The 59378-nt window shown below is 51.6% G+C and overlaps 1 protein-coding gene and 1 long non-coding RNA gene across 2 annotated transcripts; both read left to right on the top strand.

Annotated features, from left to right (window-relative positions):
* The first annotated feature begins 369 nt into the window (after nt 1–369).
* Nucleotides 370–45653, top strand: SLC29A3 (solute carrier family 29 member 3). Its single transcript, XM_055535138.1, has 6 exons — nt 370–482; nt 3625–3923; nt 26896–26978; nt 34593–34819; nt 39324–39486; nt 43792–45653. Coding segments are annotated over exons 1-6 (1425 nt in total). The 5' UTR covers nt 370–481; the 3' UTR covers nt 44444–45653.
* Nucleotides 45654–47621: 1968 nt separating this feature from the next.
* Nucleotides 47622–50777, top strand: LOC129641831 (uncharacterized). The gene is made up of 3 exons (XR_008709472.1): nt 47622–49390; nt 49769–49957; nt 50298–50777. It is a non-coding gene; the product is annotated as an uncharacterized LOC129641831 (long non-coding RNA).
* The last annotated feature ends 8601 nt before the right edge of the window (nt 50778–59378 follow it).

Below are 59378 nucleotides of genomic sequence, written 5' to 3' on the forward strand. Positions count from 1 at the left end.
CCTCTGCCTCAGCTAGTGAGCCTCTGGAAGGTGCTGGCACCCGGGAGGATCCCCGCGGGTGCGGGGAGCAGTAGGGGATCAGGGAGGTGCAGGTGAGACTCCGCAGCTGCCTGCGGGGAGCGGGTGGAGAGCCCTTCCGGGTCCTTGGGAGCAGGGCTCTGGGAGCTGACGGGGTGGTCGGGCTCCACGGTGGGGAAGCAGCGGCGGCAGCACCGGGAGCCGACTCACTGCGCACTCGCGCGCTAGCCTGGGAGGTGCACCTGGCGGCCGGCGCCTCACTCCCTCCACCTGTGAAATGGGCGCGTGTCCATAGCCTGCCGCCCGCGAAAGGAGACCTGTTTGCAAACCCGGAAGCGCCGGCGGGGGTGGGGCAGGGGGCGGGGCCTGGAGGCGGAGCCCGGCCTCAGGGCCGGCCGAGCCCGGAGTCGCAGTGGCCGCGGCAGCCGGGGAGGCAGCGGCGGTGGCGGCGAGCGACGGCGACAGTAAGTGCGGGCCGGCGGTCGGGCGCGGGCCTGGCCCGCGCCCAGCTCTTCAGGCTCCTGGTCGCTCCCCGGGCTCTCGCTGGGGGCGGCCTCCCCCCTCCCCAACCCCGTGGCCCTCCTGGAGGTGCTCCACTGGAGCCTCAGAACCCGGCCCCGTCTCCGGCTAGGCGCGACGCCTCTCGCTGTGACCACCCCCCTCCCCGGCGTCCATTCTCTTTCTCCCTTGCTCTCTCCTCTCACTTTCCTCTCAACGTTCCCTCCTCCTGAAACTGCGTTCTTCTCCAGATTCTCTTCCCGCCCCCTCATGAATTTCCTGAGATCGGACCTCACCGTTTGGATGTGGGGGGCCTGGGTATGGACAAGTTAGCCCAAAGTATCCAGAAGGTGGCTGAGAGCCCAAATTGGGGCGCCTGAGTCTGGGGGTGTCCCCGACCCCAAGGCAAATTCTGCCGTGGCCCCTTGTGCTTCCCACAGTGCTTTCCCATAGGGTAGCCTCCCCAGCCCCTTGCCCCCATTTCACAGGTGAGGAAATCGAGGCACAAAGGCGAGATTGACTTAAGAGTCAGTCCAAAACTTCCTGGGAACCAGCGCCCAGACCTGGAAGATGGTCTGCGGTGGCCCCAGGCCCCACGAGTCTCTACTGCGTTGAGCAGGGTCTACCCCTTGCCCCAAGTCAACCAGGACAGGAGTAGGGCTGAGCCTTGCCGATTCCTACAGGTGACTGAGGAACACACCCCAGGGCATCGCCAGCCCCGCCCCGAGGATGGCAGGACTCTTCCTTGCCTTTCTTCTTTTTTAATCCAAAGCCAGCAGCTAGCTTTCATAAAGAGTAATAAGACTTTGCTCACTCCAGTGCCCCAGCCTGTGACCTGAGTGAGAGAAAATTCTTGGCTCTTTCAGGAGCTTGGTCAAGGCCGAATGGTCCTGGACAAATAGGCCCCTGGAGCTGAGAATGGACTCCAGCCAAGTGTGGCCTGAGTGACTGAACTTTAGCCCCGGCAGCTAGCCCTGGAGTTGGAGCATCTGGAAAGAACCACTTGCCCATTGTCTGTTGTCTTACATGGGTCATAATTTTTACATTTTTAAACACTAATATAGAAACTGTATGTGTGTGTGTACACATGTGCGTGCATGGCCACACTGGTTAGTTTGTTAGTGCTGAGCTTCCTGTGAATCCAAGCTGGGAAAAGGCTCTGCTCAACCAGGGGAGTTTAAAATAGGCTTGCTGACACAGATGCGCTGGGCTTCCGGCTGCCTCCTGCCTGCCTGCTGCAGGGTACATGCTGCCCCAGTAGGGGCACATACCCTGGCTGTTCAGAATCCGTTCGTTCAGCAGATATTGATAAGGGTGCCCTGCAGTGCTGCCTTAGCCTCTGTTCACGCTCACTGACCAGGAATTCTTCCAGAAGGTCTGTACTTGGAGCCAGTAGACAAGGATGCACATTGCCAACCACCTTCCTCCCAGGGAGGCCAGGGATCCACATGGCCCTCAGACTGACTGGCTGAGTAACCTCACTTTTCCCATTTGTTAGCTGCATGACTTTGGGCAAATTACTCAACCTCTCTGAGCCTCACTCTTCACCTGTGAAATGGGTCTTAGAGTAGCACCTACCATATTGGGCTGTTGTCAGCCTCAAGGGCCAGGTACAGACCTGGACATGCCCCAGTGCTGGGTTTAACTATTGGGAATTCTCACTATTTGAATGCGGGACAAATCAAGTAACTTTACATCCTCGTTCTTTGCATCTGATCAAAAGGAAGTGATAATTCCTATCCTGCCTAATTCTGAGAAATATTTTGAGGCTCTCCTGAAATAGCAGATAAGGCCCTATACTGTACCTCTGTGACAGAGTGTTTGCATTTCTCCTGGTCTGGCTTAATGCTGAGTTAAGGCTCAGCCTCCTATGTGAGCCTAGATGCACTGATTTATTTATTGCAGAAGGGACTACAGAGTGTCCCATCCTCAGTTTTATGGAAATATTTCCCATTTATCAAGCTGCTGCCACAGCCTAGGTGCTATATAGAGCATAGAAGTAGGCATGCTACCTTGCAGCCAAACTCCACAGCCAGCCAGCCAGCTGACAAGCCCAGGATGGCAGGGAAGATGCTGACATTTATCAGCATTGCCAGCCAGTTGCAATTTACAATAACCATTGTAAAAAGGCTTCCCCGGGTTTGCAGATGGGGAAAGTGAGGCTCAGAACTTGGTGACTTGCCCGAGGCCGTGTACACGATCGTTACTGGCAACCCAGAATCTTTAGTTTGTTTTAGCTGCTGCTGCAGATGGGGAGTTGCTCTTTTGTGGTGGGATGTAATGAACAGAGGTGGGGGCCCAGGCAGGAGCTGCAAACCCAGGCTTGGCCCTTTGCCTGGTCTGTGACCTGTTCTTCGGACCTCAGTTTTCCCACAATGACATGAGGGAGTGGCCTATTAGATGTTTCAAACCAGCTTCTGGGGGCAGCTCTAGACACTATAAGGTTTATTTTTTTAATGTTATTTGAATGCCTTTATTTTTATTTATAATTTTTAGTTTTGAACAGATAATACACTCACAAAGTTCAAAATTCAAGAGGCACAAAAGAACATGCAGTGAAGTCCCCAGCCTTGCTCCTCAGAGGCAACCACTGTTTGAAATTTCTTGTGTATCCTTCCAGAGGGTATACTTACATCTTCCCCTCCCTGCCTACCCGATCTGTGCTTCTTATGTACAGATAGTACCATATTCTACACACTTTCCTCCTCCTTAATTTTCTCCCATAAAGTTGAAAAGAGTTTAGAGAGCATTCTTGGCTCATCGAGGGGTCTAATTCTTTTTGTTATGGCTGCTTAGAAATTTGAATGCCTTGAGACCAGGTTTGCCCTTCTGGACTGACTGCTACAGGCTGAACTATGCCGCATTGCCTTACTCCCAACCAACCTGCTACCATGTGGCCTCTGTATAGTTTGGGGGCATCCTGAGGTCACTTACAATAATGATATCTTGTCTTTGCCCCTAATAATTAAACCTGAAGCTCTCTAATCACACTTTGGTGACTCCACAGATCCCCAGGTAGGGGCAGAATCAGCTCTGTAAGATGGGTGAGTCTCCAGCTGTACCTGGCCTCAGCTTCTGATCACCTGCCCTGTCTCTACACCCCAACAGTGGCCATCATCTCAGAAGACGACTTTTGTCATACCTCCAATTCCACCTACAGAACTGCAAGCAGCTCCCTCCGAGCTGACCAAGAAGCACTGCTTGAGAAGCTGCTGGACCGCCCACCACCCAGCTTGCAGAGGCCCGAGGACCGCTACAATGGGACCTACATCATCTTCTTCAGCTTGGGCATTGGCGGCCTGCTGCCATGGAACTTCTTTGTCACGGCCCAGGAGTACTGGATATTCAAACTCAGCAACTGCTCCAGCCCAGCCACTGGGGAGGAGCCTAAGGACTCGGACATCCTGGTAAGGCGAGCTTCTCCCAGGGGGTTGGGAGTCGGTGGGGAACAAGCTTCCTGGAAGGGACAAAGGGTGAATTCACTTGGGTGCACCCTTCCAGGAAGGCTTGTCGCATGTTGCGAGTATGGATGCAAGTTGGGAGGCTGTGTGGAGTGTTGTACGTAGATGGAATTCATTTCAGCCCTAAGACATGTTCTGTGTTACATATGAGGCCTTTTGTTTCACGTGGCAGGGTAATATGGAATTGGATAAGACACAGTCCCAGCCTTCACACTGCTTAGTATTTAACTTGGGGAGGAGATGCAAATGATGAGTCTGTGTAGTGTGGTATAGTGATTAACCCCAAAGTCCTGAGTCTGTGCCTCCATGGGTTTGAAAGGGTGACTCTAATAGCATCAAGTTCAGCTATGAGTTGCAGAAAATTCCAGAAGAGCAGTGGCTACTACAAGATGGAAGGAAGGTCATTTTTCTCTCATGTGCAAGTCTGGAGGGGCCAGCCCAATGCTGGCATGATATTCCATGTTGTCAGGAACCTAGCTGCTCCACCATCTGTAGCTTCCATGTTCAAGATCACTTCATAGTCCAAGATGGCTGTAGGAGTTCTTGCCATTACATCCCATAGGAAGAGGAGGAGAGGCATAAGAACATAAGCACTCTGGGAATTAAGCCCATGGTTTCTGCTCATATTGTATTGGCTGTAATGCAGTCATGTGACCACATGCACCTCAAAGGAGGCTGGGAAATAAAGTCTTTAAGCATGGTCTTTATCCCAGAGAACCATGTACCCAGCTCAGATGAGAGTTTGTGTAGTTGTGGAAGACAGGAGAATCGAAGAATGGGGATAAGTAGTCTTGTCATAAAGGGAGAGATCTCTGCAACTTAGAAGAATGGGGAGGAGACATTCCAGGTGGAAGGCAAAGTCTGAGCTATGGTAGGATGGGAGGAAAGTTCAGATGTCTATGAGGAACAGTGACCCATCTACTTTTCCTGAATGTGGGGCACCCGCACACATAAGAGACAAATAAGGCTTGATTTTATAGCCTTGGCCTTGAAGTCATTGCTCGGTACTTGAATGTCAAGGTGAGGAGTCTCTGTTTGGTTGGCAGTGGCATCAGGTCTACCCTTGCCACCCAGGGCTGCTCACTTTGTGGGGTGACTTTTCCCTCAAGCAGGGAGAGTGTTAAAGAAAAAATAATTCTGCCACTTGTTAAAGCGGTAAGGAAGCCTTTACTCAAGACTGTTGCAGTAAGGGAGAGAGACTGGGCTCACCGACTGCAACGACAAGGGGATTTATGGCCAGCGAGCAAAGTGAGAGGTCAGTGGATGGCAAATTACTAAGAGGAGCCGTCAAGGATAGGGTTTTTTTTTTTCTCATAAATTAATGTTTTATTATACTTTGGTTTAGTATAAAAATTGTCAGTAACCTTACTTGGGAAATAGCCAGAGCATTTGAGAATTCTTTTTAAATTTTATTTTATTGAAGTATAGTTGAAAAAGCCTCAGTTTCCACAACTGATCCAGAGCAGTGTCTGTTCTCTCTTGAAAGCTCGTGGATGGGGAAGCAGGGTGTCTCTGAAGGCAAGCCAGACTGGGGGTTGCCAGCTGCCACCTGTCGCCCCTAGGGCTGCCCCAGGGAACAGGAACAGGATACCCTAGCTGACCCAGCCATACCCCTCAACTGGCCTGGGAGTTGGCTCACCAACCCTCTTCTGAAAATACCTTTGAGATCCCTGACCTAACCCTGTGGAACTTTCGATGAGTCTAACGTTAACTGAGGCTTCCCTCATGTCTGACTGGAAGGGCTCTTCCAGTTACATGGTCACCCAGGGAGCTTTTTCAAAAATTCCAATCTGGGCTCCTCCCCTGACGTTCTGATTGAATCAGGCAGAGATGAAGTGGACATGGGAATCTTAAGACTTCACGTCTCCTCCTCCAGCCCCAGCCCCTAGATTCTGACACCCTGCGAGTGCCTCTCTGTTAACTGAGGAATTCATAGATGCCTCTAGGGACCAGAGCAGCCAGTATAAACTCATTTCGGCGCTGAAGGGCTGTCACAGGAATGTAGTGTAGTAATTTAGAGCGTCCTACTCTAGGTGTGGCCTTGGAACCAGGCTTCACTGGGAGCGTGTTAGTGATGCAGTCCCAAGCCCCCGGGCTGGCTGAGTCAGGAGTTGCTAACATGCCACCCTGGTGACTGGCAGGCACCGTGGAGCTAGGGCAGGGCCTCTAGAAACAGACTGTGTGGGTTCAAACCCTACCTCTGCTCTTAGCTCCCTGGCCTTTCAGTGCTCATCTTGCAGTATGTAACAGGAGAATTATACCGCCACCAGCTTCTTAGGGTTGTTATGAGGATTAAGTAAATTAACATGGACACACAGCACTTAGAACAGAGTCTGGTACCACTGCTGTGAGTGCCGTATAAACATTATTATTATTATCATTCGAGCAATGGGGCCCACACTCTGAGCTGCATGTGGCCCTGGTGTATTTCCAGATGGCTGGCTTAGCCAGGGTGCTTTATGATCCACTTTTATTTACCAGTGACTCAAGTGTCCCAGCTTTCTGCCAGCCTCGGTAAATCAGCCAGCCCTCTTGGGCTTCATCCAGGAGATCCCCGTCTGCCTGGGCCAGCACCCGGCCTCGGGCAGCCCCCAGGGCTGGTTCCGTGTGCACCTGTCCTGCCTCCCCCTCTGCCTGCTGCCCCTCTGCCTGCTGCCCCGGGTGGGGAGGACGTGCAGTCCCGTCTCTGGGAGCCTGCCCTTACCCGGTGGCCGTGTGCCGTGAGCCGCTCTGGCTGCAAGGCAGTCCTTTCCCAGCTGCAGGCACTTAGCATTCCAGGCCCTGCTACTATGCTTTATTGCCTCTTTCCAAGTGCTGGCAGGTGCAGATGTAGTACCTGCGGTTGCCTGGAGCTCCTGGCTCTTGGCATCAGAGATGAGAGACCTGTCACCCTTCGATTCATGGGCCGGGTTTGGGAAGCAAGCATGCTGGGGTGTTTCTGCATTTTGTGGACCATTTTTCTTTGCCTAATTCCTCATTTCTGCCACCCACCTCCCCAGTTCTTTCCCCTCTCTTCCTGATTTCCCTGTGAGAGCTGGTTGGTCTGTGCTGTCACCTGAGGGCTACTCTGGGGGAGGGAGCCGGAAGAGTCCGACGGGTCTGTCTCCAGCCGCCACCTGCAACTCAATTAGCTGTGGGTCTGGCTGTTGTGTTTTCTCTGTACTTTCCTTTGTATTTCTCAGGGATGGATACCTTTGGGTGGGGAGTTTGACTCTATAGGAATTTTGCACAGACTGCTTCCCCATCCCACCCCACCCCCCGCCCCTACCGCCCAAATTATGTACTTTCAAGGTCACCTCCCTTCTCAGGCTCATTTCCTTCTGCCTGGAGCAGCCTCGGGATGGTTTAGAAAGCTTTCTGCTCACCTGCCCCCTTGTCTCCATTGTCTGGAATAAGAACTTTGAATAAACTCACCACAAGACTGTGGGCCCAGAGCCAAAAAAAATTACAGCATAAACAAGGAAGAATTGACAGGAAAATCTGATGCAGGGGGAACCACGACGACTGCCATATTCTGAGCCCGACTATAGGCCCACCATGCTGGCAAGGGTGTTAAACACAGTGTCTCTTGTTAACCCTGTTTTTTTCTTTTTTTTCCAGACAAAAAGGCTAAAGGCTCAAAGAGGTTCAATAGCCTGCCCCTAATCAGACAGCTCGAAGGGCTGTAAACAGTTTTATGGAGAACTTAGGAGGATAGATGACTGCAACATTTGTCCTGTTCAGAGGGTGGTGCAAAGGGGACTGTTGTGGAGACAGGGGCCAACCCACACCTGGATTTGGCCAAACCCTGTCTTTCTTCCTAGGGAGAGCCTGACCCTGGTCTGGTCTCCTTTCTACCCAGGAAGCCCAGGGGCCTTAGCTCTACTCCTGGATTCTGGACCCAGCTTCTAAGGTGTCCGCTGATCCCTCCCCAACCCCCCACTTCCTCCACCCCGGCCCCAGTCCTCCCTTGGCTCTGGGGTTTTTAAACCATCCCTTATTCTGTGGGGCCTCCTTGCCCTCCCCTCGGCCTTTCCTGCAAGCCTGTAGGACTGCTGCTTGGCCAGGGACCGTCTGTCGGCCACACACCCCCTTTCTGACCCAGAGAGGACAGTGGTGACGTTTTCTCCTGGTCATTCTCTGTCATGAGGCTTCCATGGCCTCTCACACACACACCCAGGGCTCCTTTCTGAGGGGGCTGTGGACATGGCCAGGTCATGGGTGGGACCCACAGTCTGAGTTGGTGTCAGCAGGGCTAGAACCCAGGCCTGGCGATCTACAGCTGTCCCATCTATCCGCTGACCAGAGGGGGCCCCAGTCGCCCAGTCCTAAGGAGTGGGGCAGGAGGCAGGTGCATCTCTGACTCTTGGGAACCTCCCCTGCTGCCAGCCGTCTGAGCTATGGGCTCCTCATCTGCGTCCCCAGCGTCCATCAGGCCCTCACCCCACAGCCCTTGGTCTCGACCACTTATTCTGGGGAGCCATGCTCTCAGCACTTTGCATTAACTCGTTTAACCCCTGCCCCCTGTGAGGTGGGAACTGTTGTCATCCATGGTGACAGCACCCTTTTCACGTGAAGACCATTCGCTGTGAATACAGGCCTCTTACTATATGTCCCTGTGTTCCCAGCAAAGAGTTGCACGTGATAAATATTTGTTGCATTACTTATATGACTGGGGAGGAAAGCCTCATGACCCCAATCCAAAAGAGGGCTTTGCAAGGGAGCAGAAGGTCTGGGGGTCACAGTGGTCACCACCAAAGGAGTTCTGATGTTTCAGGTGGTGGGCAGAGACATGAAGTGGGGTTCCTGCCTAGGGAAGGGACCCAGGTTGATCTGATTTAGCAGGTGGGGATCTTGAGCATCTTCTCATTTATGGTAGCTTTGTCCTCACCCAACCCTTCAGCCCCACCCAAAGGAGCAGGATAGCATGACTGGGGAGCTATTCTTACAACTAAGAGCAGACATCCCAGTCCAAGGAGGAGGGTTCAAAGCAACCAGGATGAACTAGTTTAGAGAAGGACAGATTATCAGATGCCTTGGTTATGAGTTGTTGGTTTTACAGAGTCCCCACCACGCAGCCTGTGCCCACCACCAGTGGACCCACCATCTTACTAATATTTCGTCTGCAGGATGACCTGGTGAGTTAGGTGCTGTGCCCAGTTTTCAGATGGAGAAGCTGAGGCTCACAGATTTGGAGCTAGTGACCCAAGGTCACTGACTCCCAAGTGACAGAAGTGGGCTATGGACCAGTCTGGAGTTTAGCAAGAACCTGTGCTGGTAAGCAACATTCTCTGGACTCTCCATCTCCCCTGGAGTCCTCAGTTCTGGCTACACACTAGAATCACCCAGTGAGCTGCGAAACCTACCCGCCTGCCCCACCCACCCGATTCTGGCAACATTGAAGGAGGGGCCTGGACACAAGTATTGTAAAGCTCTCTGCTGCTGCTGCTAAGTCACTTCAGTCGTGTCCAACTCTGTGTGACCCCATAAACAGCAGCCCACCAGGCTCCCCCGTCCCTGGGATTCTCCAGGCAAGAACACTGGAGTGGGTTGCCATTTCCTTCTCCAATGCATGAAAGTGAAAAGTGAAAGTAAAGTCGCTCAGTCATGTCCAACCCTCAGTGACCCCACGGACTGCAGCCTTCCAGGCTTCTCCGTCCATGGGATTTTCCAGGCAGGAGTACTGGAGTGGCATGCCATTGCCTTCTCCGGTAAAGCTCTCTGGGTGAGGCTAAATGTGCAGCCACATGATCTAAGAGAAGGGTTACTAGGTGGGGGTAAGGAGCAGCCTCTACCAGAGCATCCATCAAACAGGCTTAGGCGACCTCATGAGAGATGTAAGTGAGCCCTCTGGAAGGGCTTCCTACGGTGCAGGTTGTCAAAGCTGGCAGTGGAGGGGAGGATGAAAGTAGGCTCCCTGCTGGAAGTCCAAGGAATGGCTTTCCTTGGCCTGGGCTTCTTCAGAGGGAGGAGGTCCTCACTGGGACCCTTCCAAACAGAAATGGTGGTGCTGAAAGCTCAGCTTCTATGCACCAGTGCTGAATCAAATCTTGGAGACAGAGTGCTGGGTGAAGTAGAGAATAGCTTTATTGCTTTGCCAGGCAAAGGGAGATGCAGCAGGCTCCTGCCCCAGAAAACTATGTGTCCCTACATGGGAGGATTTGGTGAGGAGTTATAGCAATAGTTCAAGGGTGGGGTTGCTGATAAAAGGACTGTGTGTGCGGGGCCTGCAGGCCTTCAATCTGCCTCTGGTCTTCTGTCTTCTCTGCAGTGAAGAATGCTAATTCCGTTTGTTGGGGGTTTTGATTCTGTAAAGATCTCAGAGATATTGTGTATCCCGTGAGGTGGAACCAGAACCCAGCCCCAAGGCTGCACTATTTTTTCTTAGCTGCCTTTCCCTTATCTCTGTATACCTTCCCAGATTAGCCCTTTGGAGGAATCTGCCCTTTGGAGGCTAGAGTCTGTTCCCTACAAGAAAAAGGGACAGAAAGGCTCCCGTGCCCAGAAGCCCTACAGGGTCCTGCTCAGTTTCACTGAACGCGGGCTCTGGTATTCCTTGGACCTAAACACTTCGGGCTTGATTAATTCCTCAGTGTGCCTGTGCTGTTCCCCCAGGGCCTGACAGTCTGGGGAAGAGACTTCAGCCCTTCCTCTGATCACACGCTTAGTGTGAGCTGGGGGGCTCATTGCCACCCTTCTCTTACTCCTCACTTGCCAGCCTCCTGGAAGAGGAGCAGTAGGGCCGACTGGGCCCCAAGGTGGATGTCCTAGCACCTGGAGTGACACGGGCAAGAGCAGGGGAGCCATGAGAATGGGGGACAGGGAAGTGGAGGTGGTCCTGGTCTCCCCTCTCCTGCGCTGCTGCCTCTGTGAGGGCCCACCAGTGGGCTGTGACCTGCTCCTGGAGTTTCAGAGCCGCGGGTCATTTATTCTGTAAGTGCTCAGTACCTGGGAGGAAGCTGGGTCTGTCTGTCCCATGGGACTGCAGGGGAGTTGGGAGGAGCCCAGGGGGGTGACAGGACTTTATTCAGCTCCAGTTTTAGTAGTGCCCTCCCTTACCGTGTGGCTTGGGGTCAGGCTCCGTGGCTTCTGGGTCTTTGGCACGCAGACCCACCTGCAGTATGTACAGAGTGCTCAGGATATTATTGCTGGGGGGAAGTCTGGTATTTACTGAGCATCTCCTGTGAGGCATCTGCAGTGTGCGGACGGGGCCGAATCCTTATAATATTCACCACCTTTACCAAACTCTCGCCCTGTGCCAGCCACTGCACTAAGAGCCCTGGTTTGTTTATTAATTCCATGAGATTTATTAAACAACCTACTGTGTGCCAGAGGTTTTCTTTTCTTTATCTCTCTTGGTCCTTATAGCCCTCAGGGTATTATTATGCCCATTTTACAGAGAAGGAAACCAAGGCTCGAAAAATACAAGTAATTTGTTCCCAAGCACAGTCAGTGACAAGTGTCGCTCAAGCCAGGCCTCTGAACCTGCGTTGTCCATGCCCTTATTTCCTGTGCCCCAAAGCTGCCTTTCTGAGCTCGGGTCGCCTCGGCCTACAGTGGCTTGAAGCAGGGCTTGGGTTCCCAGGTAGAGATTGAGGCTGGGTCATGGCAGTGAGAACACCAGATCCTAGCCACTAGACCAGTGGTCAGTGACAAGGGCCCGGGCCCTTCCGCTTTGCAGAAAAGAATTTCCACAAAGTTGGAAAGTAGTGAAGGAAGTGAAGTGTTTATTAGAGGAAGAAAGAGTACACAGTACATGTGGATAGACACATGGGCAGACTCAGAGAGAGAGAGAGAGTCCCAGAGTCGCACCCTGGTGGCAGTTTGAATTTTGTGGGGCATTTCTTCTGGGTTTCCTTTGGCCAATCATTTTGGTTTGCCTGGTTCACAGTCCATCTTTGGGCTTCTCTGGTGGCTCAGACAGCAAAGCGTCTGTCTACAATGCGAGAGACCTGGGTTCGATCCCTAGGTTCGGAAGATTCCCTGGAGAAGGAAATGGCAACTCACTCCAGTACTCTTGCCTAGAAAATCCCGTGGATGGAGGAGCCTGGTGCAGGCTACTGTCCATGCAAAGAGTCGCAAAAAATCAGACACAACTGAGCGACTTCACTTTCACTTTCAGTCCATATTTGGTATATCTCAGGATCATCACATGTGTGTGCCCTCAGCTCTTAGCCAAGATGGACTCTATCGAAAAAGTTGTGGGTAGCTTAGCATCAGTAGATATCACTCCCCTTTAGACCTCCAAGGAGCCTTTCTGTGCCTGTGTGGTCAGGAAGGTACCCTGACTTCAAGAATAAGAAATATGTGGTCTGGGTAGGGCCCAGCCTCCTCCCTTGATTGTCCTGCCCTGTCTTGGTGTTTCAGTCCTCAGGGAATGAATCCCCTATCACTTTACCCGGGGCGGGGGTGGGGGAAGGGGGGGCGCCCATCCACCTCCTGCCTCGTTTCCAGATGTTTTCAGACTGCTTTTGACCCCGGTGCACATTTCACCTGGCAGAACCTACGTGTCTGTAATGGAAACAGCGTTTCATGAAGCATCGTCTACACTTTTAAAAGAAGATCTCTGACTGTAGTTTTCAAAGAGGAGCAAGTGATCATAGGGCTGATTTTATAAATGGCTTATGAGCCACCCAGGCTGAAGATGGAGAGTGTGCTTTGGGATTTAACCTTTGGTACAAGCACATGATGGGCCGGGGGAGCAGTGTCGTGGGGGAGGCGCAGAAGCTGGACCTGGGCTGTGAGGGAGGGGGTGGGGGGAGCTGGGGAGACTGCACACCTGGGAAGCACCTCTGGCTGTTCTGCTCTGTAACTGTCTCCTTCTGGAGGTTTGGAGCGGGAGTTACAGGGGGACGTGTGGTCAGGAGGGTATGGATTTTTCTGGGTTTGTTTTGTTTTTAATACAGGGGAAATGGCAGGCAGTTTGTATTCTTGTGTGAGTGGGCCAGTGGAGAGGGGACCATGGGTGCTGAGGAAAGTGAGGAAGCAGAGCTGAGTGAGGTCCACAAGCAGACAAGGCCTGGGCTCAGAGTGCAGTGGAGGGGTCCCAGGCAAGCCCACAGATGACTCATCCTCAGGAACAGGAGAGAAGGCAGCCAAAGAGAAAATGAAATAAAATTTTGGTCCTGACCTGTTAAGTGGATTTCATATCCATTAGTGGGTTGCAACCCGTTATTTGAAAAGCCTTCACCTGTTTGCCTGTGACCTCACAGTCAGCCATAAGGATGCATTTTGCCCAGAGGGAAGGAAAGTGAAGCGGTAAATGACATGCTGATGCCATAGGGCTGTGAAGACAAGGGTAGGGACTATAACCCAGGGGTACCTGTGGCTGCCTTAGATTTCCTGGGGCACTTCGGCAGACACTCAGATTCTCAGGCTCCGCCCTGCTGGCTGCTTCTCCCAGCGGGCCAGGTGCTCCTAACATAGCCAGGGGAGTGCATCCAGGTCTCCTCTGTGCCACATGCTGTTCCTTGAGAAGCTTACGCCTTTCTGGATGTAGATAGATTGTGGCCCTCCTGCAGTCCACTCCTAGTGCAACTCACATCTCTTTGATTGGAAAAGATGCCCCAATTCCATTTGGGAGTCTATTTTTTAATAGCAGAATGCTGAAGAATGATGCCAAGTGAGTGAAGTACCCTTCCTCACCCTTTGAAAGCATATTAAGGCAGGATTTTGCCTGAGCCCTGTCATCCCAGAAAAGGAGACAGTGGGGGCAGTCTGGGGGTCAGGCAGAATGGGAGGGGGCTCCAGGCTTCCTGCACAGGGCATGGGCGAGTGGTTGCCAGGCAGAGGGCAGGTCCCTCCCCCCGCACTGTCCAACAGCCTGGGCAAACATGGATGGCTGCTCTAAACCATTTTTTAAAATTAGAACCAAAGTGAGTCATTTTTTTTTTATTCCCTTGTCCACCCTCTGATTCTAACTGCAGACCCAGCCAGCATGCCGTTCCCAGTAAATACCCTGTGATGGCTTTTTCTCCTGTTTTTAGCTCTTGCTGTGTCCTGCAGAGGGAGAGAAAAAGCCAGCCTGAGATGCTGTCAGTCGTGCCTTCGATGGCCTCGACTTCTCTTTTTGTCTTCTCCCTGTGTGCTCAGGGCCCCTCTCTACACCGGCACCCTGCATCCTGGCCCTCCCAAGCTATTGATCGCTCCCCCTCTGCCTTCGGTTTTATTCCTTCCCTCTCTTGTCCTTAGAATCTAGAGGCGATTTCCTTGACAAATTCAAGGGCTTTGAGTCTCCTTAATGTGATTAATCATCCCGAGGATCCAGAGAGCAGAAACAGACTGTAGTCTTTGTGGGCGCCTTTGTTACAGGGCCATCATCTGGGAGGGGCATGTGGTGGCAAGGACTGGGGGGTGGTCCTCTTGGGAGTCCTGTCTGTGCATGCACTTGTGTGTACACACATCTGAGGTGTGTAGCAGCCTAAGGATTCTGCCCACATGGACCTCAAAAAGAGAAACAGCCTCCCTGTAGAGGAGAGGTCATGTTGGGTGAGGAATTGCAGCCTAGGCTGCTCAGGACTCCCTCGTCCTGGTGGTTCTCCTGGGTTTCCTTCTACAGAGAGTCTAGAGCACTGCCACACCACCTCCACGTTACAGACATGCCACAGGGCCTGGTCCCTGCCCTCAGCGGTCAGCCCTGGGGGCCGATGCACGTCAGCCCTCTGACAGCTGCAGAAACTGAGGGTAGGTGGGGAGTTTCCTGGGAAGGCCTCTTCCTCCTCGCCCTGGCCACATGGTCAGGCAGCAGAAGAGGAAGGACAGGCTGGCCAAGCAACATCAGGGGCCAAGCCACGAATCAGCTCTCAGCCCGTGGACGTTGTGCATGGACTTGTAGGCTTCCAGTTTCTCTGACTTTTTGTCCTGTCTGTTTCTGAGCCATTTCCCTGCTGACTAAGGTTCTAGCCTGAGGGTGTTTGGTGGTGGTGGATTAGTCACGAAGTCATGTCCCACTCTTGCCACCCCATGGACTGTAGCCTGCCAGGCTCCTCCGTCCATGGGATCTTCCAGGCAGGAATTTTGGAATGAGGGTGTGTAGGTAGCACATAAAGGGTGAAGATCCAAGGCCTGCTTGCCCCTGGTCAGGGACCAGGTGAAGGTGAAGGGGGGCGGGGAGCAGAGTGGAAGGTTGGCAGAAGTGATGTTGCCATTTACTTTGCTCACCCTGCCTGGTGGAAGGACCTGGGGTTCAGGAAGGCTGGGTTGTTTCTGACTCTTTTTCGAATTTGCTGAGTGACTTAGGGCTCTTGTTTCCTTAAGAAACTAGATTGAGGCTGGCAAACTTTTTTTGCGAAGGGCTAGATGGTAAATGTTTTAGGCTTTTTGGGCCACGGGATCTCTGTGGCAGCTACTTGGCTCTGCCCTTGTAGAGTGAAAGCCACTGTGGATAATCCATAAACAAACAAGCATGACTTTTTCAGTATTTCCCATAAAAGGAAGCTGGACAGATTTGACCCCAGGCCAATCTCTTGCCAACCCCAGGACTGGCCGCTCTCTGTGGTTCTCCCCCTACAAGTGTTCTGAGATCTGTTATAGAGGTGCCTAACTGACTTGATTTCTCTTTATAACACTTACCACTGCCTGACATATTGTCTGTTTATTTTCTTATGCGTTTGCCAACTGTCTCCTTGACCAGAACATCAGTTCCATGAAAGCAGGAACTTGAACTAAATCCCCTCTGAATCACTACTGGGCTCAGAAAGACGAGCAGAGTGAGGAGTTGATGGATAAGTGTTTGTAGAGGGCCTGTCTGTGCTGGACTCATGGGGAGAGGGCACGGGTGGAAGACCCTCGCAGGATTAGATGCCATGGTCCCTCATTCAGGGGCTGGACTCTCACCATGGGGTCAGTTTTGCACAGAATACACTGGAGCAGACGTCCTTCCCTGCCCAGTCGAGTTGCTCAAGCCTGAAACTGAGGGGTTACCCTTTGTCTTCCTCTGTCCTTCTACCCCCACAGTCAGCCTTTCAGCAAGTCCTGTCAAGTCTACCTCTGAAACGTCTTAATCCCTCCAGTTCTTCCCTCCACGGCCTCAGCCTCGCTGGCTCCCAGGGTGTCCCCTGCCATCAGTTCTCCATGGAGGCTGCAGAAGTGGTTTCTTTAAGACAAAATAGAGAGGCCAGGTAAAGGGACAAAGGACTGGGTCTGAGCTATGTGGCTTTGGACAAGTACCTGACCTCTCTGAGCCTCAGTGTCCTTATCTGCAATGTTGGGGGATTAAGTACATGAAGAACACTTGAAATAGCTCTGCATGGTGGGGGCTTGGTGAGTGGGTGCTGGTACCAGATTTCTCAAGGGTTTAGAACCTCACATCCAAACTCTGGCCTCAGCCAGCTTGGTCCCCCCTCTCTCCCTCACTCCCTGGATTCCAGAATCACCCTGGTTTTTCAGTTGTTTGAACACACCAACCTCATTCATCCCCTCACCTTTCACAAGCTTATCCTTGGGTCTCTGTTCACATGTTACCGTCTCACTACCCTCGCCCATTTAAGTCTCCACATTAGGCCCTGTTTTATCTCCTTACTTGGTTTTTCTTTTCATTGCATTTGTTACAATTTCCTGTCTTTTAAAAAGCTAGTTTGCTCATTTTTTTTTTCTCCCTCACTAGAGTACCCCAGCCTCTAGCATATGCTGGGCAAATGGAAGGTGCTTGGCCATTACCTGTTGCATAACTGAGTGGGCTCTGAAAGATTGATTGCCTTTAACATTTCTTGAGTGAATGAATGAGTGGATACATGCATAGCCCCTGCCACCAGCTTCTGCCCCTCCATTCATTCCACCACCTCCTGCCAGGTGACCCTCTAGACCTAGCACTGACCATATGGTTTTGCTGTTCAGAGGCCTTCCATAGCTTCCTGCTGCTGCTGCTGCTGCTAAATCACTTCAGTCGTGTCCAACTCTGTGTGACCCCATAGACGGCAGCCCACCAGGCTCCCCCGTCCCTGGGCTTCTCCAGGCAAGAACACTGGAGTGGGTTGCCATTTCCTTCTCCAATGCATGAAAGTGAAAAGTGAAACTGAAGTTGCTCAGTCATGTCGGACTCTTTGCGACCCCATGGACTGCAGCCTACCAGGCTCCTCCTTCCATGGGATTTTCCAGGCAAGAGTACTGGAGTGGGGTGCCATTGCCTTCTCCATCCATAGCTCCCTAGTACCATCTGAAATAAACACCCCTCTTCAGCCTGCTACATGAGACCACCCATTATCCTTCTTCACCCTGATGTGCCATCATATAACCAAACTTGAGCTTAAAAAGGGTCAAAAGGGAGGAGACAGTGCGTGAGGAGGTCCAAGGAGGGGCCAGAAGGCCAGGCTGCATGGGGAAGAGTCCACAGCTGCTGGACCCTGCAAGGCAGACAAACATAGGACAAATGGGCTTGGATTGGGGGTGAGGAGGTGTGGGCAGAAGGAGTGAGCAAAGACATGGGTGGAGCTGAGATCTGGTGGAGTGAGCATGAGCCCCAGTCAGCTGTTGGGGATATGGGGACCAGCAAATGATGGAGCGGGGGTGAGAATGAAAGGGGAACCAAGCAAACTTCGACAGGAAAACACAGAAAGGAGGAAGAACCCTGGGCCTTTGGAGAGGGGCTTGCCTTGAGGGTCTTTGGGGGGGGCTTGCCTTGAGGGTCTTCGGAGGGGGGCTTGCCTTGAGGGTCTTTGGTTGGAGAGGGTGGAGCTTGGGCTCAGGTAGCATGGCCGGCTGGCAGTGGATAGTGTTCTGGAGGCAGAAACTGATGCACGTGTGGGGCTGTCGCGGCCGGGGAACTCCTGGGCAGGGCTGTAGCGCAGGAGGGAGGAAACCAACAAGGCCCCTCCAGTGGCAGAGAGAGCAGGACACTGGGTTGCCAAGGGGGGCAGGGAGGTGGCCCACGAGTCCAGGTTGTGGGTTCCTGTTCCTGTGGCTGCCTCACGACCCAGGCAGCGTGGAACAGCAGGAGTTTCATCCTCAGGGTTCTAGAGGCTAAAAGTCAAAATTAAGGGTCAGCAGGACCATGCTGCCCCTCTCCCTGCCCCCTCCCCCCGACAAAGACTCTAGGAAGAATCTCGCCTCTTCCAGGTTTCAGGACTCCCAGTCAGCCTTGAACTTCCCTGGCCTATGGCGGCACTACTCTGGTCTCGGCCTCTGCGTTCCCTGGGCACCCTCCCTGTGTGTCTGTCCGGGTGCCCTCTCCTTCTTGGAAGGACGCTGGTCCTTAGATTTAGGGCTCACTCTTATCCCGTATAACCTCATCTTAACTAATTATATTTCTATAAGACCCTGTTTCTAAATCAGGTCACCTCTGAGGTTCTGTGAAAGTGAAAATCGCTCAGTTTTACCAGCCCCATGGACTATACAGTCCATGGAATTCTCTAGGCCAGAATACTGGAGTGGGTAGCCTTACCCTTCTCCAGGGGATCTTCCAACCCAGGGATCGAACCCAGGTCTCCTGCATTGTAGGCAGATTGTTTCCCAGCTGACCCACAAAGGAAACCCTGAGATTCTGGGTTGCTGTGAATTTGGGGAGGGGGACACTTTTCAGCCCATTATAGGGGTGGCATGTGTGTCAGGAGCCCGAGGGCTGAGAAGAGGGCTTGGAGGTGGGTGGACTGCAAAGGGGACCCTTCGAAGGAGTCTTTCTGTAGAGCCATCCAGGAGTGATAAGGAGTTCATACTGAGGGCAGAGGCTGCTCTTTTAGGGAGCTTGGAGTGAAAGGAAGGAGGGGCCTGGTAGCTGGGGACCTGGGGCCTGGTAGTGAAGTCAAAGAGGTGGTTTTTTTCATAGCCCAAAGGAGACCTGAGTGGGCATGTTAGGCAGAAGAGGAGGAGGGAGCAGCAGCGCAGGAGAGAGAAAATGCAGACGAGGATGCTGAGGCTTCGTGGAGGAGTCTCCCAGATGCCGGCTCTGGTGGAGGAGGGGCACCTTCTTGCCCCAGAGGGCTTTACACAGAGGGGAGGAAGGGCAGAGAGGCCCCTTCCAGAAAACCTCAGGAACTTTGCTTATTATCCGCTGGCAGGAATTCCAAAGGAGCTGTGAGAAAAGATCGCAGTCTGGGAAGGCCTTCTAAGCTGTAAAAGAGCAAGAGCGATAGTAACCCCAGGGAGTCTGGGCCTGGAGACTGTCAGCCTTGAGGCCAGCTCAGGCCAAGCATCAGGGCCGATGTGAGAACAGGGTGCAAAGGTCTCATGGGGACTTCTTTCCTCTGAGTGGCTGGGTCATCTTTCTGGACCTCACCTGTCTTGACCCCAGCTTTGCTGTGCCCTTGGGTCCCTGGTACCCTATCACACCTAGGTGGATTTGGGCTTCTGTTTCCCTCACCTGTCTGACCTTAAAAACAGGCACTGCCCCTCCCACCCTGCCCAGCCAGCCCTCCCTCTTCATCCAGGCCTTGGGCCACAAACCCCTTAGCTTTCTGAGGCCAATGCCCCAAACAGGGGCCTTAGAACCCACAGACAGAACACCTCCAGAATCTTCATGGGGATACCAGCCCTCTGCTCCATTCTTGGCCTGCCAAGGAGCCCCACCCAATGCTGGGGTGGGATTGCCTCCCCAGCAAGATCCCGGACACAGAGCTCGGCTCTGCACTGTCCAAAGGCAGCAAGTTTGCAACGGCAAGCTATTCTTGGCTCTAGCCTGCTCACTGCTGCTAATTTCATGCCCCTGTGATCCAGGTAATGCTTTGCTGCCTCAAGCTGCCACCCCCAGGCTTGAATCGCTTTTTCTCGCCCCGCAGGAGCCCAGCTGCCTCTGCCACGCTGTTGAGGTGGGGGCCACGCAAAGCTGCCTCTCAGAAGCCACTGGGTGGCCGGCCCAAGCTAGTCGGCCGCAGCTCGTGACTAATTTGCCGCACTTATTTCAAAGTGCCCTAATGGCTTTCGGGGGAGAGGAGGCTTACCCAGAGCCTGCCAGAGATAAACAGGCTCATTTTGGGGCCTCCCTGCCCGAAGAAACCTCTTTACCTGGACTCCGAGCTCAGAATTAAATTCTTCCAGAAGAGATGCTTAGCACGGAGCCTCTCAGCATGGCGGAGGAGAGGAAATGTTCCCATCGTAAAATGGGCCTCACATCTGGCCAGCTGTCTCGGGTGGAGTTTTAGATTGTGTTTTTAGAGCATCTCTCCCCGTTCCTGGTGTTCACAAGCTGGGCCAGAGTGTCACAGATAAAAACGGGTTTCCTCATCTCCATCACAAGTGGATCGATGCCTCGCACCCTGACCACAGGGCAGCTCCACACCGCCCTGGCACCTGGAGGTCGCTGACCCCCTGGTGTGCCCCTGGTGGCTCTGTCCACAGTCTGGCTTTTGATCCCCACCCCCACCTGTCCTGGGGCGTTCTGCTGGGGTTTGCATGGTCAGGAGAGAAGCTGGAAGCCTGCCCGGTGCTTCCCAACTATAATGTCCTCCTTCACATGGTCTGTTCTTATCAGCAGACCGTGTCCATCCATTTTGGTGGCTGACAGAAGTGAGGGCTTTTCTCTTAATCTTTTTTTTTTCTTCCTTTTTGATGCTATTCAGATCCATAGGCCTGAGGAAATGCCCAAGGGAATGGATGGTGGGGTTTAAGGAAAAGAGATAGTTAGCAAGCAGAGGGGAAAAATCAAGCCTGTCATTTGCTGGCTGGGGCAGAGGGAAGAGGTCACCCTGATGACATCTTTGACCCGCGGGCCGGGCCCTGCTCACTGCTGGGAAGCCATGGGCACTGCCAGTCCCAGCCTCTGGGGCATCCAGTGGCATGCTGCAATCCCAGCGATGGTCTTTGGGTTGGTGCAACTGTGAGGCAGGCAGCCCCGGCTACATGGCTCTTGGATTTTAGAAGTGATGGTAATGATCTCCCATCCCCCTCCCTGTGTCCTGCCGCCTCACTCCCCAAGTGTGCACCTCTGTGCAGTTCGTCCACCTGTTAGCCTCAAGCTTCTTATCTGTAAAATGGGAGCAATCCCAGCTCTGACTTGCTCTTACAGGCTGAATTAAGAGCAAATGGACTGGCACCTGTGCAGGTCACGTGAAAGCAGTTTTGTTCAAATGTCAATAACCTGGTGCTCTGCAGGGCCTCCGTGTCCACTGGGTCACCTGAAAGTGAAAGTCGTGTCCGCCTCTGTGACCTCATGGACTATATGGTCCATGGAATTCTCCAGGCCAGAATACTGGAGTAGGCAGCCTTTCCCTTCTCCAGGGGGTCTTGCTGACCCAGTAATCGAACCAGCAGTCTCCTTCATTACATGCGGATTCTTTGCCAACTGAGCCATTAGGGAAGCCCATTGGGTTACCTGGCAGGTGCCAAAGAGGACTTTTGATGTTACCTTTGCCAGAGGCCAGGCTCGAGGTAATTGCAGAGTGCAGGGAAGATACTGGAGGGCAAGGGTATTCAATTAGACCTTCAAGGAGCAGAAGTTTTCTTCCTGTTCCTCAGAGCTGGACTTACCTCACCTTGGGTTGGAGAATTCAGAGTGGTGGGGCTGCCCTCTCTCCTTAGCACCCCCGGGGGGAGGGGCGGGTGCCCTGGCTGCACTCCTGCCTCTCTGCCCTGTGGATTGAATGGACCACTCGTGCCTTCCTGCCTCAGCTTGGTAGATTCCTGTGGATACTGAGGGAAGCCTCAGGGTAGTCTGTTCCGACAAATGAGCCGGGGTTAGAGTCCTAAGTGGCGAAGAAGTGTCCATTCCTGTCTTGGCATGTGTTCTTCTGCCTCTTGGAATGCCATTTCTCTTTCTACCACACCCACCCCCTTCCCATATCTGTCTGGCAAACTCCCCCCATCTTTCAGGCTGCAGTCCAAGATGGCCTCCTATGGGAAGTCCCCCTAAACTCCCCCCTTCCCTCCCCACCCCTTGGATCCATTGTTCTACAGCTGTGGGATTGTACCCAACTACATGCTTCCTAAGGGCATCAGACACCCTATCTCTTCTATTTTATATGCCAAGCCACCAGCCTAATGTTGGGTACACAGGGGCTTGCCACATCTTCAGTGAACCAGGGAGTGGGTAGAACATGAAGGGATGCTGATCCAGATGGAAGTGGTCACTCAGCTGGGCTCGGGGCTATGGGTTACCAGCCTCTGGGTCTCCCACCTGCAATTACATCAGGCCCAAACTGACCCCCTGGTTTTCCATGAGCTGTGTAAACAGGGCTGCCATGTTGCACAACTCTGAGGAGCTCCGTTCATATCACCGCCCACATGACCGTTGCCCCTGGGGTTGTGCAGCACACAGCCTCCGCTGTCATAGGAGGGGCCCAGTGCCAGTGCCCTGGAGGGGTGGTCTTCTCATTGTCCCACTCCTCTGTTGCCGGAGTCCTTGGGGCCTTTGGGCTCATCTCTGGAGGTGGAGGCTGCAACCTTGTTGCCAGGCACCTGGTGGGACAAATAACGGAGCCTTTTGAGGGAGCTCTAAGGAATCAGTCCCAAGTGGAGGTGAACTATATGACACAAATTATCTCCAAGCATTGCATTACTCAAAAATCACCCTATAGAATGGAGATTTCAGATTGCTTTGGAGGGGGCAGTGCTGTTTACCATTCTGACTGCAGTGTGTTTGAACCAGTGTTCAGCTGTCTTCATATTTCCTTGAGTAAAATAGGGGAAGGTAACCTCAACAGGCCTTGGAAACAAATGAGACGAACCCAGGGAGCACCAGCTGCGAGTCTGCAGTGTGTAGAGTCGAGAATTGAACATAGGGCCTTTGCGGTTAGATGTTTCTTAGAAAGGAGCCTGAGGCTGCATCTTATGTGCCATACTCTGTTGGGGAGTGCTGTCCTAGGGAAGTACGAGTGAGGAAAAGGGAAGTGAGGCAGGGATGGAGGGGAGCAGATACAGGCTATGGTATCACTGCACTGGCCACGGCTTTGTGACTAAAACACAGCTGCTTCCTCAGGCACATGGGGTGTCTCCTGAGGAGCCACGTGGAGCCACCACGTTTCAGAACAGATGTTAGGCCGGAGGAGAAATGGCCAGCAGTGTGTCTCTAGTCTCCTTCCCGTCTCCCGCCTCTCATTGGTTGAAACCTACCTTGTGGGTGGGGCTTCCTCCACCCTTCTGAGAGGGTCGCCTGGCCCCTCCCACAGCCACCCAGGGAGCAAGAGCCTCTGCAGGCGCACCCTGGGGAGTGCACAGGTGCAGGGGTCTCTCCTTGGCAGCTGGCTCCCCTGCTGGTGGCAGCAGTGGCCGTGGCTTCATGACTGTGTGGGACCAAAAGAGAAGCAAATGGCCTGAGGGAGAGGTAAGACGAGCAGACCTGGGGTGGCGCATAAGCCAAGTCCAGTTTCTTGAAATCAGTGCATGCTGCTTGCAAAAATGATCTGAATTTCAGCAAAGCATTTGGAGAGGAAAGGCTTGGGGGACTGATGTGGTCAGCCAGCATAACCTTTGTTCCCCTCGTGGGCGGGCACATCAATCCTCATGTCTGGCAAGAAGTTGAATGAAATCATGGTCAGCTGTCTCTGCTTTCATCAGGAACTGAATTTAAATAGCTATAGGGAGGCGGCAGCATTTAGAAAAACCCCAGTTACTCGGAACTTGGCTATCCCACACCCTCACTAATTAGGAATCTATTGCTATGGAACAAAATACTACAAACTTAGTGGCTTACGACAGCACATGTTTATTATTTCACAGTATCTGTAGACCAGGGGTCTGGGCATACCTATCCCAGTCCTCCTCTCAAGGTCTCACACGGCTGCAGTAAGGGGTTGGCCAGGGCTGCAGTCTTACTGGAGACTCGACTGGAGAAGGATCAGTTTCAGCTTACTTGGGTTGTTAGCAGAACTCAGTTCCTGCAGTCGTTGGATTGAGAGCTTCAGTTTCTTGCTGGGCGTTGGTCAGAAACCACTGTCAGCGACTAGGGGTCACCTGCAGTCTTTGCCACTTGGGATTCCTCAGCCTGGCCACCAGCCTATCCCAGGCCATCACGGGAGGAATAAAGGAGCCCAGCAAGATGGGTGCCACCGTCTCATGCGACATAATCCCATCCACGCACTCATGCATACCCTTCACCATTGCCATGTCCTCTTGGTTAGGAGCAAGTCCAGACAGGTCCCAGCCACACTCAGAAGAGGGGAGGATTCAAGGGCATGAACACAGGAGGCCGAGATCATGGGGGACATCCTAAGAACCTGCCCACCACACCTCATTTTGTTAGAACTCCACTTAGAGGCAAAAGCAACAATTAATTAAGTAAAAACCACCACATGTTTGTATCAGGAATTAAGTGTGGGAAAAAAAGAAAAAAACAAAGCTCTTTGGGATGTGCTGAGTCCACTTAAATCACCAACCACAGCTTCCTGATCTGATCCAGTAGAAAGATGGCACATGGTCAAGTCCATTCTTTCCTGCCTCATCGCCTACCCCCCACCCCGCCCCCCAACATGCTGTTTGTAAGGCAGAGAAATGGGCTCAATCAGCAGAAAGAGAGTCCTAGCCTTATCCACTTGTCAGTATTTTAAAAGCTTTCCAACACTAAAAGGAATTTTTTCTGCTTAAATATCAACAAGCCAGAACAATAACCTAGAAAATCCCCATTCCTAAAATGTTCAGGGAACCTGAGCCTGCTTGAAAAAACAAAGAGCTTCTGCATTCCACGTAATGGCTTCATAGACTTGTCACAGAATGAACAGCCACTGATGGAAAGCTGTCATCTGGAGCTCAGATTTGGGGCCATCCTGGCCCCCACCTGCAGCCATCTTTTTCTTGAGGCCTTTTTCCATTGCTTCTGCCCGCCCAGCGCCTGCCTGGCCTCACGTACGCCCAGCCACGGTGTCAAGATGTAATTGACTGAGTGCCTCGGACCAGTCCAGGCTCTACTGAGCCCATCAGGGCAGGAACAATGAGGTAGCTCCTCAAAGAAGGAAGGCTATTTCTGAGGCTCATGGTTGATGGACTGCACTAGCTGTGATTATCATTTTAATTGCAAGGCCACCACCACCTTATATTCAGGGTGCAGATTTCAAAGACCACAAAGCACTCCGCAGGCTTAAAAAGGGACCATGGCAACGGTCTGTGCTTCAAACTAAAAGGGGCCCATTATGACATCTTTCTTTCTTGGCCTCCACATTGCAACCAGAATCTCCCAGAAAGGAAAGAGCTCCCCCTCCGTTTTAAGAGCTGACACAAATCCCACCTCCTCTGGCATCTTTTCCCCAAACCCTTATTCATTCCTGTTCTCTCCAGGACTCAGGCCCCTCATCCCACTCCCCTACCTGGAACTCCCTTAGAACGCATGGCCCCTACCACAGCTTTGACAATGACAACAATCACAAAAAAACCCCATAGAATTCTGACAGCTCTTCCTATGGTGTTTTGAGACATTAAAAAACCTCACACTATATCTTACACTCTCCATGGGACACCCTGTTCTTAACAGGGAAGAAGCTGTCTTAAATTCTGTAGAGATCCCTATTACTGGGGCTCTTTGTGCATTGGCAAGATTTTTGCACACATTGTTCTTTGCACTTGGCACATTTGTACTCAAAATATTTCCCCAGTTAAGTTCAGTGTTGTAAGCTTTCCAGAGTCCTCACATTTTTATTTCTGCGGGTAAAGAATATCATTTGTATAAAGCCCTTGTGCTTGCACACAGTATGCTTCATTCATGTACGTGGTTTTCATGGCTCAGAACTGTCAGCTTAAAAAATGCACAGCGTGAGAGTTGCAAGTTAAATTTTATGTGGGGCCAAGTGAGGACTATAGTTCAGGAGACAGCACCTCAGATAGCTCTGAGAAACGGCTCCAAAGAGGCAGGGAAGGTCAGTACCTATGTGATTTTGGTAAAGGGAGAGTACATGCAGTCAACATAGTTTTTGCAGATTTCTGCTAGTCACGAGGAGCAGTCATCACCATGAAGGATTTTAGTGCTTTTCCACATAGGAGGAGATACAAGAACTGGGCTCATAAAACCTGTTCTGCCAGTCCCCTGAGCACAGAGTTCCTCATTTTTTCTCTCCACCCTGAACACCTTTCAGGGGGTGTTGAAAATCAGCAGCTGCAGCAGCACATGATTTAATTCTTACAGAGGTAGATGGCAAGTGCCAATGGCAAGCGCCAGTTTGTAATTGACAGACCCCATCGTCATTACTGATCTGGGGTTCACGATTTGACATAAAAGCACCAAAGCCAATATGTATCATCCCATTCCAATGTTTTGGTTTTTTGTTCGACGGGTATATTGAAGGATAAGGTATACTCAGTTAAAGCCACCCTAATCAGTGGACAGTCCCCTGAGTTTTGAAAAATGCATACAGTTGCTACTTAGCTTCTTCAGTTGTAAGTTCCAGCACATCATACTCAGAAATTCCTCATCCTGTCTGTGGTCTCATGCACTCTTTGTCTACACTACTGTTGAGCCACTTCCAGGAAAATGCCCCTTTTGCTCATCGTGGCCAGTTTAGAAGCCACTTCCCAAAATGACTGTGATCTTGGGGTACAGCTCTATTGAAGGAGCAAATCCACAGTCAGAACAGAGTTTCTCTGCAGGGATCAGGGCCCTGTGTATTGCTAAGAGTACTCACTTGGTTGCAAGAATGTGAGACCGTGAATGAATCATAACTAACCCACTTGGATAACTCCAAAATTTGACAATGAGAAAAGATGACTGAGAGGACAAAATTTTTTATTATTTTTTTTGTAAACATACATCGAGTCCTGTCTCCATTGCCTCATCCATGAGGGGTGGGAATAGGTGCGATGGATGGGAGCATGGACTGCAGAACATTTGGGCAGGGACAATGTCCTACCCTTCCTTATGTCCCCATCACTTAGCACAGCTCAAGCTGGTGTCTGTCAAGTGACCGAGTGAGTGGTCTTAGGTTAGAGATGGACGAGACCATGGTGTCTCAGGGGGGACTTAGCCATCACTCGTAGGTGTCTGAAGATTACAGGGAGGAGCACCACCAAGAGGATCCCCGACGCTGCTCTTGGATGGGGCCCCTCCCCTGCATCCCAAGTGCCCTCAGCGACCCCCTCTCTTCTCTGCTTGCAGAACTACTTTGAGAGCTACCTGGCCGTCGCCTCCACTGTGCCTTCTGTGCTGTGCCTCGCGCTGAACTTCCTACTTGTCAACAGGTAGGCCGCTCTCCTCCCTCTCCCAGGCCCCCGACCTTCTCCTGCAGCTTATCCTCTCTCCCGTGGTCCACAGCTGTCTGAACTGTGGCCACCAAAGTAGGAGGCAAGCAGTTCAGACTCCTTCACAAAGACTAAGAGGCAGATGGGTTACCTGGGGCCCTGCCCACAGAATGCCCAGTCCTGGGGCAGTGGGGTCAGCTGCCTGTTACAGCTGCCTGGGCTGCAGGGACACCATGGATGGGCGGGGCCCAGGGAGCGAAGCTTGTGGAGGCTGGTCTTCCAAGCCTTTCTGAGAGCAGAAGGAAGTTAGGAGCCTGGGGACTTCCCTGGCAGTCCAGTGGTTGGGACTCCACAGTTCCACAGCAGGGGGCACAGGTTCCATCCCTGGTCTGGGGAACTGAGATCCTACATGCCATGGAGTGGCCAAAAAAAAAAAAAAGTCCGAGCTGGAAGTTAGCCTGTCAGCTCACCAGCCCGGCTCTTCTATATGGAAAAGGGCCACCTGTGCCCATTGCAGAGCTGGTAACAGCAGTTCATGAGTCGAGCACTCACAAGGGGATTACGGGGTGACTTCACACTGCATCCGTGAAGGGTGGGATTCACTGTGGAAGAAAGAATGGTTTAGAAGACAACCCTTGAAACCCACTGTGTGACTGGTGCCATCCCTTCTCCATTTAGGTTTATGGGGTAACAGCCTGAGTTACTTTGCCCCTGTTTCTCCTAAGCAATCATTGTCTGATAATGGTGGCTATGTGATGGTTCAGAAACCTGGGGATCTCTCAGGCACAGCCTACTGAAACCTTTGGTCCCTGGTGGCAAGCTTGTTTTACCCAACTCTGCTCAGTTTGTAAGTGACTCCTCGGATCCCTGCTCAAACAGGATTCTAAAGCAGGTTTGGCCTCAGGGAGTGCGCTGTGATTGATTAGTGATGTCTGTTCTGAGTCCATGAGGAGAGAGGGCAGCACAAGTGCCTCAGGTGTGCTAAGCCTGAACAGATCAGTCTCTCCAAACGTGTTATGAGGTTATTCCAATGATCTATTGTTGCATAAAAATGATCCCAAAACAGAGAAGCTAAAAACACTGACAGTAATCGGTGTTTCTCGCGGTCCTGGGAGTCCGCAGGCTCAGCTGGCGGCTCTGGCTGGCCGTCTCTCACGCGGGACAGCTCTTTCTCTGTCCCTCCCCTTGGTCTCCTGTAGGTTGGCCTCAGGTAGTAGGACTTTTCATATTGTAACTGAAGAGCAGCTGGTCCTAGAGAGCAAGGCAGAAGCTGCTTGGTTTTGGTACCCTGCTCTCTGCAGTGACATACTGTCCTTTCTGCCAAGACAGTCACCAAGCTTACTCAGTTTCAAGGGGACATAGACTCCATCTTTCAATGGAAGGAATGTCAATGAATTTGCGTGCCTCTTAAAACCAAAGTGCAAGCTGGACAAGTGAGAGGGAGGATGGTCTCAGGCAGCCTAGGGGCTGAATGCCAGCTGCCCCCCGCCCCGCCTGCCTCCTTGCACCTGCCCAGCACACAGGGCTATGATCAGTGTCCCAGCAGGGGTTAACACAGCCTCCAGGGACCCTTGCCAGGAGTAGGGCTGAGTGGGGACCCTAAGGGGAGAGCTGGGTTCCTGACAGCAACTCAGAAGAGAAGGTATGAGAAAAGGATGGCATGTAAGAGTAGGATGATGAGGAAGAGGTGACCGAGCCATGGCAGTGGGTAGTCCCTTGGCCTCTCACTGCCCTCTCCCCTTTCCAGGCCCCTCTCATGATCCTCTGTGCAAAGTGGAAGTCAGGAGATGTGTGCCTAGGCCCACAGGGCCAGGAAGGGGTAGCCTGAGCTGACATCTTACCCAGCACTGCCCCCTCTGAGGTCGTGAGGCCCAGCAGGCAGCAACCGGCTAGGACCTGGGGTCAGCAGTGGCAGGGCAGGTTCAGCCTCAGGGCCCAGGGTGAATCGTCTCTAATCCTCACAGTTAGCAGTCTGAGCACTCAGTCCTTGGCAGCATTCTCTCCTTTAATCCTGGCAGTGGCCTAGAGCAGCAGACCTATTCCCCTGTTTTATTGATGGGAAAACAGGCTGACAGGGTGACCTGCCCAAGGTCATGCAATCATTAAGAGGTTGAGGCAGGACTGGAACTGGGACCCTTCTCCCCTCACATCTGGACTTGGAACCTCTGGGCCTCCTGTCTCCTAGCTCTCTAGCTTTGCCTGCCCCCTCCCTGCACCCAGAGACACATCTCAGACCTTGTAAGTGAGAGCCCATTTCTGCCCTGGCTTCAAGATGCTGGAGGGAAAGAAGTGGTGAAGAAGGTCTGGATCTGTCTGCAGTGGGGACTGTGGGTCGTCCGGGTAGCTGCCCTGCTGAGTATGGCTGGGAGCTGGCTCTGGGAGCTCAGCATTACAGGGCATCCTCCAGAAGGGTCTGGTCCACCCCAGGGCCTGCCTTGGCCCTTTCCCAGCTGCAGGAGCGGGTGAGAGCACTGTGGGGAACGTTCCAGCCTCTTGTCTGTTTCTGGACTGTCGGAAGATGGTTTGGAGCTAAGCTGTTTTTTATTTAATGTGTGAGATTGAAATGTCCCCTTTTCTTCCCTCCTGGAGAACCCTGGCTTTCTTTAACTGGCTCATCCATAATCACCAAGTGTTTTATTATGTAAAATCTGTAGCATCATAAATACTTATGAGGAGGATTTACATTTTGGAGACTTATGAAGAAATCAGTCCCCTGGGGTCCTGAGCGCTCACAAGCAAGGGGAGGGGGGGTGGAGCTGGCAGCCTGGGTACAGCTGGTGATCCTCTCCAAGAATGTCACATCAGTGTGCCTGCCACACAGTCCCGGGACTGGAGCTCTCACCTCAGACAGCCCCTGTCCCAGAGCAGAGCCACCAACCCCAGGCTGCGCTTGTCTAGACTTTGCCTCAGCCCCCACAGTGTCCCCAGCCCCTGGGCCACCGTCCAGGTGGAAGGAGCAGAGAGTCAGGCAGCATGCCCTTGTTAGTGGATGCGGGGTGGGCTTGCACAGGGCACATTTCAGAAAGCTTACTAGCATTGAAAACAGCCCTGGGCAAGATCCCTGAGGGCTTGGAGCCCCTGCAGGGATGCTCCTGCTGAGAATGGGCCCTGCAGCTGATAATTAGAAGGGGGAGACCTGTGTAGGTGAGGGGCAGGATGCATAAGGGAGAGTTGGGACCTGCGTTGCTTTTATTATGCATTTAGTGTTTACCTCCTCACCTCCCACTCTGCACCGCCCCTGCCTGGCTAAGAAGTCCCCCAGCTCTCTCCAAAGCCGCTGTCCTGTTCAAGCAATTATCTACTTTGTTGTGAAGACACAGGAAAGTTTCCGAGATGGCCACATCATTCCTGGGGTGGACTTTTTCTGTGTTGCTTCCACGAGGAGGTGGCGAGATGCTGAGGCCATTCCCAAGGCTGGCTGAGATCACTGCTGCTGTTTCTAGCTGTCTCCCCACCACACTGAGGGGGTCAAAAAGCAGGGACTAAAAGAGAGCTTGAGGCCCAGCGTGCTCTGCTAGGCTCCTTGCTGGTCAGTCTGTGGGTGCCAGGCCCTGGGCCAGCCCCACGGGTGAGAACAGGGCAGGGTCCTGTCCCTGTGGGGCTTCCCACTTCTGCTGTGCCTGCTTCTTGCCCCAAGGAACTGCTAAACTTTTGGGCTTTTGCCCTCAGTCTCTCTCTCTCCACTTGAATTTTTTCAGATTTAGAAGCATAAACTGGAAGAGACGCGAATGTTATCTTGTCCCACCTCTTCTTTTTCAGGATGAGGAGACTAAGGCCCTGCGAGGTTGAGTGTTTCCCTGGGGTCACACTGTGAACTGGTGGCAGAGTTTCAGGGCTCCTGTCTCTGGACTCAGGCTCTGTGCCCCTGTGGCTCTTAACATTGAGTGTACAGGGAAGCTCCCGCTGCTGGGATAAGGTGGGGGACATCGAGTGACAGGGGCCGCATGTGTAGCATCACCCCGAGCATCAGGAGTAAGGCCTGACTCCCAGTCTTCAGGGTATCTGGTGTGCATTTAAAAGGGATGTTCTGGGTCCCCTGGAGTGCTCACCTGATTGCCCACCAACTCCCACCCAGGTGGAAGGCCCTGCAGACGCTAGGAAGATGTGTCTTAATGCGGAGTTTCTCAGAAACGGACCTTAGAACAAGGATTCAAGTGCAGGTAGTTCATCCGGGAGACCATGGTAGGAGAAAGGGGGAGACCAGGAAGGCGTGGCAGCCAATAAAGGATGCCTTGTCGAGCCAGCTCCCACGGTGGGTGACCAAGCTTGACCTGCCCCAGAATGCTGACAGCCAGTGTGGAGCACACACTCGAGGCGGCGGGGAGTGGGGGCAGGGGATTTATCCACCCACTTTCCCATCATTGGTGAAGGCAGCTCTTGGAAGGTGTTAAAAACCTAGACAGCATATTAAAAAGCAGAGACATTACTTTGCCAACAAAGGTCCATCTAGTCAAAGCTATGGTTTTTCCAGTAGTCATGTATGGATGTGAGAGTTGGACCATAAAGAAAGCTGAGCACCAGAGAATTGATGCTTTTGAACTGTGGTGTTGGAGAAGACTCTTGAGGGTCCCTTGGTCAGCAAGGAGATCAAACCAGTCCATTCTAAAGGAAATCAGTCCTGAATATTCATTGGAAGGACTGATGCTGAAGCTGAAACTCTAGTACTCTGGCCACCTGATGTGATGAACTGACTCATTGGAAAAGGCCCTGATGCTGGGAAAGATTGAAGGCAGGAGGAGAAGGGGACAACAGAGGATGAGATGGTTGGATGGCATTACCGACTTGATGGACATGAGTTTGAGCAAGCTCAGAGAGTTGGTGATGGACAGGGAAGCCTGGCGTGCTGCAGTCCATGGGGTCGCAAAGAGTCAGACGCGACTGAACTGAACTGAACTAATTACCTGTCACTTGCAGCCTGCCTCCTGGCGAGAGGAGAGGGCAGATGGACAGGGCACCCACAGGACAGAGGTGGAGTTCCAACCATGTTGCTTCCCAGCTACATGTGCCTCTTTGTGTTTTTTGACAGTCTTTTTTTTTTTTTTTTAAGATTTATCTATTTATTTATGGCTATGCTGGATCTTCATTGCTGCTCAGGCTTTTCTCTAGGTACAGTGAGTAGGGGCTGCTCTGTCATTGTGGTGCACCGGCTTCTCATTGCGGTGGCTTCTCTTGTTGCAGAGCAGGGGCTCAATAGTTGTGGTATAGGGGCTTAGTTACTCTGTGGTATATGGTATCTTCCCAAACCAGGGATTGAACCCATGTCTCCTGTGTTGGCAGGCCGATTCTTTATCCCTGAGCCACCAGGGAAGCCCAGTTGGTACTCTTGGAGACAAACGGAAGAGACACAAAAAGGATTTTCTCATTCTTTCCCTGGAAAATTAAAGTCAGGCCTGCCTCCATTGCTGGATCTAGGAGAGTGCCAATGTCCTCATCCACCAACCTTGCGCTCTGTGTGTGTCTGCTTGGCTTCATCTCAAATGTGGCCTCTCTCCACGCAGCTGGCCAGATAGTGACCAGCAGCCCCCAACACAGTCTTGGCAGACAGTCAGCTTCTCTCTACCTTTGGATCCCGGGGTTCCCTGACTGGCCCTGCCTTGGTCACATGCTGACACCTAGTCCAGTCCAGTGGCTGGAAGTATGGAACACTGACCACCCCAGACTGGCCTGTGTGCACTCATTTGTAGGTGGGTTGGTAGAGACCCCATGAGCGGCCACCTCTGCAGGACGACTTGGCATGGAAGGAGCGCTTCTGGTGGGAGGGACGCTGGAGACAAAGCCTGCACGTCCACTCTCTGCTCCACCAGGAGGATCGAGTCTTGGCACTTATCCATGGGACAAGGCCCTCCACAGAGGGGTCCCTGTATCTGTTCGGCGTGCTCTGCTCCCAGTGTCCCCTGCGGCCAGAGTTCACTTCAGTTCCCTGAATGTGCCACACTTCGTCTCACAAGATACGTGCACTCCCATTCAGACATACCTCACACTCAAGCCTAGGGATAGCCTCCAAAAAGCCTATGAGAAGCCCAGGGTGGGTCTTGTGCCTCTCAGAAGTGCCCAGGAAGCCCCATGGCCCTGCTGATGGAACACTTTGTGCTGGACCAAAATGCCTGTCCCTCATCTGCCCTGTGTCCCGGGCATCCGGCCCAGGGTTGGACACACTGTGGTTCGCCTGTGTGTTTGTGGAATGAACACACCAGAGCGGATGCGTCTCAGCAGAGAGCCAGGGGCTGGGGCTCAGCAGACCTGGGTCTCATCCCAGCTCCTCACACCACAACCTTGAACTCGCCCTTCACTTCCGCGGGCTTCCTTCTGCCCCTGACCCAGTGGAGGCGGCACCTGGTCTCCCTTCAGCCGAGGATTGGAAGGAAGCTCAGGTTAGCCTTGGGACCACAAAAGCACTTTGAAAAAAATCCTTTCTTGCTTTTTATGCTCATCATTTCACACCTATTTACATATGTACAGATCTTTCCTACCTTTCGTGTCTTTCTTATTTTTATCCAAAAGAAATTTGTGTTTAACTAATCTGCCTTTTCGCTCAGCCCCCTCCCAATTGGTTAGCGGGAAAATTAACTAAACATCCAATCTGGTTTAAAGCTTAGTGTAATCTGATGATTTAAACAGCCTCTTCAGATGATGTTCTCTCCCTGGAATAAAAATGCAGTTTCTCAGAGATCCCAGCTTCCCTGCTTCTCCCTGCAGGGTGGTGTCTGGGCAGGTTGGGGGCTGGGAGGAGTGTACAGCTTAGATGCAGAAATAGAGTTAGAGGGACCTGGCTCTTGCTTGGCCTCAGCTGCTCCCCACGACAGCGGAGACCATCACAGGAGCCGCCTCCTGTCCTCACCACCTGTTCTGGAGCACCATAGTTCGTTCATGTCAAGGGAGGCAGTAAAGTGGCATTCTGAAAGCACCGATGGGAGCAGACCTCCTGGGTTCACAGCTGAGTGACCTTGAGCAAGTTGCTTAGCCTCTCTGACCTCAGTTTCCTTATCTGTGTCTGTGGAATAGGTAAGAATACCTATTTTGTAGACCTGGTGGAAGAATTCAACACATTAGCATTTAGAAAACTCTTGGAAGAGTACCTGGCATGAATGCAGCACTGTCTGCCGTGATGATGATGACGGCGATGATTTTCTTCCCTTCTGCCTCCTCCCTCTGCCGCTGCTAAGTTTTGGGGGAAGGAAGCCAGTGAATGGTGGTTCTGTTTAAATACTAGACAAAGCCCGTGGGAGGAGTAGGGGTCTTGCCTCGAGAGCTCTCATCTCCTGTCCTTGAGCATCACAGCAAGATGAAAAGAAGCAGCATCCAAGAGCACGTGCCCTGAGCTGACCCTGCCTCCTTTCTCTATGTACCCCTCTCCGGAGACCCTCACCGTGCCTTCAGGTAGATTGATCTTTCTGTTCTCCGGATGCAGAGGCTGAATCCAGTGTGGTAGAGTCACTTATCCGAGGCCACACAGCGTGTGAGCCAGGAAGGCAGGATTCAGACCCAGGCCTCCTGATGCAGAGTGCATGGTCTCAGCCACTGAGCACACCTGCTTCCTCAATGGTCACTGACCCCCACCCGGCTTGGGAGGCCTGGGGGCGGGGTGTCTAACCACTTCTGGTATCCTTGCCTCAGGGTTCCGATTCGTGTCCGCGTGCTAGCCTCGCTGTCGGTCATGCTGGCCATCTTCATGGTAATGACCGTGCTGGTGAAGGTGGACACCTCCTCCTGGACCCACAGCTTCTTCACCATCACCATCATCTGCATGGTGATCCTCAGCGGCACCTCCACCATCTTCAATAGCAGCGTCTTCGGCATGACTGGCTCCTTCCCCATGAGGAATTCCCAGGCTCTGATATCAGGTGAGAACTAGGGTCCAGACAGCTGACCAGGTTGGTCTACCTGGAGATCATTTGAAGGAGCCAGAGGTGAGCATGTGGTAGCCCTTCCAGAAAAAGAAATGAGTGTTAGGTGTGTTTCCATGATCTCTTATTACAGAACAAAGCACCCCCAAGCCCAGTGACTTAGAACAATAAGAATCATTTCTTTGGCAGGCGGCAGCCATGTGGCAGCAGCCAGGATAGCTTGCCTGGGGCTGGAGGATCCACTCTCAAGGTGGCACACTCACCCGTCTGGCATGTAGATGCTGGCTGTTAGCTGGAAGCTCAGGTGGGGTTGGGGCTGGGGCCAGGGTTCCTCTCCACATGGACCTAGCCACGGCCACTTGAGCTTCCCCAGGGCGTGGCATCTGGGTTGCAAGTGCAAGCATCCCAAGAGACCCAGGCAGAAGCACTGTGTCCTTCTATGACTTAGCCATAAAGACATTTAGGGGCACTTCCACGATAACCATAAGCCTACCTGGATTCAAGGGGAGAAAGCACAGACCCACACACCTCAGTGGATGAGTGTGAACGTTATACTGTAGAAAGGCAGTTGTGAGGGGAGACATAGTTGCTGCTACTTTTGGAAAATATAGTCTGCCTGCCCGTGGGTTTCCTGAACTGCGTTCCTTTCTTTCCTTCCCTCCTCTCCCCCTTTCCCTTGTGTCCCCATTTCTTCTTGTTTCTTTTCCTTTCCCTTATCCTTTCCCCGTTTTTCTCTCCTTTCCTCCCTTCTATTTGTCTTTTCTTCCTCTCAAATTTTGTAGAAGGCTCACTGTGCACCAAGGATTCAAGGATGAACGAGACTCGGCCCCCCGGGAGCTGATAGCCTAGTAATAAATTCTGCTGTTTCCCTGAACTTTGGCATTTTCTGGGGGGTGCTGATGTGCTTTGGGCCAACTCCTTTAACTGAATGTTGATGCTAACCTGAGCCTGTTGCCTAGAGCTTAGCAGTTCTGTTCTCTCACCCATATGTCTTGACAAGATAAAAAGGAGCTGGGTCAGAATCAGTGCTTTTCCAGGAGACCACCATCTCTTAAAGCAAGACTAGGGGCTCAGCTGCTCTGTTCAGTGTCCCTGCATGTCTGTCTTGTGTGAAGGGAGTGCTGTAAACATTTGAGAAAGTGAAATTGAAAGTGAAGTCGCTCAGTCATGTCCGACTCTTTGCGACCCCATGGACTGTAGCCTACCAGGCTCCTCTGTCCGTGGGATTTTCCAGGCAATAGTACTGGAGTGGATTGCCATTTCCTTCTCCAGGGGATCGTCCCAAACCAGGGATTGAACCTGGGTCTCCTGCATTGTAGACAGACACTTTACCGTCCGAGCCACCAGGGAACATTTGAGTAGAGTTTTGCAAAGAATCTTCTCTGTGCCCATTAATTGATAATGCCGAGCAGTATGTGATGACAAATACCTCAACAAGGGTATAACTCCACCCCATCCCCACACCAGGGCCGGACATCACTGATTGATGTGTATCTTTTCTCCCAAACTTCTAAATCCTTCTCAACATAGCACTGGAGACACTTACTGTCAACAGATCAGAGATCAAACGTGAGCTCAGATGTGTTTGCCATTTTTGATATAAGATTGGGCTTCTGGCTGTGTCCTCAGAGATGCTCTCGGGCCTAAAATAAAATAAAAGTGGACCCATTGCTAAGTTTCCTGAGTACGATCAATACACCGCTTGTAGTGCTTTAAGTAGGGCCTGCCTAGGCTGAGGGAAGTGATCATTGAACTTTGGATTTAATCCCTTATGTCACCCCGGTTTCTTGTCCCCTCATCTCCCTCCATCCTGCTAGAGGATGTATTTCTCAATATAACAGTCTTGCTGGCTATCTCTGCAGGAACCAGTGACCAAACACACCAATATGTTGGCGAGAGGCCTTTCAGGTTCATCTGACCACCTGCAGATCTTCCAGAGAAGGAGACTCTCCTGTGCATTTTGAAGGAAGTCCATTTTTGGAAAAGTGGAGTGATCTGGTGCTCGCGCTTCGGTGTTCATTACCCCGGGCCCCAAGCCTTGTCATCGCTGTGTGTGGCCCCCAGTGCATGCCCTTCACCCAGGAGGATTTGGGGTGTCCAGATCTCCCAGGGGCCCCAGCACCCCTCTCCAGCCCCCGTTGTCTTCCATCCAGAGGAGTTTATCTGTGAATTCTCTGTGTGTTGGCATCTGAGGAACAATTCATTTGTTTTGTACTGGTGTTTTTTTAAGCTCCTTATTTGCATGTATTTCCATAACTGATGAGATAAAAGTGGGGAGTCAAGAAGGATGAGCTCCCAGAGGCCTGGTTTGTTGTTGATGATAATATTGTAAATTCTCTACAAGTTGGGAAGAGAGAGAGGAAAATCAATAGGCAGTGATGTTAAAATCGCTTCCTCGGGGCAGCCAGGGAATGTCTTACCAAGTTTAACTCGGGTTCTTACAAAACACCCAGGTGGGGATTACAGCTTCTCAGAAGTTGGCACCCTCTTGGCAAAAGGTTTACCCTGTTGTTGCGGCTTTGATGTAGGAAGGACAGAAATAGCCAAACACCTATTTGGGGATCAGAGAGGATTTATATGGCATTTCTCAGCACCAGACACTGTCCTGCTTTACATGTAATGATCCTTTTAATCTTTGTAACTTTCCTAAGAGGTGAGTTTTAACATTCCCATTTTACAGATGAGAAAATGGAGGCATAGAGAGGTTAAGTGATTTGCTGAATGTCACACAGCTAGAAGTGGCAGAGCCAAGACTGGACTGAGATGTTCTTAGAGTCTGTGCTCTTAATCACTATGCTAACTTTCATTTCTTTGCCCTTCCCTCAAGTTCCAACCTCTGGCCCCACCCAGGCTAGCAGAGATCATAGAGAAGGTTGAGGAGAAAAGGGTCATGGGGTCTTCCCTGCAGAGCCACAGAGTGCTGGGCTGTGGTGTGGGTGAGGCAGTGGGTGGTCATCATGGTGGATGAGGGCCTGACCATCACTCTTCCACCACTGCTCAGGCAGCAATGGGCAGAAAGGTGGTATCTGGTCAGACCTGCCAAGTGATAACAACGCAGCTGGAGCCCACTCAGACCAGTTGGCTGTTTGCAGTCAATGGCCTGCTTGCCTCCTTGAGAATCAGTGTCGTGTTCCTCTAAGGCCAGAAAATCCGTCCACGCAGCCAGGCAATCCTGTATTCACAGGCCCTTACTGTGTTAACCCTATTGGACATGTCCATTTGTTCAATGTTTTTTTCCCATTCATTGATTCCATCCCACTATAGTCTCAAGGGAGGGATAGGATAAGTATGAGCCCCACCTTCCTGGCAAATAAACAGACTGAGAGGAGTAATGATCTGCTCACACATGACCACGCATAAGCTCTGACTCATGGCCACCCACGGCTGTGACGGCTCAACAGAGAAACAAGATGCCTGCCCCGCCTCCCAGAAGTGACTGTGTGATTGTGGCAAAGAAGGGGACTGGCATTTGTGGAAAGCCTGCTTTGTGCTGGGCACTTTCTAAACATCATCTCTTCCAGCCCTTAAAGCAGCTCTGCAAGGCAGGTGTCATTGTTCTCACTTTACAGATGAGCAGACTCTGGTCCCAAGAAGCCATGTCCCCCAAGTCACAGCGAGTAAGTGATGGAGTCAAGTGTCAGATGGACACCTGTTTGACTCCTGGACCCGTGGGTCCCCTGGGCTAGGATGTGACATAGCACAGAAAGGGGCGGTGCCACGTGGTCACCTGGGCCACCTGTCAGCCCCTGGCCAGCACAGCACATTCCAGGTGGTGGGGCAGTTGCACACATACGAGTGTGTGAAGCATCGTGTGTGACTGTGTGGGAGCGTATGACTGTGAGTGGTGTAATAGGGTGTGAGTGTGTGTGTGTGTGAGATAGCTTGTGATAGGGTATGTGTGTATGTGACAGTGTATATGTGGGTGAGTGTGCATGCGTGTTCATACGTGTATGGTACACAGCTACTGTAGGGCACAGGGTGAGCTCTGTGGGCTCCTGGCTGGTTTTCCAACCCTTAAGGCCTCCCAGTTGGCCAGCCTCACTCGGGGCAGTGGGGAACCTGTGCTCGGACAGGCCAGAGCTTTTCCCCCAGGGTGATTCATGGGTGGTTGGGCCCAGGGCAGGAGCAGAGCTCTCTGACACGTCCCACCTCTGAATCTAAAGTTTCTGACCCCATCAGAAGGACAGTAAAGAGAGAAGGAGGGTCGAGAGTCAGAGCTGAAACCAGGAAGCAGGTGAGACCTTGGAGGCCATTTGCCTCCTCAGGCAGCAGCCTATTCACGCCCATTGGAGAGCAGCTGGGCTAGGGACACCTCCGTAGAGTCAGAAAGCTCATGGCCGCTTGGCCCTCCTTGTCTGCCAAGGCCTCAGGGTCCTGTGAGAACTGAAGCATCTCTCTCACCAGGGAGAACGTTAAGCCGGAGCAGAGAGCGGGCAGGCCTGAGAGGCAGGGAGGATGCGCCTGCCCTGACCTTCCCCGTGATGTCCCGCGCTCTCCGCAGGAGGAGCCATGGGGGGCACCCTCAGCGCCGTGGCCTCGCTGGTGGACCTCGCGGTGGCCAGTGACGTGACAGACAGCACCCTGGCCTTCTTCCTGACGGCGGACATCTTCCTGGCGCTCTGCATCGGGCTCTACCTGCTGCTGCCACGGCTGGACTACGCCAGGTGAGGCCCACACACGCTCTCTGGCAGTGAGTCGGCTTCTTCTAGATTCGTCTCCTTATAAGCCATTACAGAGTATTGAGTAGAGTTCCCTGTGCTGTACAGTAGGTCTTTATTAGTTATCTATTTACATATGGTAGTGTGTACTTGTCAGTCTCACAATTTCTCCCTCCCCTCACCTTGCCCCTCAGTAACTGCTATTTTCTACATATGTAACTCTATTTCAGTTGTGTAGGTAAGTCCATTGGTAGCCTTTTCTTAGACTCCACATAATAAGTGATAGCATATGATCCTGTGTGGCAGTCCTTCGACCTTTATCCTGTCTACCTGCACTCTTCTCTCCTCTAGGTAGAGCTCCTGTTTGTTTCCTGGTTTACTGCACATCTCCCCATTGACGTGTGATCCCTCTGAGGGCAGAAGTCATGTGGGTTTTGTTCGTTGCTGTATCCCATGCCTCAGGCCGAGCCAGGGTCACAGTAGTTGCTCAGTACATTGGCTGGACCCTTGGATGTAAGAAGCTGCTTTGCATCACAACCCCGGGCAGCTGGAGTCTGCATGTTTTCTGTTAGAGGGCAGGCAGCGAAAGTGGGGCCTGAGGAAGGCCGATGACCAACAGTGGCTCCTTGGGCTCAGCCCTTCTGTTGTTCCTCTCTGCACTCAGCCCAGCCTGCTGGGGCCTCTCATTTAAAGCTCATGCATCTACTCCTCCTTGAGGTAGGGCTGTGACTTACCACAGTTAGTCCCACTCTCACATGAGAAAACCAGGCTCAAAGAAGTTAAATTACTTGCCTGAGTCCTGCAGCCCTTTGGCAGCAGAATCAGGATTTGAGCCCAACTCCAAAACTGTGATTTTAGTCCCTATCTCTTGAGGCCCCTCTCTGCTCTGCAGGACCACTTTTCTTGCCTTAGTCTCTCTTGCTTTCTCTCTCTCCTTCCTCCTTTTTCTTTCTTGCTTCATACATCTCTTTAAAAAAACAACCCATGGCTTTTTCTTGCTTTTTATTCTTTTCAGTGCATTTTCACATCCATTGTCATATTTGATATAGGAATGGCAGGAGTTATTTTCCCCATTTCACAGGTGATGAGATGGAGACAGAGAAGGCCAGGCGATTGGCCTGTGGTCCCATGGCACACGAGCCAGCGGAGCTGGGGAGCGCACAGGTCCTGGCTCTGCCGGGTCCACAGGAACCTATTTGGTATCGGGGCACTGAGCTAAGCAGCTCATTTTTTTCACTCAGGCTATATGACCGCCTAGCGCAGTTGTTATCATATTTTCCCATGTTACCAATGAGGACCTGAGGCTTTAGAGAATTAACCAACATCCCCAGCTTGCTCACCTTGTGAGCTGTAGGCAGGGATTGGAACCCAGAGCTGTTTCTGGGCTGCATTCTTTCCACTGCTTCATGTTGCATCCCTGGCTTATGACTGCAAGGTCCTTCCTCCCCACTCATTCTTCCTGTCCCTGTGAGACTCACCTGCCTTCATCAGAACCCTGACTCTGCCAGGGGCAGGTTGCTCCCTCCAGTTAGAGGATTGTTACAACTTCAGCTGGCCCAGTGGCCTCAGGATAAAAGGGGATGGAGTGATGACACCATGTACCATAGGTGACTTCACATCCATGAGTCTGCCCCTCCCCTCTCTGACCCTTCAGGGTTGTCATAAAAAATTACCCAGTTGTATTCCATGATAATGTCCCTGTGATTCCTGGGGTCCGGCTGGCTTACTGTCCCCCAGTACCCCATATATTAATACTGCCTGGCACCTTGTTGGTTCTGATTAAGTTATTTGAGTCAGTGAACAGAAGGCAGGAGGCTCCCCCTCTCCTTCTGCTGTTTCCTGTGTCCTGTTTCAGGGAACCTCGCATGTTCTGTTTCCACTGGGGTGGCCAACCTTCTTCGTTTGCCTGGGACTGAAGGGGTCCCAAGGACCAGGGACTTTCAGTGCTAAAACCAGGACAGTCTCGGGCAAAACAGGACAGGTGGTCACCCTAGTTTTCAGAGTCACTTAAGCAAGCCAAAATGCCTTCCAGCTGAGCACATGAGACAGCATACCCAGGACTCTGCCAGCCGTGAAGCTTCTATTTCTTTGCTGATTAACACTTTGGTCAAGACTTTCGGGTTACAGAAACTCATCTGAGGATGGAGCTTTAGAGCAGTGCCCCAGGGCTGCTCAGACTAAATTTTACTTGAAAGGAGCCCTAGGTTGCTACAGGTTGCTGCACCCAGCGGGGCTGGGCCACACTGCCCCATCACACTCAGGAGGAACTGAGCCTCACACAGTGTTGGAGTCTGCTGACCGCCTCGGGGGCAGTTAGATCTGGAAGAACTTATGGGGAAGAGCTTCAACCAGAGGAACTTGGTGGGGAGCTTCCTCAGAGTCAACCAAGGCAAGGACTTGACACTGAGTAGAAGGGGAAGTAAGACTAGCCCTTTCCCTAAATAGTGATTGGGAAACAAGACAGGGTTCAAGGCCAAAATGCACAGCTCAAGAGGAAAAGTGATTCTGGAGAGGAACCCGCCCACTGACTTGCTTGTGGACAATATGTAGCCCTTAGGATAGGAGGGCTGGCAGGGATCTCAGAAGCTTATAGCTACAGAACCCTCCATTTTATAGAGGAGGAAACTGAGGCCCCAAGAGGCCTCAGTCACAGACTTGGCCTAAGGTCACACAGGGAGGCAGAAGTAGGGCTGAAACCAGAACCCAACTATCACCAACCTTCTGTTCTCCCCAGCCTCACCCAAGTCTTCTGTTTGAGATATGTTAATATATATTGGGGCTTCCCTGGTGACTCAGACGGTAGAGTATCAACCTGCAATTCAGGAGACCTGGGTTGGGAAGATCCCCTGGAGGAGGGCATGGCAACCCCCTCCAGTATTCTTGCCTGAAAAATCCCCATGGACAGAAGAGCCTGGCCGCCTACAGTCCATGGGGTCACAAAGAGTTGGACACAAATGAGCAACTAAGCACAGCACAGCACTTGTTAATACAGTCAGCCTATATCTCCTGGTTTTTAGGCACCCAAGGCCCAGAGAGGCTGAGTGACTCAGGCAATGCAGCAATGCAAAGTGACAGCAACGCAAAGAGAACTTAGCCTGGTCTCCTCTGGTCAGAGTAGAAGCAATTGAAAAAAATGTTCATGTTCAGTGTTGAGAATGGGGGGGGGAATATACTTTTATAGGCTTATCAGTTCTTTCAACAGTTTTGTTTTGAAGGGTTATTCTCTGCCTAGAGATTTAGCTGGGAACAGCCATACATGTCCTTGCCCCAGGGAACTGTCTTCACTTCAAGGAGACAGATGATAAACCAGTAAACCAACACAATGATTATAAACCGTGGTCAGTTTTTGCTAAAGAAACGGGTGCTCTCATGGAGATTGAAGGGTTAGGTTATGCTAGTTTGGATGGGTAGGTGGCACAAAGCAGAGATAAATTGGTTCTACCTATCCAGAGAGCAGGTTATCAATATCTATCAAATTTTTAAAGATTTTAAAGCAATTTTAAAAATTGCTTGTGATCCAGCAATTCTTCTAGAAATCTGCTCTACTGAAATTCTATACAAAGATTTATGTATAGGGATATTCATTGTACTATTATTTATAGTAGAGAAAACTAGAGCTAACCTAAATGTCCAGCATTAGGGGAGTAGTTGAATTGTATATACACGCAGTGAACACTCAGTGGCAACACAGCATAGAGGCAGAACCACGTGTCCCTTGTGAAAGGATGGCCACAAGATACTGTCCTTTAGCAATAGTGTGCATGCATTTATGTGTAATAGTTATGCATCTATTTAGGCAATTATATATTTATATTATGTCATTTATACTATTGCAGAAAGTTTTACAATACATAAAACTTTGGTCCCACTTTTGCTTAAGAAACTTCACTCTGTATTATTTGGGTTCGTTTCATCAAGCATTTGTGACTTCTATAGTTTAAGATTTTAAGCTATTTTATATTTGAAAAATAAATACTGCTTCAGCTCCACCTCTCCCCACCCTATAACCAAGCAAAAATGAATGAGTGAAGACTAGAGCCCAGGCTCACCGTGCAGGGTCGGTACTGGCTTCCTTCGTCCCCGCTCATGACATGACCAGCACCACAGAACAATGGATGAGCCCAGCCTTTCAGGCAGCACCAGGGCAGGAAGCCTGGGGACTCTGCAGGCCTCCCTCCAGCCACCCCGCAGCACATGTGTCATCTGAGGGCATCCTGGGGCTTGGGCTCTATGTGCTGGGCCACCTTGTCCCTGGAAATCCCAAGTGACCCTTCTTTATAGGCCCTCTGACCACCAGCTTCTTCCCTGCAGGTACTACATGAAACCTGTCTGGCCAACCGTGTTTTCTGGTGAAGAGCAGCTGCCCCAGGACTCCCCCAGTCCCACTTCGGTGGCCCCAGGATCCAGCGACCCCCAGACGCCACCCCTTGGTCCCATCCTGAAGAAGACCACTGGCCTGGGCTTCTGCATCATCTATCTCTTCTTTATCACCAGCCTCATCTTCCCCGCCATCTGCACTAACATTGAATCCCTCAGCAAGGGCTCGGGCTCGCCATGGAGCACCAAGTTCTTCGTCCCCCTCACCACCTTCCTCCTGTACAACTTTGCCGACCTGTGTGGCCGGCAGGTCACGGCCTGGATCCAGGTGCCCGGGCCCAGAAGCAAGGCACTGCCTGGGCTCGCGCTCCTCCGGACCTGCTTTGTCCCCCTCTTTGTGTTCTGCAACTACCAGCCGCGTGGCCACCTGCACACGGTGCTCTTCCAGTCTGACGTGTACCCGGTGCTTTTCACTTCACTGCTGGGGCTCAGCAACGGCTACCTCAGCACTCTGGCTCTCATCTACGGGCCCAAGATCGTGCCCCGGGAGCTGGCCGAGGCCACCGGGGTGGTGATGACCTTCTACATGGGCCTGGGCCTGGTGCTTGGCTCCGCCTGCTCTGCCCTGCTTGTGCACCTCATCTAGGAAGGGCGATGACCGGACTTCAGTGCTGCATGGCGCCTGGGAGCTTCAGCAAGATGGGCAGGAAATGCCAGAAGGGCCCACATGGCGAGCAGGAAGGGCTGGAGTTGGTCTCTGCAGAGCCCAGCACACACCCGGGCCTGGTTGCTCCCAGGGATCTGGGACCGGTGCCATTCCCAGGCCAGGCAGACATTCCAGAGACTTCAACAGACATCCTGAGACGTTTCAGGACCAAAGACACCTGAATAAGACACAGTTACCAGTTACACAGTCAGAAAACTCCTTGCCAGTGGGTGCATTCTGCCTGTCATTATTCCCTCTTGGGAACTGTGTTGCCAGTATTTGGCTCTGAGTTGTTAGAGGGCGAGTGCCAAGACTGTCTCCAGTCACTTTGCCTTCTCCCAGCCTTGCTCCTTCCAGCTGATGGCAAGATGTGAGACTCCTTAGCTCTCCTACCCAGGGGAAGTCCCCATGGGATGGCCAGTCCTCAGGCCCAGGACCCGAGCCTGTGCAAACCCCACTTTCCACTAACCAGACCGCAACCCTGGGAAGGCAGGCCTTCCAGGAGCCCTTCATTCCCTGGACGTGGGCTCCAGAGGGCCTCCCTGTGTACACGGGACCAAGCATGTCAGGCCTGGATTTCAAACAGGGATCCTTCAAGTGGTCTGTGGCCTGGGTCAGGACAGGATTTACGTCCGTGTTTACAGAATGTCAAGGCCATTGGTTCAAGGGCCTAATAAATACCTGGGTATTTAATGAAAGCCTTATTGATGGCTGTTTTAGGGTCTTGGCAGGAAACAGCATACTCAAATTGAGTAATTTAAGAATATTTGAAGAGTGGATGTAGGAACCCTAAGGGGTTATGTGCATTATATCCCAGAAGTAGTAAGGTGGTCTATTCCAGGCCTGAGGAGAGGGGCACGTCCAGCCTGCTGTAGCCCACAGGACGTGTGTCCCTCCCTGCCATCCCTCTACAGCCGAGAATCAGGCGGAGAACGGAGCGTGGATGGAGGGGCAGGTGTCCGGGGGAGCCACCGGCCCCTTCACTCGCATAAGCGGTTTATTGTGAGCATCCGTAGAGCTCTGAAGCTTTGTCAACAGAACTAGATGTGCCTTTGTCTTGGCTTGTTCTGAGTACTTGTGTGTTTTGAAGTTGTTGTTTCCAAAGGCAATGCTCGTGTTCTGAGGCCCCAACATGCTCCCCTGACATGAGTAATAATTTGTATTTTTTCAGGTTCCTTGAAGGCTCCCACAAGGCTGTTCCTTGGGGGAGCAGGCTGACGTGGGAATCGGAGAAAGGGACTAGATCAAGCAGGAGTTCTTTCTCAAGAATCATCCTGGAAACACAGAGCTTACCCCCAAGAAGTGGCAACCCTGAGAGACATAAAGCAAGGAGCCCCTGCTCTGAAGAGTGCCAGATCTGAGATGTCCTGCAGACAGCTGATTAAACCGGGAAGCAGCCAGTAATCCACCCAATGGCAGCAGATTATGTTCCCCACCAACTCAGGCTAGTGCACACTCCTTTTCTTTCACCAGAGATTGAAAAGGACACCCTTGAAAGGTTTTCTGAAACCTGACACTTGAAAAAAAAAATTTTTTTTTTTTAATTAAAAAAATAAATTACCCCATCTCCCCTCGCCTTGCAGGAAGCTGAAATCTCCCCCTTGGTTTTTCTCACTGCCTTCAGTGCTGTTGATCATTTGGGGCATCTGTCTGGCAGGTGGCTCATCTCAACCTCAGGTATCTTATAAATGGGCAGCATGTCTGTGTGAAGGTAAAACAGCAGTCTCTGAGCTCGGGGGTGGGGACCACCTGGAGCTAACAGAGGAGGAGTGGGGGTCTCTCATGCTCTGTTGAAGAGGGGTAGCTTTCCTCGGGTAGTGAGATGATTTGAGATTAGCGTGAAGTGGGAGAGGGAGGAGGGTGGCGAGCCGTGTTGGTGCAGCGCTGTGGGAACTGAGATGACGGACTCTATCAGTGCCAGCGGCAGCGCCCGCTCCGCCGCTAGAGGAAGGGCCAGCTGCTCGGCTGGTGGGAAGAGTATTCAGGCTTTTGCCCACTCTTCTTTATTGCTCACTTTAGTGGGCATTTTGCAAAGGATCGTTTCTTCTCAGGGAGGGAGGAAGGAAAATAAAAACACGTCTCCAAGTAGAGGGGCAGACTGTGGAGTTCAGGCACCCTTGTCCCCGGGTTACTGTAACAGCCGCTCGTGGGGCTTGGCTGCTCTGGGTCTCAAGTCTCGTGTGACCCCAGCAGGCTTGTGGAACTAGCTCACAGGTTCTGGGTGTGAACAAAACTTGCTAAAGAGAAGGACTTTTCCATGAAAGAGGTGGAGAGGGATCCCCGAGACGTTGCCTTTGTTTAATAGTTCTCTCATTCAATCCCAAGTGGCGGTTAGTGCATGCCTTTGTGTATTTCCAGACATTGTCATTTTCCTCCTCTCATTCAAAAAAGAAAGCCAGAGGCAGCCAAACGACTGACTGTTTAACTAGTGGGTGACCAATTCCTGCACCCATGAGGACATGAGAAGGCTTGAATCAGGGGTGGATTTTATTAACAAAGACCCTCATTCTGCTGTCTTCAGCCCAGTACTGCCAAGGAGATTTGGGACCTTCTAATTAGCTTAGACGTGACATGAGGTGGGATGGAGGGGTCACTGCAGGACCTCAGCTTCTGAGACTGGAATGCTTTAACAGAGAACACCAACTAAAAGAGGGAAGGCCAAAAGTCAGTTGAAAGAAGATTTTATTCCACTGGAGGTTAAATTTAAATAAAAGATGTTCATCTTTTTAAAAAAAAACTATCACAGTTGTTTTACAATGTTGTGTTAACTGCTGCTGTACAGCAAAGTGATTCGGGTGTACGTACATGTATTTATAATATTCTTTTTCATTATGGTTTATCACAGAATATTTTTAAAATTATTTATTTATTTATTTTTGGCCATGCTGGGTCTCTGTGGCTGTGCAGGGTTTCTCTAGTTGCGGTGAGCGGGGGCTGCTCTCTAGCTGTAGTGCCCAGCTTCTCACTGCAGTGGCTTCTGTTGTGGAACATGGGCTCTAGGGCGGGGGCTTCAGTGGTTGGGGCACGTAGGCTCAGTAGTTGTGGTTCCCGGGCTCCAGAGCACAGGCTCGATAGCTGTGGCCCATGGACTTGGTTTGAAGCCTGATACCCTCGACCATCATAGGGTATTGAATATAGTTCTCTGTACTGCACAGTCGGAGAAGGCAATGGCACCCCACTCCAGTACTCTTGCCTGGAAAATCCCATGGACGGAGGAGCCTGGTGGGCTGCAGTCCATGGGGTCGCTAGAGTCGGACACGACTGAGCAACTTCACTTTCCCTTTTCACTTTCATGCATTGGAGAAGGAAATGGCAACCCACGCCAGTGTTCTTGCCTGGAGAATCCCAGGGACGGGGAAGCCTGGTGGGCTGCCATCTCTGGGGTCGCACAGAGTCGGACACAACTGAAGCAACTTAGCAGCAGCAGCAGCAGTACTGCACAGTTGGACTTTGTTGTTTACCCATTCTTATAAAAGCTTAGGTCTGCTAGTCCCAACTTCCCACTCCGTTCTTCCCCAACTGCTTCCCCCTTGGCAACCACAGATCTGTTCTCTGTCTGTGTTTCTGTTTCGTAGATGGGCTCATTTGTGCCACGTTTTAGATTCCACATATAACTAATCCACATATAACTAATCCACATATAACTAATCCCCAGATAACTATCTCTTTCTCTTTCTGACTTACCTCACTTTGTGTGATTATCTCGAGTTGCATTCATGTTGCTACAAATGGCATTATTTCATTCTTTTTATGGCCGAGTAGTTTTCCATCATACATGTATGCCACATTCTCTTTACATGGATGCTTAGGTTGTTTCCGTATCTTGGCTCTTGTGAATCGTGCTGCTGTGAGCATAAGGGTGTGTGTTTCTTTTCGGCTTATAGTTTTGCCTGGATGTATGCCCAGGAGTGGGATGCTGGATCATATGGTGATTCTATTTTTAGTTTTCTGAGGAACTTCTATACTGTTTTCCACAGTGGCGGCAGCAGCTTACATTCCTACCAGCAGTGTAGGCGCGTTCTCCTTTCTCCACACCCTCTCCAGCGCTTATTCTTTGTAGACTTTGTAACAATGGCCATCCTGACTGGTGTGAGGCATTGTAGTTTTCATTTTCATTTCTCTATTAGTGATGTTGAGCATCTTTTCATGTGCCCAGTAAGCCCATGCTCATCTTAATCCCATGTTGCGTTCTGAGTGAAAGTATGTAGTTTCTACTTTACCAGCATCACTTCCTTGGTGGCAACTTGGTCAGTGCCAGTCATGCCTGGGGCTCAAGTCAACTGCTGCCCTCCACCTGTCAGCTGGGGTCAGCCCAGTTTCCAATCCAGCTTTGACCTCAGCAGGATCCACTAGTAATTTCAGCCCACTAGCCGGTGGAGACAGGGACTAGCCATCTGGTCACAGACCTCTCCTTGAAACTCAAAGGAGACCCAGGGTCTTGGTCAGCCTTTCTATCAGCTGCCCAGACTTCTGGCTCATTGCTCCCTGTGCCAAAGCTTTACCTACATTTTTCCCCCATCTGTAGATGAAGACAGTGAGGCTCAGAGAGGTTAAGTAACTTACCCAAGATCACTCAGCTACTAAGTGCCCAAGACAAGAAACCCAGTTCTTCCTAAACTCAGAGGTCCTCACCCAGCCTGCCCTCATGCTTCCATGTTGAACCTCCACTTTCTCCTTGGTTCTGTTGCCCCTGTTTCTTTGTCTTAGATTACTGAAGTGTTGTTCCGAGTAGCTCTGTTGCCCAGAACCCTGGCCTAGTTGATCTGACTAGTACAGCTGACCAGAACCCCTGCTGGACTGATCACCTGTGGATCCAGGCCCGAGGCCACATCAGGCTCACCACTCTGACCACGCCATGCCAGGCATGGGCTCTTGGGCTGCTTCCAGGTCTGCTCTGTCCAGTCCATTTCAATCACCAGCCCCTGCCCTCCTGGTCCCACGCCCCCACCTCCCCCACAGCAGCCCCAGCTGCTGAGGTCACCCCAGCATGGCTGCTGCTGGACCCATCTTTGGACCCAGGGTGGTAGGACACAGAGCAGCTGGGGGTTGGGAAGCTTGCGCCCTGCTCCCCCAGGCACTGGCTGTTTGAGTCACGAAGCCACCCTGAGTCAGTTTCCTCATCTGTAAAGGGGGGTGACAAGTCCAGGAGTTGAGACTACCTGCTGTGCCAGTGAACCTCCACGCACACCTGGTCATGCCCACTCCCCAGCCCACACAAGCAGGGCAACTCAAAGGGCACAACTCACACCCTCCGCTCCCACCCAGGATCTGGCCACACAGGAAGAACAAAGGCAGCATCAGCCTCGGAGGACAAACTCAACTTCAGGCTGCTGTGGACTTGACCTCAAAGGAGAGCAATGAAGACGGCTGTGCCCTCTGCCCCATGAGACTCCAGCCAGCTGACACTTCGCACTCCACTGAGAGCAGTTCCTGCCTTCAACTTCAAGTTAAAGGGTACCCAGGGTCTGAGCTCGGGATGGAGGGGTGACTCGTAGGCTTCTGGTGCCAAGCAGATGCTGGAATCCTGCTTCTGCCACCTGCTAGCTGGGTCGCTTTGGCCCGGTCTTGCAGATACTTTCCCATATCTAAAGTGAGAAGCCCCTCAGGGCTGTTGGAAGGGTTAAATATGCCCCCAAGTCGTAAGTCAAAGTGCCTGGCGTGTGGCAGGTCCTCGGTGCATGTGTTTTCTGCACATTTTTTAGTGGTTCCTGGACAGTCTGTGGTGATGCCCAATGCGTTCCCTGTGGCGGGCACCCTGTACCCAGTGCTCATTCCCCCCTTGTCTGGCCCCCAGGCTCAGCACTTATCTGCACCAGCACCTCTAATTCTGATGCCCAGTCTTTGATGCTCAGGCCCCTGCCTGGGTCATGCATGACCTGGGGTGGGCAGGGTGCACCAAAGAGAAAACCGGAAATCCACGACCCCAGACCAAGCTCTGCCCCTGACTCGAACTTCTGGCCAAGACACTTCACTTTGTTTCTAAACCTCAGCTGGAAAAAATGGACACTCCAGCACTTATCCTGCCTTCATCATGGACATGTGGCCAGGTACCCAGACGCCCTTAAAAACCCGGTTTTGTCCAAAGTGGTTCTGCGGGTCTGTGCTCTGGAGCCAGGACTGTCTGGGTCTGAGCCCTCACCACTTCCTAGCTGTGTGACCGCTGGCAGGTTCATCTGACTCCGTGCTCTCAACTGACCTTGGGGGCGATTGTAGTCCCAGCCTCGCGTCTGGTGGTTGTGTACGCCCAATGGTAACTGGTAATGCATACAGAACATTTAGGGTTGACTCTGGTGTGTAATCAGTGCTAATTACCTCCTCCTAGAAGGTTGTGTCTGGAGAAGGCACTTGGCACCCGACTCCAGTACTCTTGCCTGGAAAATCTCAGAGACAGGGGAGCCTGGTGGGCTGCAGTCCATGGGGTTGCTAAGAGTTGGACACGACTGAGCGACTTCTTTCACTTTTCACTTATGCGTTGGAGAAAGAAATGGCACCCTACCCCAGTGTTCTTGCCTGGAGAATCGCAGGGACGGGGAACCTGGTGGGATGCTGTCTATGGGGTTGCACAGAGTCGGACACGACTGACGTGACTTAGCAGCAGCAGCAGAAGGTTATGTCTTCAGACCTTTCCTGTTTACCTGACGCTAAACCAGCAGTCCTCATTTCTTTTCCTCACTGGATGCTGGGCGTGGCCCTGCATCCCACTTCCTGGCCCCTCCCATGTGCCAAGGGCTGCCCATAGTTGGTGCCAACAGAGTCTGTTTGGAGGAGCTTCCCAGGAATATGGCTTTATGGTGCTGCTCATCCAGTGATATCTTTTAAAAAGGGAAAGAGAAGAAGAAAGGAAGGGAAGGGAGGAAGGAAGAGAAAAGAGATGAGGGTGGGCTGGGAGTCTGGGGTCTGCTCTAGGATGCAGGTGGGTTTGTGAATGGGAGTGAGAGGGTATCACTTAAATCTGTTAAGTGCAGAGTTCTAGAAAGATTCCAGCTGTGTCCACTGGGTCTGTCTGGAAAGTACAGATGTTTTCCTTTCCTGTTCTCCTCACCTACCTGCTTCACCAGTCTACCTTTCAGTGGAGGCAGCTGGAAAGGCATTTCTGGCCCATGGAGCAACACTCTGCTTTGTTATCCCCAAGTGGGTTTTGGTGCCTCTAACCTTGGAAGAGCACTCATTGGGTGAGCTGTTTTTCTGCTGGGTGGTAGGTGTCAGAGACCACGAGTCTCAGGAGCAGGCCCAGCTGCTGTAGCCTGGCAAGGGCGTGGTCTGCATCACAGTAAAGGGGGGGCTGATGAATGAGCACCTGCGGTGGCCAGGCTGTGCCCATACAAGAACCCTGCCAAGTAGGGCTCGCATCCCATTTCACAGAGGGGGAAACTGGCACTCAGAGGGGTTAAGTGGGCAAGAGGCTGAATTGGAATACAGACCAGGGCTGTAAGGCCCCAAAGCCTGTCTTATCTCCTGTCCATCCAGCTCTTTTAGAGGATTGTGTGTGTGTGTGTTAGTCACTCAGTCCTAACTCTTTGGGACCCCGTGGACTAGTCCACCAGGCTCCTCTGTCCATGGGATTCTCCAGGCAAGAATACTGGAGTGGGTTGCCATTCCCTTCTCCAGGGGATCTTCCCAACCCAGGGATCGAACCCAGGTCTCCTATGTTGCAGGCAGATTCTTTACCATCTGAGCCACCAGGGAAGCCCTAGAGGATTGAAGGGGTGCTTGAACCCAGGTCTGCTATGTTGCGGGCAGATTCTTTACCATCTGAGCCACCAGGGAAGCCCTAGAGGATTGAGGGGGTGCTGTCAATTTAAATGGTTTGCAGGTCTGAGGAGCCCCAGGCCACATGCTCGGTAAGTGGGATGAGGCTCCAGGAGGCTGGAGTAACCTGTCCAGTGTGAGTGACAGCGGCCACCCAGTCTGCCCTCAGTGCCTCTGTGGGCTTTGGTGTAGAGGTCACTGATCTTCAGTGGCCAAGGCTACAGTCTTTACAGGAACTTGATGCACAAGCTCACCAAGTCAAAGGCAAGGTTTACAGAGATGTGACAGAGGCAGGAGTGTCCCTGTGTGGACCTTACATGTCCGACGCCTTGCATGTATCTGCTCCAGGGCCCACCTTCCCAGGCAAGGAACAGAGTAAAGTGTAACATTCTGAGATGACCACACCGCCTGTCCCTGACTAAACATACGCCCAGAGTTGGGAGGGGACCTGTGGTCACCGAGGCTGCCCTCTGCCTCTTGGCAGGGCAGTACTTGGGGTGCTCTAGACCAGCTGGCACCAGGCCTGTGCCACCCTGAAGATTCTTCCAGACTGAGTCCCAGAGCCCCAGGGAGACTGAGGCACCTCAGCCCTGCTCTTTTTCTGAAAACAGCCATGTGTCCCAGGGCGCCTCCCACACAGCTCACTCTGGACGAAAGACATGGGACCTCTTCCCCAGCAGCCTCACCTGACAGCCTCCATCTCTGCTGCTCTGGCCCCAGTCCTGCTCCCTGGAGTTCACTGAGGGCATAATGTCTGACACCCCTGAACTTCTAAGTCCTTCTTACTTCCTTCTAAGACTCTTACACAGGTCTCGACTGGGGATCCCCGGATGGAATGAGAGGCTCATGGAACCCTGAGATCATAGTCAGAAGTTGGGATGCTTCTTGTGGACAAGGGGCCATAGCTTCCATCAGATTGTCAAAGGGGCTGTGTCATAAGGCTTCAGAGGCCCTGGGACCAGGCTACAATGACCTGTCCTAACAGATGGTGTCCCTAGATGGGCACAGTGCTGAAGGGTGGGACTCTGGAGCCAGGGTGCCTGATTCTGAATCATGACTCTCTATCTTATTAGTGATTTGGGGCAGGTTTCTTAACCTCTCTGCTTTCTTATCTGTAAAACAGGTTGAGTTGACAGACTACCTATCCTCAGGTGGTTGTTGTGAAGATTAATCCACACAAAGCTCTTCATCTGTGTTAAAACTGTTAATTCTGCCCATTGCCCTGTGAAGTTGACAAGTCAGGGGTGATCCTCACCTCTCTTCTGATGAGGAGGGAATGGTGGAGACTGTAACTCAGGGACAGAGCCTCTGCCTACAGACGCAGCAGGTCCCACCGGCCAGCCCTTGAGATCCCTGCAGAGAGGAAGTTAGGACAATGCCCTCGGAGGTGGGAGGGTTCCCTTCAGAGCAGCTGGGGAATAAACCGGATCTGCCAACAGTTTCAGTCACAGGACATAGGAGGCTGGAGGTGGCTTTAGGTCTGAGTCAGAACCTATATACCCGAATGGGCTTGCCTGACATCCCGACCTGTGAACATCTTCACAGTGGCCTCCTTGAGGTCCCTCTGTCTAGTCTGATTTCCAGAGAAATAGAAGAGCTACCATTTATCAAGCATTATGAGCCAAGCATGTTAACACATAATCTTAATTCATTCAATCACACTATAAGGAAGTATTATTATCCCCATTTTATTGGGGCCAAAACTAAGATTCAGACATAGCTGCTAAGCGGCAGAGCTGTGATTCAAAGCCAGGTCTGTCTGACTCCAGGACTGCGGCTCCTAGCGATTAGGACAGCAGCAGTTCGCGTCAGAGTCACCGGAGCGCTTGACAAAGTGCTCACCTCCGCACCTACCCGCAGGGATTCTGATTTTTCAGGTCTAGGGTGGGACATGAGCATGCGCATTTTTTAACAAGTGCCCAGATGGTGCTGATGCTGCTGGTCAGGGAGTCCCACTTGGAGAAGCAAGGTGCTGGACCACCAAAGATGGATGAGGGGCTGTTAGGAGCTCACACACGCCCTGAACAAAGAGAAAGCAAGGGCTCCATCTGCTCCAGTTCCAGTCAAGTGAAGGCTCAGGACTGAAAAGTCTTTCAAGAAGCACTGTGGACACTCTACATCGTTCCTTAAAGCGATCACAGATCTGGGGCAGAGACTGCATTTAAGTGCCAAGCTCATCTGTGGTTCAGAAGGTAAAGAATCTACCTGCAGTGCTCGAGACTGGGGTTTGATTCCTGTTTTGGGAAGATCCCCTGGAGAAGGGAATGGCAACCCACTGCCGTATTCTTGCCTGGAGAATTCCACGGTCAGAGGAACCTGGTGAGCTACCATCCATGGGGTCGCAAAGAGTTGGACACGACTGAGTGACTTAACACTTTCATCTTCTCCGCCAACCCCCAAGGTTGGCACCCCGTGGCTTTACTCATGGCTGCATCTTTCCCCCCTGCTCCCTTCAGCATCAATATTCAGGAAGAAGGAGGGAGTGAGAACAGGTAGGGCCTGAGGGCCCAGCCCACCGCTTGCAGTTGGCAGGTTGAAGGGAGCTGCGGTCTCACTCCCTCTGGGGCACCCTGGGGAGTGGTGGGGTGGGGGTGCCGGGCCACCTCCTGCCAGGGATGGGGTCACACCTCCTGCCTGTTCCCGGGTGCTCATTAGCTGCTGAGGTAGTGTTAACTGGTTCTCATTTTGCTGAGTCTTTGCTGAGACTCAAAAAGGGAAATGAGCCATTACCAAACAGCAGTCCTTTTTGAAACAGAAACTGAACTGACTGCGTTTTCTAATAACATCTTATGAGCTCCAAATGCAGAAATCTGGCCTTCCTTTATTAAAGTTGCCTTTCAGAAGTTGTCCCTGGCTCGCCTTCTGCTCACACAGTTCTGTGAAGGGGGATGTGGAGGATCATCTGCCAAATTGTGCCAGCCTGTTAGAGCAAGCCTGTTGTGAGGATATCAGGAAATTTCCCTCTCCTTGCTTTTTGCTGCTCCAGAACCTCAGGCTCTGCCATGATGGGTAAGGACTAGCCAGCTCAATTCTTGAAATAGAGAGCCAGGGTGCTGACCTCACATTCAGGGGACTTTGAGCAAGTCGCTAACCTCTCCAAGCCTTAGTGTGCTTACCTGCAAAATGGGGATATTAATCTTGCATATCTTAAAATCCTGATCAGGTCAGAGTACCCTATAAACTGCAAAAGGTATACATAGTTATTTGCTCTCATTATTATTCTAAAACCACTGTAGGTTCATTTGTACCGCATCCCATGGGGCAATGTATCTGCAGATCTAAGGGGACCTGACAGCAGAGAGGCCACACCTCTGGACCATCCTCTGGGCACCCAGGATCTCTTGCCTAAATAGGCTCAAAGTACAACCTGGGCAGGCTCTTTACTCAGTCCATCCCTCAAGGGCAGACTGCTTGAGGACCTTCTAGACTCAAGGGCTGGCTGTGTGCAAGTGGTGCTGAGTTGGGACATATGAGTTGGGGTATCCACAATTGTGCATAGAAGACCTCTCCAGGTGTGGGATTGAGCCACCACATTCCAGAGTCAGAGAATCCCAGGTTCAAACCTGCCAACCTTTATGGCATCCCAGGTTCCATAAAGGTGTATGTGTCAAGGTAGGCAAGAGAATACATTGCTACCTGATGATAACTAACATATTGAGATACAAGATATATGAGCCTCCATTTGTAGTCTTGCCTGGGGGCCCACAGATGTTCCTTTTTATTACTAGAAGTTTGAATTCCACTTTCTTTGAGTCAGGTCAACCTCTTATTTTCCTCTTTGAGTATGTCCTCCTATTTCCTTTTCTCTGTCTTCCTAAATATTCAAAGCTGTGCCTTCCTTGGAAATGTAGCCAGGACTAGTGGAAATTCATTGAGATTCCAGGGGCCCTCTTTCTTCTCTCCTTTAAACCATCTCTCACCCCCTAGAGACACACAGGGCAGACTGTGGGCAGGGTCTCCTAAGCAGTATCCAGACAGTGGGTGTCTGTACTACTTTGGCATATGAAGATAGAGCTCCATGCTGCTGCCACCATGGGGTTTAAATGATGGGGACTAGATGATGCTAAAAATAAGTCATGGGCTCCATCCTGGGGTGTGGGGGAGGCCCAAGAAGTCTAGAATTTTGTACAAAGAGCAACCATAGGAAGAATGGTGCTGCCTCATCCTCCCCCATCTCTATTTTGGAAGGATGCAGGTCCTCAGTGGCAGAAGCAGGGGAGGATCTGGCTGGTGAGAGGAAGCAGACCTCAACTTCACGCCCCATCAGGTTCCCCTACCTCTTCCGTGGCCTGGTGTTGCTGGTATCGTGATCCACATTTTGCTCCATATAAAACCCTTTGCCAATGACTCCTTTCCTATTCAGACACCCTTTGACAATGCAGACTCTGATCCGGAGGTAGGGCTGCTTGCCTCTGAGTTAAGTCTCCCCTGCCCAGACAGTAAGACAGGAAGAGCTGCTCCTTCCCCTTACCTTCTGAGATCCTGGGAAGATGCAGACAGTGGTCAAACAGCTTTTTGTGCACATTCTGTTCATCTCACCTGTGCCTGGGATGTTTATATGTAGAGGAGGAAGGACATGGGGAGAAAAGGCTTCCAGTGGACCCTCTAGGAGGTATCTCCTCCTCCCCACCTGCCCCACAGACCTTAAAAGAATCAGACAAAATTCTGGCTATTAGACAACTCCCCGGACTGTCTGGCCACTATTTTTACCAAGTGTTGAGAGTGAACTATTGGTATTGTGCTGGGTGAATCCACGTGCCATCCAGCAGAGCATTAAACACAGAATCTCAGCATGTGGCAGTTCTTGTCTTTTCAGTTCTTTTGATCCTAAGTACCCGTTGGAGGAAATTTTGGTTTAATTCGTGAGTGTCTTCAACACTTTGCTAAAAACTTGCTCTTCTCCACTTTTAACAAAATGACATCAGACCTCACTTCACGATCTTGCCCACTAAATTGAGAACAATGGTTTGTTTTTGTTTTTATTTCTTTTTATAGCTTATCTTCTACTTATGACAAGTGATACTGGTTTTCCAGTACTGATATACAGTATGTTTTCATAGTAAATTTAAGTAAACCATCTGAGTTAATGAATATCAAATTTAAAAGATACAGACAGTATTTGGATATGGCTAATATAATTCAATCTTACTATTTTAGAGGCAGGGAAACTGAGACCCAGATAGGAGTCCTCAGAACCCAGAATGGGTAAGTATCTCTAACATTTAGGAAGGACAGACATTTCTCTTCCCTGAAAACCATAGTCTGTTTTCTGCTTGAATGTCACAGGCTAAGTGATGTCCCCCCTTCTAAGTTCAGGCTCTCATTAACTTGTTTCAGGGCTGGTGTTTTCACTACGTCCAGTTTAGCCAATAAAAGTGAGAACTTTTGAAGTTACTGATTATCCCACTTAAACTCAGGGCACAAACTGGGCCATTTTCAGAGACAAAGGGCTTCATCACTGAAGCTAGGAGTGACTGGTAGGGAGAAGAGGAATGAGGTAAAAATAGAAGTGGAGAGAAGTTTAAGGAGGAAGTAGAAGACACAGCAGCTTCAACATTTTTAAGGACCTGAAACTCTGGAGGGGGGCAGCTAAGTCTCCCAGACTGCCCCTGTTCCAAGTAGACAAAGCAATATGCCTCTGACAAAGTTCTGGCCAAAGTCACCCTTTAATGCTGATATATTATTCCTTGTTACCACAGCTGTGATGATTCGCCCACTAACCTTGCCTGAGCACTTGGTGGGTGTCTGGCACTTGGCTAACTTTTGACATCCTCTCATTCATCCTCACAAGAAGCCTCTAAGTTAAAATCTTGGCCTTTGGAGTTGCACTACATGGGGTTGGAAAACTGGCCTCTTTGAGTGGTTCTGACTTTGACTTTGGTCAGGCAAATTAAATCCCTTCCTGAGCCTCATTTTCCTCATCTCTCTAAAATAAACATAATAATATATTTATTTCTCAGGATCAGAATGCTTCTCTGTGAAAGTGAAAGTCATTCAGTCTTGTCCGACTCTTTGCAACCCCATGGATCATACAGTCCATGGAATTCTCCTGGCCAGAATACTGGAGTGGGTAGCCAATATATTTATTTCTCAGGATCAGAATGCTTCTATAATCATAAACTTATCAAGGGTAGAAAGTAAGCAATCAACAATGACGTCACTCATTATCAAGCAATATTGATATCAGCACCAGGAAGGCTAAGCTTCTGATAGTCATTCTACCCAAGGTCACAGAGCTGAACCAGGATGCCTAAATTGGTGGGATAGGTCCAGGAGTGCTTGGGCCTCTGGGCTTCGGGGACCAGGGCTGAGGTGGCGCGACAGGGGCTCCTGGACAGGGACCCAGGCCGACTGGCTGGTGCTCCAAGCTGCCTCCAGGCCCCAGCCCCGTTCTCCTGGGGATCGAACTGACCGGAGACTCATACTGCAGTGACCTCCCAGGCGGGATACGGCGAATCCTCAGCCCTGCGAGGCCGTCCAGCCTAATGACAGGTACCGATGACCAGCCGGCCGCGCTCAACTGATCTGGGAACTGATCCCACACCTACCTTCTGGACAGGAGGCTCCCAAATGTGACTTCCGGGAGCCGCGGGGCATGCCGGGAGCAGGCCATACAGCCAATCCCCGCGCGGGGGCGGGCAGCAGTTGCTTGGCAACGGTGCGGGCGCCCAAAAGAGGCCAGTAAGGCGGGGAGAACAGGTGTGCAAGCCCTGAGAGATAGGCGACTTGCCAATCCCGGAGGAGGTTGCTTTTCCAGTCCCCATTTCCTTTACTCCTACCTGGGCTTTAAGGAAAGAGATTGCTGAGAAAAATGACAAGAATAAACCATGAGAAGTAATAAAGATATTCATGTTTATTGAGCACGTACCGTGGGCCTCCTCTTGACAGGGATTATTTCATTTGATCTTCCTTTGATTTGATTTCATTTAATCTTGACAGGGATTATTTCATTTGATTTTGCATGGTTGCTGGCCTCAGTTTGTAAATGAATAACCAGAGGTTTCCACAGAGTAGGCACCTTGACCGAAGTAACTCAGCTAGAGAGTAGAAAGCTACCTAGGAATTTGAACCTGGGTGGTCTTGAACCCATGTGGTCTGTGTTCTTACTGAGTCAAGTAGTGGGCTC

The sequence above is a fragment of the Bubalus kerabau genome, chromosome 1 (genome assembly GCF_029407905.1).
Source record: "Bubalus kerabau isolate K-KA32 ecotype Philippines breed swamp buffalo chromosome 1, PCC_UOA_SB_1v2, whole genome shotgun sequence".
NCBI classification, from domain to species: domain Eukaryota; kingdom Metazoa; phylum Chordata; class Mammalia; order Artiodactyla; family Bovidae; genus Bubalus; species Bubalus kerabau.

What these genes read in the sequence shown, in the direction of transcription:
- SLC29A3 (XM_055535138.1), top strand. An exon ending in CTAAGGACTCGGACATCCTG is followed by an intron (nt 3,924 to 26,895) that starts GTAAGGCGAGCT and finishes CTCTGCTTGCAG; the next exon opens with AACTACTTTGAGAGCTACCT. An exon ending in TTCCCAGGCTCTGATATCAG is followed by an intron (nt 34,820 to 39,323) that starts GTGAGAACTAGG and finishes CGCTCTCCGCAG; the next exon opens with GAGGAGCCATGGGGGGCACC.